This window comes from Equus quagga, chromosome 12 (genome assembly GCF_021613505.1).
Source record: "Equus quagga isolate Etosha38 chromosome 12, UCLA_HA_Equagga_1.0, whole genome shotgun sequence".
NCBI classification, from domain to species: domain Eukaryota; kingdom Metazoa; phylum Chordata; class Mammalia; order Perissodactyla; family Equidae; genus Equus; species Equus quagga.
In genome coordinates, this window is record NC_060278.1 from 96,619,078 (window position 1) to 96,691,166 (window position 72,089).

Here is a 72,089-nt window from a genome sequence, read left to right on the forward strand (position 1 = left end):
TCTTCAGGGGTCTGTGGTGGCTATGGTGGCCATTAGTTTCTTCAGTGGTGGAATCTGCTGGGTTTGTCTGCAGAGAAGTTCACTGTTTATCACAATCACTCCTACTGTGTATCACAATCACTCCTACTGTGTGGCTGCTACCGGTAGGCCCTGGTTTTCTTCCTTTTTCCTACCTGTGTCTATTTCTCAGTTTTGCTGGTTTGGGTGGGGTGAAACAGAAACCCCAAAAGGCTGAGAACTTGTCCCCTCCTCCCGCTCTTCCTTTCCTAGTGAAAGGAATTCTTTCTAACTGGGAGGTTTCCTCTTGGTGCTGAGCAATGCTGGCCTAGGGGATAGAGTGATGCAGGCAAAATGTAGCTGTTCTTCCTTCTCATGGGGTTATTCTCAGGGGTTTTGTTCCAGTGTGTTGCTTAAATGGACTCTAGACTCTCCCGGAGCTGTTTTTGCTCCTAGATAGCTGTCTAATTGTTGATATTTGTTGGAGGACAGAGGTTGGGGTCTCCTATGTCGCCATTTTGTTGGCATCACTCTGTATCCACATGTTTTGGTATGCCAGATTTTCATTTATCAGTTAAAAATATTTTCTGTTTCCTATTGTGATTTCATTTTGATCATGGTTCCTTAGAATTGTTTTGCTTAATTTTTAATTAATGGAAAATTTTTCTAGCTATTTTATTTACTTCTAGCTTATTTCCACAGTGGTCAGTTTGATTTCAATTTATTGACATTTGTTGAGACATTTTTTAAATGTCCCACGTGCTCTGGAAAAGAATGTATATTCCACAGTAATTCTGAATTCGTTTCCAGATAAGTTGATTGGTTACTTTTTTATTTATTCACAGTTGTTCAAATCTTCTGTAGCCTTGCTAAGTTTTTTTTTTTTTTGTATTATTCTATCAGTTACTGAGAGAAGTGTGTTAAAATCGTCTGCTGGTCAGCCGCGCTTCTGACAATGGCAGGCCAGTTTACTTGGGACCGATCCTTCCAGTAAAGCTAGAATGAGACCCCCCTGGAGGACTCCCAGTCCACACCTTTGGATACCAGTCACCTCCCACTTCTGCAGCTTCCAGAGTGGGTTAGCTCTAGGCTTTGAAGCAAGGCAACCAACTGCAAAGGCTCAGAGTGTTCCTTGGTGTACCTGGGGGTGAAGGACAATGTCCTATCTGCCAGGTGGCTCCAGAGTTTTTTCTCAACTGCTTCTCATTTCTAATTGCTCAGCAGGAAACAGTTCATTGGTTTTGTCCTAAGGCAATCACCCCTTGCTCATCCAGGAGAACACTAAGGATCTGTCCTCCTTTGCCCATCTCAGTTAACGCTGTCTCTGGACAGTGCCCCTCCCCAACCCTATTCCCCACTGGAACCCCTACTTCAAGCACATCTCTGGCCTCTGACATAGATGTGTTTCAGGAGACTCAAGTACAGAGGTGTTTGGAGAATGAAGTCTGTGTATCCGTTTGTCTTCAACTTACTGAGTGAACTCAGGTGGGTTCAGCCTGTGAACAGTCTTCCCTATTGGTTCTCCTTGCTAATTTTAGCAAACGATACCTGTGCCTACAGGTTTTGTGGGTATAACAGAGACCAGAAAGGAAAATCAGAAAAGGCAAACTATAACATGCCACGGACCTAGAGCTTAATAGCAAATTCCTGATCCAAGCTTGTTTGCAACTTCATCTGTTGTTGTTAGGGGCAGGGGGAAGATAAGGTGTCAACTTTTCATTTCCTTCAAGTTCCCTTTCCTCCCCTCTGCTCCCAATTCTATATTTAATCCTGTCAAGGAGGAAAATAACTGTCACTCTGAGCTATACACTTCCTCTCCATCCCTCAAGGTAGGACCAATCATCTCTTCTTCCAGGAAGCCTGATACCACAACACATAGCAACCCCTGTCTTCTATACTTTAACGCACTGCCTGTATGTCCCATTGGTCCCTTCTTGTCATGCCCCATCCTGGTTTCTACTTGTCTGGATCATAAGACTTAACTCTTCCTTGAGCTATATGCCAACAGATAGAGTTAGTGACACCTCTACTCACATGGAGTGGCCCTTGCCACAAGCCTGGGCACGTGGTAAGTTCTCTGAAGGATGCTTTTTCTTTCTAGGAGTACTTACATTTGAAATCCCTGTAGACCGCAAATGATTGAATAAAGAATGGTAACAAATTAGGCATTGTCTGGGAAGAGAACTTAGGGAGGCCAATGGCATTTCCTTTCGATTCTAGACGATTGGTGCCGTCACCTTCAGGGAAGATTATACCTCCATGGATTAGTTAAAAGGAGAGGAAGCTTTTGGGGAACTACTAGAATCACAGGCCTGAAATAATGGGCGAAAGGCTGCATCAAGTTGTGCGAATCTCAGAGGGACAAGGTTTTCTGTAGCCATAAAAACATCCCACACATTAGCAGTTTTCCCCAGCTATATTAGTCCATGAACAAAGAGTAGAGTTCAGGAGTTCTGCTAAGGAGATCAAGCCTCTAAAGGGTGAGAAGGCAAGGAGATCCAAACTGGAGGCAGGCATTGGGGGGTTAGGTAAAAGATTAGGGACAGCGAATGGAACTGGGACTATAGAAGAAGAAACAGAGGTTCTAGGTTACTGTCACAGCTTATTTGTCAAGGAATTGAGCCTGAAAATATAATAGTTCAGGGAAGAGAGTTGGCAGGTAGGAGAGACATTGGCTGGGTCCACTCCCCTATCCACAGCTGGGGCAAGAAGACGATTCTACTGAAGGTCATGTAGCATTCTTCCAAGGCCTCCCAGGTATTCTCCAACTCTCACTGGCGGTTCAAGGGCTCAACAGTGGACACCATGTTGCTGATTTTATTGTTCCTACTGCTGCTTCCTGGAAGAGAGAAGGGGTAGGTATCCAGTAGCCGCACAGTCTAGAGAAGCACATTTCTTTAAGTGTAACAGATCCGTCCAAACCCTGGAGGAGGATGTTTTCTGTTGTTTAGGAGATATCCACTCAAGGCTTCTCTTAGGATATTTTAAGTCCAATGAGCAAAGAGACTTAAATGTCAGACCTCCTAGAGTTTGGATAAATCAGTTAAGCCTGCAAGTGGAGAGTGGGGGCTCCGAGGTTTGGGTGAAGAGGCAGGGGTCCCCAGGCTGGATTGGATACTGGGACTGAGGAGGCATAGTCTCCTGCTGCCTGTCTGCCCACAGTTTGGGAGGCCATAGTCTTTGAGAACCAAATGCCAAGGGAAAGGTGTTTCTTAGATCCTACCAGTTTCTTTGAGAAGCATGCAGACATTTCCACAGAAGGCCCTGCAGCAACGATGACCAATTTGACATTCCGAGTGTAACTGACAATTGGTGACACAATGCTCGTCTGTGGGAATCTTTGGGCAGGGTTTCAATTTCAGCTTTGGAAAAACTGAGAAGGAATATGGTGGCCTTTTTGGTTCCTGGAGTCAAGATCCAGCTCCCACCCTCTAACCAACCCACCTACCCTGAAGGTACTCCCATGGAATTTAAACTCACAGAACCTGAGTCCTGAAACCCAATTCTCAGAACAAAGGGTGCCAAGACACCTTCTAGTCTCCCACTCCTGTTTCACAGGGTGGGAGGAACTGAGTCACAGAGCAGGGAAAGAAACTGCCTTGCACCTCCACTGCTCTGCCCCTGGCTGAGATGGCCCTCCAAACCTCGCTCTTCCCCCTGGAAACCTTTATCACTAGTTATTAACCCACTACTCTGCCCTCAATTCTGCTGATTTCAGAGTCCAGAGTGCTAAATATTACACGATGGAACCCACTTAAATTCTGCTGATTTCAATTTTTACCCCACTGGTTCCAAACTTGTCTTCACCAAGCATGCATTTTATTTCTCCTCCCCATGCCCGATGTTCTGAAATACTCAAGTCCCTAAACAAAGGGCGTATTTCAAGAAATAATTAATAGGCTTTTTCCAGTTTGGTGCTCATCCTTGGAACTCCTAACTGAGGACATAAATTCCTGCTAGCTCAAGCTAGGCACCCTCCACACTGGCTCTGAACCCTGTGAAGCTTTCAACCGCAAATGTCCTCCTGGACAAAAACACCATGTGGCCACTACAGCCCCCACAACACACATAAAACGTTCTGTTACCTGTAGTGTCAGGAGACCCTCAAGTTTCAGAACTAAACATTCAGCTTTCCTTGAGTATCCTGGCTTAAAAAAGGAGCCAATGCTTTTATATCTGCCAGCCCCTGGTTCCTCCCTGCAATTGGACTAGGAAAGATCCTTTTGTTTTCTACCCAACTTCGCCTTGAAGCCCAGCCAGAATACCTACTGTAAATTGGAAATTCAACTAAAGAATCAATTCTTTCCTTCCAGTTTCCTGACGCTGGCAGGATCCCCAAGCAGTAGAGTGTCAGCAGCTGGAGAACCAACCACTTCATGATGTTGTCTCTGGGTGTCTGAGCATAAACTTGGGAGGAGCCCCAGGATTTCACCAGGTTCAGCTGGGGGAAGAGAAGAGTTTCAGGGTGCGGAGCCAGGAGAACACGTGACTGCTCTCTAACTACCCCATCCAGTTCTGCTTCCTCCCCTTCTCTGTCCACCACTCCTTGGCTGGGCATTGGTGCCTCATGAGATACTTTCCTTCTCTTATACTTTATATTCCTCTCATTGCAGAAACGAATTCTCTGTAATTTTAAAATTTTTTCTTTTAGAAATTTGAAAAACAGAAAAGTACAAAGAAATTTAATAAGGTATTATCAGCTATCCACACCTAGATAGATACCAGTATCATTTATTTGTCATGAAAGATACCTTTAAACTCCCCAATAAAAAATATATATACACATTTATTATATAAGCATTTTTCTGGGTTTTGTTTTTGTTTTGAGGAAGATTAGCCCTGACCTAACGTCTGTGCGCATCTTCCTCTATCTTATATGTGGGACACCTGCCACGACATGGCTTTGTAAGTGGTGCATAGGTCCGGGGGTTGGGGGGTGGCCTGCCAAAGTGGAGAGCCTGAACTTAACCACTACGCCACCGGGTTGCCCCCTATTTTACTGCATTTTTAAAGCGACTTAAGAATATCAGTAAATATAAGTAAATTGAAATTTGAAAATCATCAGAGACTTTTAAAAATTGACCACAAAAATTGAAGTGGAACAACTTTTTCTAAGTCTAAATTTCCCCAAAGTTTTCTGTGTTTCACAATAATTAGCTCCTAAATGATACCAGCATATTCCATTTTTTAAGCATACTTAATTTAAATTTTCTATAGATATATCAACTTTATATCACTCAGTTTCATTAAAGTGATTTTCAGGAGTGACATCAGCAAGATAGCTGAACAAGACGCCCCTGCTGGAATTCACCCCCCCCATCCCTCCACAACAACAATCTGGCATCCACCCAAGAAGAAAAGCACCTTTCTGGGAGCTGTGGGGTCCAGCACCCTACACCAAGGGATCCTGGGAGGAGTTTCACCCAGGGGTTGGGTAATAGGCATACAGACCTCGGTCCCGGCATAGGACCCTGAAGTGGCCTGTGAACTGGCTCTAGCCCCACTTGGCCACAGTCCAGGAGCCACTGGAAAACACTCATTTAGACGATCACTCACAGATGAGAGACCCTTTGTGGAAGACCTGAAGTCCAACAGAGAAGTTCCATCACTTTGTTGGAACAAAAAAAATACAAGTTTTGATGCATTTGAGAGGTTAAGAGAAAGAGTTTGACTTTACCTGCATCACCTCGATTCAGATTTTTCAAAAAATATGCTAGGGAACTGTGCAGGCAAAAACATTTAAGTTACCTGTGAATCCAGGCAAGAGGATGTATAGTCACTGAGTCGTCATTCAGTTTGTTTCATGCTCACATTGTTTAAACATATTGTGTATTGTTGGTATCATCTCCCTCACATTACTAAGTACAAATATCTTCTGTGAAAATTAAAACCTTGTGAATAAAGTGCACGAGCCAAAGAGGACTAGAAAAGCATATAATATTAGAAGAAAAATCGTAAGTATTCAGCATATTGAGAATGATGAACTCATAAAAGATATAAGCTTTGCCACATACATGTTTCCATGTCTTGTGCATGATTCTTCTATGCACAAGAAAATAAATTATGAAAGTTCTTAAGGCTCTACTTAAGTCACTGGAGCATGACATAACATTTTTGAATGCTAGAGACAATATGTATATAGATTGATAACCACAATCACTGTGGGAGGGGATCGAGCACCAGGTTGATACAGCAGATGGTGTTGACCATCTTCAAATATCTCAAGAAGAATGCAATGGAGGAAGGAGACAGTTCTGTGAAGAAGTTGAATTTCAAAGACTCTGGAATAGTTTCGAGGGATTGAAGGACTGTGAAAAATTGCTTAATTCACATATATAACATAAAGAAATCAATAAAAGCAAAGTTCAACTGCTCATTTAACAAGTTCTCAACAACATCCACATTCCCATCTTCAGAGACACTTAGTGCCTTCAGTTACTGAGACTTTTTGTGCTTCTTTGGCTTAATTCAGCTGCCTTTCCAGTCCTCACCCTAGCCCTACTCAAGACTCAATACAATACAGACATATTCTCCAGGCAGTTTGGTTTTACCTCTTCCAGTTTAGTAAGATACTTACTAATTTATCTATTGCTTTCCAGTTTTCAATTTCTTGAAATTGCTTATTTACTATGTTTCCTCTCCTGTTCTCTTTGACCTTGTGTCTTAATGTTTCTTATCAAATCATTTTAGTGAGGTTTATTTGCAAGCAGAGATAAACACATTTTAGTAGGCAGAATAATGGCCCTCTCTAAAGATGCTCATGTCCTCACCCCTGGAACCTGTGACTACATCACCTTACATGGTAAAGGGGATTTGCAGGTGTGATTAAGGGTAGGGGCCTTGAGCTGGGGAAACAGGTGGGCCCAATGTAATCATGAGTCCTTCAAAGCGGGGAACCTTTCCTAGCTGAAGTGTGTTAGAGAGATGAGACAGGAGGCGAGAGTCAAAGTGTGAGAAAGACTCAACTTGCCATTGGAGAGATCTTGTCAAGATGGCAGCATAGGTGAACTCTGAACTCACCTCCTCCCACAAACACAACTGACAACTCCCACAAACACAAGCTGAAAACTCTTCTTGGAAAAATTACCCCAGAGAAAGAACTGAAAACTGGATAAAAAGAACCCCCACAACAAGGGTCAGTTCTGACTGAGGCAGAAGAGGCAGAAATTCCTTCTGGAGAGAAAAAAACCATCTTCGCCAGGAACAGAGCTTCACAGCGAGCCAGGCAGGAGCCACCCTAAGGTATGCAGCCCTCTGTAGAGAAGTGGGGACCTTAGCAGGGGCATATTATTGCAGTAAGCACCCTTCAGACTCAGCACAACTGAGACTAGTGTCATACTATCTGGCGTCACTGTCTACTAACTACAATGGGGAATACCCCCAGAAAAGCTATCCACATAAGTGGAATAAAGCCAGCTCTTAAAGGACCCAGGCAAAAATTCACCCATCTCAGAGAGCAACCTAAAATCACCAGAAAGAAAGGTGCACAGTCCTTTAGTGAAAAGAGACTCACCTGGTAGTCTCTGGGTGCATCTTGTTGAGAGGTGAGACCTCTCCAGAGACAGAGACATTGGTGGTGGCCCTTGTTGTGACCTAGTACAGGCTTGCTGACACAGATGCTGGGAGATGCCATTGGAGTTCTTCCCCTGGCCTGTTAGCCCAGGGGTCTGCCACACCCACTAGAGTGCAGATTTAATCCAGTTCAGCTAGGGCAGGCAGCCTGCCCTAGGGACTGACCCCACCCAACAGCAAGCCCTCAGGCAAATTTTCAGCCTGAATAGACTGGGTACCTGGATCCTCTACAGGCAAGCAAGTTTGTCCACCTCTGTGGGGCAGGGCCTGTGTGAGGACCAGGTTAACTGTTGGGGGGGGTGGTGGAGAGGTGGAGACCTCTGCATTGGGGTGACTGGGTATGCTCCAGGGGGTCAGGAAGTGTGCATGGGCCAGGACAAATGTTGATGGTGTGTGTGGACCTGTGGGGGGTGGGGCTTATCAGTGGCAGAATACCTGTGCTTCTTAAACAGTCACAAAAGGTATTGGCCCCACCTTCCAAAGCCTGAAACAATTGGGTGATCCTGTGCCTGGGGCCAGCCCCACTCGGCTGCAATCCTAAGAGATCTGACAACAGCTTGCAGGCCAGAGGCCTACAGTAATTGTAAGCCACTGGACCTAGCAACCAGCTACACTGGGTGCTTACTCATTTAATGGGAAAGATACAACAGGAGTGTGCTATTAGACCTTGTAGCCAACGGTGCTGGGGCTCCTCAAACCTGATTTACAAACAGCCAGCCAGGGAGGGAAAGCCTAGACTCCCTGGGCTCCTGTAGTAAGAGCAACCCTGCCACAGCAGAAGGACACAAGTAACCCACACAGGGGTCACTCCTGGAACATTTGGACTAGTGATGAGAGGGAAGCACACTGCTGGGCCGCAAAAGGCATCTCTTACATAAGGCCACTTCTCTAAGCTCAGGAGACATAGCTGACTCACCTAGTACATAGATATAAGTAGAGAAAGAGGCATAATGAGGAGGCAAAGGAATGTATTCCAAGCAAGGGAACAGGACAAAATCCAGAAAAAGAACTAAATGAAACAGAAATAAGCAATCTACCTGACAAAGAGTTCAAACAAAAACTCATAAGGATGCTCACTGATCTTGGGAGAAGACTAGATGAACACAGTGAGAATGTCAACAAAAAATTGGAAAATATAAAAAAGAACCAATCAGAAATGAAGAATAAAATACTGGAAATGAAACATTCACTAGAGGGACTCAATAGCAGAGTAGATGATACAGAAGAATGGATCAGCAAGCTGGGCGAAAGACTAGAAGAAATTACCAAGCTGAACAGATAAAAGAAAAAAGAATTAAAAAGAATTAGGACAGTCTAAGGGACCTCTGGGACAATATCAAGTGCACTAACATTTGTATCATAGGTGTCCCAGAAAGAGAAGAGAGAGACAAAGGGGCAGAGAATCTGTTTGAAGAAATAATAGCTGAAAACTTTCCGAACCTAAGGAAGGAAACAGACATCCAAATACAGGAAGCACAAAAAGCACCAAACAAGGTAAACCCAAAGAGGCCCACACCAAGACACATTATAATTAAAATGTCCAAAATTAAAGATAAAGAGAGAACCCTAAAAGCTGCAAGAGAAAGGCAAGTGACACACAAAGCAAAGCCCATAAGGCTATCAGCTGACTTCTCAGCTGAAACCCTACAGGTGAGAAGAGAATGGAATGACGTATTTAAAGTGCTAAAAGGAAAAATCCTACAGCCAAGAATACTCTATCCATCAAGGTTATCATTCAGAATGGAAAGAGAGATAAAGAGTTTCCTAGACAAGCAAAAATTCAAGGAGTTTATCATGGAGAAATCAGTTCTACAAGAAATGCTGAAGGGACTTATTTAAGTGGGAAAGAGAAGACCACAAATAAGGATAAGAAAATTATCCAAAAAAAAAAAAAAAACCCAAACAGGCAATACAACCAGTGGTAAAGGCAAAAATACAGTAAAGGTAGTAGATCAACTACCTATGAAGATATTATGAAGGTTAAAAGACAAAAGTACTAAAATTACATATTTCAATGATAAGAGGGTAATGGATAGACATATACAAAATAAGAGATAAGATATGATTTCAAAAACATAAAATGTGGGAGGAGGGGAGTAAAAGAGAAGAGCTTTTAGAAAGAAGTCTCACTAAAGAGACTGTCAATTCCATATAGATTGCTATGTACGTAGAATATTATATGTGAACCTCAGGGTAATCAGAAACCAGAAACCTATAATAAATAAACAAGTAAGTAAGAGGAAAGAAATCAAACATATTACTAAAGAAATCCATCAATTCGCCATTGTTGGCTCTGAAGATGGAGGGACAGAGCCACTAGCCAAGGAATTTGAGTGGGTTCCAAAAGCTGAAAACAGCCTGCAGCTGACAGCCTGCAAAGAAATGGAGATCTGTCATGTAACTTCAAGGAGCTGAATTCTGAAGCAGCCCTGCTGACGTTTTTTTTAATCTGATGAGACCGGTGTCTCACTCCTGACCTACAGAAGTGTAAAATAATAATTTGTGTTGTTTAAGCTACTAAATTTATGGTGATTTGTTCCAGCAGCAATAGAAAACAAATATGTTCATATTCAAATATCCTATTTAACTGGAGGTCTGCTTTCTGTTTTGGAATTTCCAAACATATCTAGATGTTTCTGTTTCTATCCTAATCCACTCCAGTGTTCTGCCTCCCACCAACTGGTGAGATGTTTGTAACTTTTGCAGTACACAAAAACTGTTCTTTAGTTATTTAGCTTTATTCCTAACTCTAAGGTTATTGTATAAACTCCATACACTTGACAGTCAAAGCCAAGTCTTTGTCATTTCAAACACAAGACAAAAACCGAAAAACAACTTTTCTCTCTCAAGTACCAGTAATAGCGTTCAAAACCTCGAACCCATGAACGTGACTCTGCTCTCACTGGTTTGTTTTGTGATCCCTTTTTCCTGGGGAAATAAACCTCAGCCCCATGTCCTAGTTTCATGGGGGAAAGGGCTTGATGAAAAAAAGGAATTGCAGAGAATGAAAAAAAATAACTGGATTAATATTCCGGAAATGCTACACTACAATGTCATTTTTATTATTAACACCACAGAGTCTTTCCTCCTCCAGTTTTAAGGAATAGTCTGTTCCATTTTCCTCTAGTTTTGCTATGGTTTGAATTTTCTTACTTTGATTTAACTTTTTAACCTGTCTTGAAGTTTATACCTGGGTGAGGGGACTATCTAATATCTTTCTTAGTCCTTGTAGGTCGTGAGGTATCCCTGAAAATGGAAGCCCCATACCAAGGACAGTGGAGCAGAAAGGTGAAGGGGCCTTGATCTTCCACAGCTTTGTCTTCATACTTGTTCTGGAATCCTGAATCTCATGCTTGGAAAAAAATTAACCTCTTATTTAAGCCACTATTTTCTTTGCTGCTGTTGTTATATGTAGTCAAAACTAATCCAAACTGATATATCAGCCAAACTCTATGTTAAATGTAAGGGGAGAATGAAGGCATGAGAAGTCTCAAAATTTTTATTTATTTATTTGCTTATTTATTTCTCAGGTAACCTCTCTCAAGATGCTCCTGTAGGGTGTGTATTACCAAAATGAGGTTGTTAAGAATGAGGGAGAGGTGGGATCTAGGAAACAGGATCTCTAATCTGGGAGAAGGTGAAATACTGCTATGATGGTGAAGGGCAATCCTCACTGACACTGCATCATGGGCCGGGAGCACAGCTCAGACACACTGGAGCAGGAGGCTGGAGAACATTAGGAGTCCCCACGGAAGAAAAGTAACTGCTTACAGGATGCGTAAGATGAGCTGATGAAGTTGGGTGTGCATTCTTTGGCTCTACCACCTTACTACCAGTATCCTCCTATTTCTGTCCCAAGTAGAAAGGGAACTAGAAGAAGTAACCAAAAGTGTACAGTTCTGATGTTCTGATTGTCAAGGAACTAACTGTCCCCCTAAAACTGGCTGCCTCTTCGGAATGCATCAGATGAACTGGATAAAATCCCTTCAAATGTTCAAAGGGAGGAAAAACAGATGTCTTTAAATAAGAAAAAAAAAGTCAAAACTCAAGATTTAAGCAATTGCTTACCTGGGGCCCCAGCCAACTATCAGTGGCTGATGGAAAGAAAAAGAGAGGTGGGTGAATCAGATGAACTCTTTCATCTTGAAAATATAATTGCTTTAGGCAGGACTATGGAGGAAGACAAGGAATGTTTCCTCACGCTGCTGGATTGTCATTTGTCTGAGTATGTGCATTTGAAGCTGTCTGTCATTTAATGTCAAATCTGATAGGTCCCAATAAACTATCGTAGGCATATATTATTGCAGCAAGAGATAAGGATAGATCCTGCAGAAAGCTCTTTCTTCCTGCCTGACCTTGTCCATCAACTTTGAAGATATCTGGAAATTCAAAGCTAATAAGCAAGACTTGACTAAGATTTCTCCATGCTTATCAAGTGCTTCAGTGAATTGATCCAATGTTATCAGGCCTTACACAAGGGCATTTTAGGGAACAAAATTGGTTTTGATTTCATGCCCTCTTGAGCTCCTTGGAATTTGTTGGGGGAGGGAGGTAGTGTGGACAGGCTGATTGGACTTCAGTAACCATTTTGTTTAAAGCTCCTTTTCTAGAATTTGCTATTTTAGGCATCAAGCTATTTATCTCATACACTGATGCCAATTTTAAGGGTCTTAGGATCACTCTACACCCAGAATTGTTCCATGTCAGGAGAAAGAAGCCCATTGCATTAACCAGTCACAATCCAACTGAAATATAGTCTTAATACCCTATTCACAAATACATCTTTCAGGAACTAATGAGGCCAATAGGTTTGAGTTCAGGGGTATATGTATGGGGCATTTTTCTAAATTAAACCTGACAATTGTCTTAGGCAGGGCAACCAACCATTCCAGTTTGCCCAGGACTGAGGGGGTTCCCTGGATGTGAGACTTTTAGTGCTAAAACCAGGAAAATCTCAACAAACCACAATGACTTGGTCACCCTAGTCTTAGATCAGGTTTCCTAGAAGCAGACCTGAGACAGGATCTCAGGTGCGTGTGAGGGAGTGCCCTTCACAAGGTAATGCCCTTCAGCGAAAATGTCTAAGGGAGTGAGGGAAGCAGAATATGGCAGGGACTGAGCAAGGATGCGATCTCAGGTAAAGTCCACCTTCAGCCTCAGACAAAGCTCTGGAGTGTATATCTCTCTACAGAGTTGTCCCACCTGGAGGCAAAGGAGTCAGGCTCTGTATCCCTGTAGTAGGCTCCATCACCCCAAGAGGCAGGCATATCTAGCTGAGGCGACTCCCAGCAACTGAGAGGAATTAGCTGGGGAAGGTTGCAGGTGTACACCGTTAACCACAGCACTAGCAGGAGCTGAAAGATGGGTGTCTGATGAGAGTACCAAGAGTGTCTTCTACGGTAACTCATTGACATATACACTTGGTGCCACTGGGCAAAAGTGATGGGTTATGCTAACAGGTGATAATCTCAGCATTTACTACCACTTTAGTGTCAGTAACAAAGATGTTGGTATTCTCTCCACAGCCTATCCTTCAGGTTAGGCTTAACATTAACCACCATGACAAGGAAGGACAATATGGGCTTCATATCTTCTTCAGTGGGTGGCACAGATGAAAGCTCAGGTGATGCTCAGTGTACACAATCCATAACCCTTGTGTTCTGTCTCTATGTGTCTGGCAGAAGGGCAGTGCTGTCTGTGTGTCCACTTTTCTTTTTTCTTTTCTTTTTTTTTTTTTTTTTTTGCTGAGGAAGATTCACCCTGAGCTAACATCTGTTGCCAACCTTCTTTTTTTTGCCTGAGGAAGATTTGCCCTGATCTAACATCTGTGCCAATCTTCCTCTTTTTTTTTTTTTAGTATGTGGGTTGCCGCCACAGCATAGGTCCATGCCTGGGAACGAAACCTGGGCCACTGAAGTGGAGCGCCCTGAACTTAACCACTAGGCCACGGGCCCTGTGTGTCCACATTTTACTGACCCCTTTGGTGCCCTTCCACTTATCCGTGGCAATTATTCTTTTGTTAATATTGGCCAAGCAACATCTCTCCCTTCCACCTCTCATGAGCCAGACTTGGCAGATGAAGGCATGAATGAGAAACGATATTGAAGGGGAGCAGAATTTGTCATCCCAAAATACACCTCTTTGGCATAAGGACTATTCTAGCCTGGTTATTTTTAAGAAGGTGCAGACACAGGAGAAGTTCTGAAAACTGAGCAAAAGTTACTCTTTTGTAAGAGACATTTACATTTATAAGGGAAATCTCCATTTGTAAGAGTGTCCTCTTCTCTGTACCAGGAAGAGAAGGATGACTCTATATCTCTAGAAACTCTTTGTCACTGGAGAAGGCAATAACTTAAAACTGCATAACAACCTTACCCTTGTTACTGTGCCTTTCAGAGTAACCTCCCATAAATGACCTTCCCCTTCCCCCAACATCTTTTTTTTTTTTTTTTTTGCTGAGGAAGATTAGCTCAAAGCTAACGTCTGTGCCAATCTTCTTCTATTTTACATGTGAGTTGCTGCCACAGCATGGCTGATGAGTGACGTAGGTCTGCACCTGGGAACCGAAGCCATGAACCTGGGCCGTCAGAGCAGAGCATGCCAAACTTAACCACTAGGCCATGGGGCTGGCCCCCCAACATTTTTTATCTCCAGCTGAAGATGGTACTTAGGTGAGGACTTGGGCATTTCAGGGAGTTACTCAGTTTTCCTGGATATCTCCCACGTACACAGGAAGAATAAATGTTGTTAAACTCCTGTTTGTTTTTCTCCTGCTAATCTGTCTTTTATTGTGGGGGGCAATGATCTCAGCCAAAACCTAGAAGGGTAGAGGAGAAATTGTTTTTCCTCCCTCACAATATCAAGGATACCCCAGAGGACAACCCTCTCCTCCCCTAGTCCTTCCTGTGGGGGTTCCTAACGTTTTTTCTTCTTTACTTTTTTTGTCAGGAAGAAATAACCACTTTCACTCAAAAGAGCTCCAAGTCCTTCCTATACCTGAAGGTCAGTACAAAGTCCCACTCCTGAGGGACGTTTACTGAGCCCCTGGGCCATTGTCCCTTCTCATTGCTCTGAGCGCTAGGACAGTGGCCAGTGTTCTGTTAGGCCTTAGTCCCTTGCCTGGCCCTGGTCTTTGCTGTATCACATTCCAAAGCCTTTCCTTGGGCTATCCAGTTGGTAAGTGTGAGGCGCTGACTCATCCATCCAAGTGAGAATATCTTGTCCTCTGGGCGAGGAAGAGGCACAAGCCTAGATACATAGTAGGTAGTCTATAATCTCTTCATCTGGGGGAAGATATATTTTTTAAATAAATTTCAAGATACTAATGACAAATGGTAGAAATTCAGATATAATTAGGGAAACTACACGAGTAGGAAACCTGCCTTGCATTACCTGAAACCTCAGGATATGAGTAATGTTATCCAGGTAAAACTGCCAGGCAGACAGAACTGACCTGGCAGGAATAAGAGGATACTGAGGATAGCAGAAGGAGGAATCATTCTGGAAGTTCAGAGTACCCACCCTGAGGGCAGGAAAGCTTTCTCTAATGACTGGAGATGCTAAATTCTTACCAGGAGGGTGCTTGTTCCATTGGACAGAGTGACATGGAGGGAGGCCAAGGTCTTGGGTCTTGGTTGAGAAGCTTGGCTTGGCATAAGTAGACAGGTCAGAGACTGCCATATGCTCACCAAATCCCTTTTTATGTTCTTCTTGGGCATACAGCTAGATACTTTCCTTATCTCTCTTGCAAATAAATGGGACCATATAACTACATTATGGCAAATAGAATGTGGGTAGAAATAAGAACTCTACTTCTAGACCCAGCCCTTAAAAACCTTTTGTATGAGCCTCCATGCTCCCTTTCTTCTCATATGCTGGCTAGATACATAGGAGGCTCTGGGAGATGATGGAGCTATAGATGGAAGGAACCAGGGTCCTTGAATCATGGCATGGGTGCCTGCTCACTGACCTCCCTCAGTGAAATGTGTTGTGAATAAAGATAAACTTGTACTGTGTTAACCCCATGAGATTTTTATAAGTCTGTGTATTTTTGCTATAGCCATGGGCCTACCTGACTAACTGGGAAGGCAGAGTTGGGTGTCTGTGCTGATGGTGGGATGGGAACAACTGTGAGAGAAATGGAGTCACAGGCACGGAGTACAAAAAAAATGCAAAGCCCTCAAGTCAGTGTATCGGTTTATTTGGCAAAGACTTGAGTCTTCTCAGGGTGGAGAGGTCAAGGAGAGAACAGAGAGCTCCTCCCCTGGAGCAGGTGAGTATCCCCACAGGGAGCCAGGCAGCGCTCTTCTCAGACCAGAGTCATGCTCCTCCAGCCCACACTAGTGGTGGCCCAGCTATTTTAGTGTGGATTTAGCATGGATTTAAAGGGTTCTCTGGAAAACAAAAGTTAAGTGGTTAAAAGTCAGGGAACCCTGGGGGACATCCATCCTCAAACTTAATAGCACTCTTGGCCCCAGTTAATGGGAATGAGAATTTTTCCTGTAAGATCAGGATTTGCTCATTTTTAAGTAATTTCTCCCAAGAGATTTGCCAATTGAGCAGACAGGCAGAGACGGTGTCCCCTTGGGCTGACTGAGACAAGGGGCCAATGGAGAGGCCAGACTCAGGAGGCACCAATTGGGGTCTTAGACAAAGAATGGATGAACAAATTGATGGGTGATGTTTTAGGGGAACTGAATAAGAGTGAAAAAAATAGAGGCCCCACTATGTTGGTATCTTGGTTTATTTTGCAGTGAGTGGCAGCCTAGGTGTGTGGAGATAGGAGAGCATTGCCTTAAGCTGCCTGTTTCTTTGACCAGGGTTTGGGTGACTGCAATCTTCTGTTCCAAGTCACAGCTTCCAAACGAAGGTGAGAAGCAGTGAGGAAGCATGCCTAGGCCCAACCTTCCCACCAACCACTCACTCATTGTCCAAGCAGATGTTTCCACAGAAGGTCCAGCAACATGTATGATTTGGACGTAAACATCCCTGCAATTTAGTGCACCTTTTTCCACAATACTTTAATGGAGGCTGTACCCAGCACTGCTCACTTTCTCTTCTTTCACCTAGAACTGAGGTGGTAGAAGTTGGCAGGGTCCATCCACCCACAACTTGGAGAAGAAACCCTTCTAAAGCTTAACAATCCCTGAGCTCTAGAACCTGAGCTCCAAGCCACAAAGTATTTCTCTGCCTTTCAAGAAAATCCCTTCCTCGAATTCTAGCCCATGTCTTTTCACAGGACATGATCCTTGCATGACACGCCTTTCATCATTCTACATGTCCCCACAGCATCGCAGACCTTTGAACCTTCTCCACGCTCTCTGAAGAGAGGACCTAGGACACCCTCCCCACCTATGATACCACCTCACCAAATCTATTCTCGTATAACTTTAAATTTCACAGCCTGTGTATCCTCTGGCTCCAATTTCCATACCCAATTCGCAAAATGGAAAACTGAGCCGGGGGAGAATAGGAACCTGCTGATCCCACTCAAGCACTCAGCCTCTCCCTGGAGTCCATATCTTTCACTGGCCCACAACTTGCCCTCTCAGTCCCTTCAGTGTCCTCATTTTCTTATCTTATGACGCCAAATTTTGACTCATAAAGACCCCTTATTTGTCTTGTCCATTTTTTCATGTTCTAAAAGACTCTTCCCTTCAAACTAAATCAATGTGTCAAAATATTACCCTTTTGGTACTCATCAAAAGCTCATTCAGATAAAGCACAGAAATTCTGAAAAGATGGGCTCAGAGGGAAACTGTGGCGATGTTTCCTCTACCCAGGGTGGTCTGACACTGGAAAATATTATTTCTTGCTAGCTTATGGAATGTGGACAAAAGCTACAATCCCTTTTCTTATACCTGTTATTGCTTCCAGAGCTGGGAGAGGGAGGCTGAAGGGATGCCAGATTGGGAACATCCAACCTAATCTTCCTGGATGTCTCTGCTTCAAGGAGCGTTCTGATCCTTCAAAGAATAATCCTGAAAATGTGGACCCTGAGTGGATTATGCCAGACATCCCAGGTCTGGACAGAGCACCCACCTCCCTTGCCACACAGCCTACAGGGAGGTTTGTTCCTGAAGCTTCCCAGCACAGACAGGAGCATCACAACCCAACAGCTGAGCATGACGAATAGGCGAACCCAGGGCTTCATGGTAGTCTCTATGTGTGTTTGGGTTAAGTTCTGGCAGAAGACAGATCTTCTCCCAATGCTGCTAGGGGAAGACAAGGAATTAAGGAGAAGAGAGTAGGAGAGAGAGAAAAAGGGCTAGTGAATACTGTGTTATTCTTTCTCCTACTTTTCTTTTTCACCTTCTGGCACCTAACAATACATCAAGCTAACCATTGGCTTCCCCAGGCTTCTTCCTCATCTCACACTGCAGACCCCTTCCTTTGCAAAATTGTTTCTTTTAAAAATGCATTGCTTTTTTTCTGATTAAAAAGCAATAAATCTTCAGATTGTATAATTTGTAAAACAACAATAAAAAATACAAAGAGGAAATGGATAAGCATTAATAATTCCACCACCCAGAGATAACCAGTATATGTGTATCTTATTATGTTGTGGTCATTATTTTTATGAAATTGTAAAAATAGAACACATTAAGTGCCCTGAATTTTCATTTAAGAATATATGTAATAGGATGATATAATGGAAGTTTTAGTTAAGACCCTAAGAGAGAGTACCAGAGTGATTGCAGAGTGAGTTATAAGATGGACTACTCAGCAGGACTTGAGAAAAGATGATGACCAAGAAATGGCCAGGAGACTCAAAACTTTCACCAATGTAGACAATCCAAAATTGAAGGAGTCGTAGAAAGGATTTTGAAAGAGATTTTATCAGTAAAAAGCTTTGTTTGGGGAAGCAAGGATGCTGCTTTCTAATTCCAAGTTGAGAGAAAAGGCTTTGTGGATGCTACTCAGAGCTGACTGTGTGTCCCCAGAAGTTTGTGGGGACACTGTATACTTGAGTCATGACTGAAGACTCTAAAGGGTAGGGAATCTGGCTAAAGTGGCCTGTAGTTGGCAGACAAGTGGGCTGCAGTTTGGAAATATGTGATTTGTAAATGGCCAGATGCTGTTTTGTGTTTCCAATGAACCCTGGAAATCTCCCATGAAAGAGGACCAGAAGCACAATGCCAGCTTCTGATATTATCTATTGTGTAAGAACTCTCCTACTCCCTCTTGTTGATCCTTCTTCCCTCTACTACCCAGGCACCAGAAAGGGGTTTTTTTAGCCATGTGGAGGTGGAGGAAGAGAATCACAAAGAGCCCAAGAGAGACATGTTGACCACATCGTCTTCCATAACTGGAGCTTCTGAGGGAAAGAAGAGTCCACTATTCTAAACAATTTATTGAGTTGTTGCTAATTACATGGGCCTACACAGTTTAATTATCAAGGTGAGAAGATGTTTTACGACTGGAGAGTCACACAAAATTTGTGGGGACCTATCTAAGTTTTCCTGAAGAAGCAAGGAAATAACTAGTCATTCTGAATAAAGTATACAGACGAGAGGAAGCAAAAATATGCAATCACATCATACAAGTTAGGCCAACAATCCAATTGTAAATATGACATCATTCCCCAGATCATGAAGACTTGAATATTTCCAATTTTTTATTGTAATAAAAATCTCCTGATGAACCTCCTTATAGTCAAAGCTTTGGCACATATATTATTGTTTTTGTAGTATGAGTTAGTAGAGAAAGATTGCTGGGCAAAATGCGTTCTCTATTTCAGGCTTTGGATAATTGGTGCCATGTTTTTCTCTCTGAGGGGTGGGTTAGACTCCCATTAACAGGACATTAGGGTTATGTTTCCCCACCTCCCGTCCTTCTCTAGGCAATACAAAGGTCATTTCTGTCATCATACTGTTTGCTGTTTAGTATTTTAGAGAGGAAAGAACATACACACCAGAGTCAAATAGTTTTGAGCTAGAATCCTAACCCCACCAACTTTTAGCTGTGGAAACCAGGCCAATCATGTAATTCCCAGAGCCTCAGTTTCTTCATCTGCATTATAGAAATAATATCAATATTCATCTCGTAGGGTTACTGGGAGGGTTAAATACTCTGATGTGTATGGAGCACTAAGCAAAGGGCCTGAAACATAGCGTACACTCATAAATGTTAGCTATCAGTACTAAGTGCAGAATTTCCTTCCTCCTCTAGATGTTTGAAAACCACCTTCATTTCCATTTTTTCATTTTTTTTACACTTAAGATTTTAATCTGTCTAGAATTTATGCCTGTGTGAGTGGAGGGGGAGTTCATTCATGTAATAAGTGCTGATTAAATGCCTAACTACATTCCAAGTTCTAGGCACTGGAATATAGTGGTGAACAAAACAGACCAAAGTCCTTACATTCATAGAGCTGACATGCAAGTTACATAAGATAATATGGAAATACATAGATGGTAGTAAGTGTTAAGGAGAAAACAACAAAGCAGAAGAAGATGAAATAGCCTGCTGACAACTAGCAGCTGAGGGGATCAGGGAGTTGGGGCATAGGCGGAGGAACCCTAATTACCATTCAAAATTCCAAACTCTCCTCCATCTGTCCCCCTCATCCTTTATCTGTTGCTTTACTCTCCTGAAACCAAATAGGAAGGAAAATAAAAGAGTCCAAGAGAAGGGTAAAATTCTGATGTTATGAGTTACACAGTAAGAAGGTAGTGATTGCCCCTCTCCCTGAAAGTATATTTGTTCAGAAGTTTTCAACAAGCAGAAGACTCCACTGCACTGTCCAGTATGGTAACCACTAGCCACATGCGACTATTTAAATTAATTAAACTAAAATTCAGTCTCCAGTCATTTCAAGCATTCAATAGCCACATGGAGCTAGTGGCCATTATATTGGACAGCTTAGACATAGAACATTTCCATCATCACGGAAAGTTCTACTGAACAACGCTGCTCTAGATGAATCAACCGAAATTCCTCTGCTCAAAAGCAAGTGTAACACTAGAGAGCATTTAAAAGATGAAAATTTTTTCAAAGGGGACTTTGAAAACTCATCCTCCTCTCAAACTACATGAAATTTGGAAAAATGCAAGCATTAGGCACGTGAATCACTGATGCATTGACTTTGAGGCAAATTGGACTTAAATGACTTGGGAAAGACAAGAAAGAAAAGGAAGAGAGACATCCTTAAAATGTAAAAGATCAGCTGTTTGGGGAGCTTCCATTCTTAGATGCTTATATCTGCTCTCCGACCTTCCCCATTCAGAATCCACGTCCCAGCCAGCTTACCTCAGTATGGCTTGATGAAGGAAAATTGCCAGGTTAACGTGTTGAGATTTCATTTACCATTGAGCAATATCTCCATCAAAGGATACAAGTTGAATGGTGAGGCTTCAGGCCAAAGGAGAACTCTCTTTGAGTATAGTATGCTTCCAGAAATCCTATGAATCACTCACATTTTTTGCACAGGAAAGCCAGCTGGCAGTGGCATGATACACAGTCCTTGAACCTGACTCAGAGTGTTCTGATCCTTTGAAGGCACCAGCACATAGCAAGACAGATGTGCAAAGCAGATGCCTCTTAGCCACTTAAAGGTGGGGATAAGAGATATGAGGTAACTGAGTTAAGGAAGGCAAGGATTGGGATGGCCTCTGGATTCCTGGCTCCTGCCTTTTGCACAAAGAAGGAGGAAGACTGGCACACAGTGACAGAAACACAGTAAATCCAAGGCAATGGGTTCTATGAACCTGTTTATTCGTAATCAAAGATATCTTTCTACACCCAAGTTTCCCAGAGCTTTGAGATCTGTTAATTTAAAAGGCTTCAGTCTTAGTCCAATTTTCTGAGTTCCTTACTTACCTTAAAGGGTGTTCAAGATCCTGGGGGTGCCCAGTGCCCTTCTTTGCACACCTCAGGTATACTAAAGGGTCCCAGAGAAGAGGAAGATTATCATGCCCAGGCTGGATCCTATTCATATATTGAGTTCTGGGTGAATTCTTTGGCCATCCTGAGATTGAGTGTAGGACAATGAGAAGGTCCCTAGGCATCAAAAGACACAGAACTACTGCTCCCCCCAAAATTCGGGATCCTGGGCTTTCTAGATAATGTCAAAGAAGGGAGAATACTGGACTTAGAGTCAGGAATGCTGAAATCTTGTTTCATCTCTGCCCCTTTTACTTATGGGACCTCAGACAGCTCATGGCACCTCTTTCTCAACTTTCTTATTTGAACAACAGAGAAAATAATCCCCACCTCACAGGAATAGTGTTGACGTCACCTCGGCAGGGAATTCATCCAAGCAAGCCACAAATAAAAGCCCATGCCTCAAGACCTTTACCCCCACATACCTCTGAATGTGTCTGAGTTGAGTGTCTGCAGTAACTGGCTGATAGGCCTTTTATCTGGCCTCCTCTCACCTGAGGAGTTGGAGGGGCGGTTTGGCCTGGAATAGGGGGCAGAACAGCAGAAAAACAAAGTTCAAAGTCCTGGAACTTAATGGGGATTTTGGCTGTGGCAGATCTTTAAGTTCCACCCAGGAACTACATGTTGGCCATATCAGAGACTCTTTCCTTTGATACTTACTGATACAGAAGTAGTGGATTTTCTTTGATGTGAGCAGTGCTCCTGCTAAGCTAGGAGGAACACTGTGCACCTGGGTGGCAGCTCTGGCCACCCCCAGCACACCTAAGTCTAGGGTCTTTATTTGATTTATCTGAGTCCATCCAGAGGGAGGCAGTGAAGGACAGTGTGATATGTATCTTCCTTTAACTTGTTGTGTGCGCTATTTAAGGCCCCACCCTTCCCTGTATTGATTCTCTTTTGCTAATTAAAGCATAACATCATCTCCCCCCCAAAGGCGCTGTGACTTTTATGTGAATAAAAAAAAAAGACTGAATAGGAAGGACTTTAGAAAAGATAGATGCCCACAGAGCAAATGAAGGAAGTGAAGGGATCAACAGGAACACCAAGAACTCGGCGCGGGTTTGTGAGTTGAGGAATGGGGAGATTTGTTCACCAATGACCAGAGGGCAGCATTATATTGGGCACACATACACACGACTTGGGACTCATTATAAAAAAGTAGAGTCAAGAGGGCGAGGGCCAGGCCTCCAAAGGAGCAAACATCCTTCTCCCAAACCTTGTCTACAGGAATATTTATACAATGATGGGAGATGTCCACGTATGAATGCTTTTCCCAAGATATGTTGGGTGCACCAAGCAGCAGGAAATATATGCCAGGATCCCAGGGGCTTGGCTGAGAAGGGTGGACCAGTACAAAGACAAAAGACAGAATTTGGGGACCTGGATATGTAGGTGTGGGAGCAAACTGAAGGGAACTTTGATGGGGACTGCAAATGGTGCCAAACCTAGAATGATTGAATTACGGATTCCCAGGACATTGCTTTATACTGCAGGAAAATGATGTTCCATGCAGGCCAGTCACAGCCCCGTGCTCTGTATCTGGCCCAGATGTTGGGGATCCTTAATGGTCTATTTGAGGTGCACAGTCACTGATGAGTGCCAAGGAGGTTCCTCCTAGGATTCTTGCCCATCTTGGTTCTGGATCATGCCGATGGGTCTGCAGAAAGCTGTGCAGAATTTAAAACAGCTCTCTCTCTCTTCATATACATATATACATACATATATACACACACACACACACACACACCCCCCTATACATATACACACACATTTATTTTATATATGTACACACATATATATTATCCATATATATAACACACACAATGTATTTCTTTGATCTATAGTGTATCTGTTTTCTCCTAACACTGTAAGATTATGTTGTTGGTGTCTGCTTTCATAGTTTCCATTCCTGAGCTCTCCATAAGTCCTAGTAATTGCTTACTCCACAAGTATTTGCATTTTTTATTGAGATATAATTGACATATTAGTTTTAGTTGTACAACATATTGATTCGATATTTGTATATATTGTGAAAGGATCACCACAATAAGTCTAGCTAACGTCAATCACCGCACATAGTTACAATTTTTTTTCTTGTGATGAGAACTTTTAAGATCTGCTCTCTTAGCAACTTTCAAATGTGCAATAAAGTATTATTAACCATAGCCATCATGTTGTACATTACATCCCCAGGACTTATTTATTTTATAACTGGAAGTTTCTACCTTTTTAACTCCCTTCATCCATTTCACTTAGGCCCCGCCCCCACCTCTGGCAACCACAATCTGTTTTCTGTATCTATGAGCTTAAATTGTTTTTGTTTTTAATTCTGCGATACTGAGGTCATATGGAATTTGAATTTTTAAAGGGATCCAATCTCCACAGAAAAAATGGCTAGCGATGAAAATTTAAGAATCACTCAGGAATCATTTTTGGATAAGGAAGACTATACAGTTGACCTCAAGTTAGAGGGTGAGGATTGTGTGTCTTTGGGTAAAACTATCCCACCCAGAAAATGTTGAAATAGGAAGCAGTTTGTGGAGATCTTCCCAGAGACACTAGAATGAACAAGTAAAAAAGACGAGGAGGAGGAGAAAGGAAAGGGCTGAGAGGTCCCTCAAGGGAGTAGGTGGTGGAAGCTGTTGACAGGAAGAAATAATTTAAGTTGAAGGATGAGGTAGAGTAACTGACTCTTAGCCTCATAGACTAGGAAGAGCTCCCTGACTCAGAGCTCACCTCCTCGCTCCATGAAACCAAAACAACTTCTCCACATTTTCTTTTCTTTAAGAGAGCAGAGACAGTTCATGGCCAGTATTTGGAATGGGTGCTTTTTGAGCTCCTATATCTACTCATGGCTATGCCACGAATTCACACAGAGTCAATGGATCAGCTTGGATAAGCACAGTCTCCTGATTCTCAGCCCAAAAAGTTTTCCTTTCTAGATTCCTCTTCCAGGGCTGGGTCTTAATATCCAACTTAGACTACAAGATAAAAGAGTTCCTCTGATCCCTGGAGCCTGCTATGTGTGCTTGAGAAGTAAATTGGGAGGAAGACAAATGGCCTATGTGAGCACCTAATGTGTGCCAGGTACCTTGAAGGTGTTTATATATGTCATCTTATTTCATCCTCACAGCTGAGGTGCCAAGAAAATATGGGTACACTGAGTCTATAGAGATTATAGGATTTTCCTAGGGTTACACAGCTGGCGAATATTAGAGTCAGGATTCAACTCCACATTTGCCTGAGCAACCTGTGGACCTATGAAAACCTACAAACTTTCCTTTCCTATCCAACTTCTAATAGAAAATTAGGGGCTGATTCCTGCCCAGTATCTCCCCATTTACACTGTAGTGTCTTACAGGATTTGAGGAAATTGACACTCATCCTCCATTGAGTTAAGCAGGTTTATTTCAAAAATGAATTCTTGAGGTGAAAGACCTGAACACTGAAAACTGTAAGACATTATTGAAAGAAATTGAAGAAGACATAAAGAAATGGAAAGATATTCCATGTTCATGGGTCAGAAGAATAAACATAGTTAAAATGTCCATACCACCTAAAGCAATCTACAGATTCAGTTCAACCCCATCCAAAATCCCAGTGACATTCTTTACAGAAATAGAACAAAGAATCTAAAAATTTATATGGAACAACAAAAGACCCCAAATAGCCAAAGCAATCCTGAGAAAAAAAGAACAAAGCCAGAGGCATCACAATCCCTGACTTCAAAACATACTACAAAGCTATAGTAATCAAAACAGCATGATACTGGCACAAAAACAGACAAAGAGACCAATGGATCAGAATTCAAAGCCCAGAAATAAAACCACACATCTACAGACAGTTAATCTTTGACAAAGGAGCCAAGAACATACAACGGAGAAAGGAAAGTCTCTTCAATAAATGGTGTTGGGAAAACTAGACAGCTACATGTAAAAGAATGAAAGTAGACCATTATTTTGCACCTTACACAAAAATTAACTCAAAATGGATTAAAGATTTGAATGTAAGACCTGAAACCATAAAACTCCTAGAAGAAAATATAGGCAGTACACTCTTTGACATTGGTCTTAGCCACATCTTTTCGAATACCGTGTCTACTTGGATAAGGGAAACAAAAGAAAAAGTTAACAAATGGGGCTACCTCAGACTAAAAAGCTTCTGCAAAGCAAAGGAAACTATGAACAAAATGGAAAGACAACCCACCAACTGGTAGAAAATATTTGCAAATCATTTATCAGACAAGAGGTTGATCTCCAAAATACATAAAGAACTCAAACAACTCAAGAACAAAAAAAAGACCCCCAAAAACCCGATCAAAAAATGGCCAGAGGATATGAAGAGACATTTTTCCAAGGAAGACATACAGATGGCCAACAGACACATGAAAAGATGCTCAACATCACTAATTATTAGGAAAATGCAAGTCAAAACTACAATGAGATACCACCTTATACCAGCCAGAATGGCTATAATTACTAAGATAAAAAACAACAAATGTTGGAGAGTTTGTGGAGAAAAGGGAACCCTCATATACTGCTGGTGGGAATGCAAACTGGTGCAGCCACTATAGAAAACAGTATGGAGATTCCTCAATAAACTAAAAATAGAACTACTATATGACCCAGCTATCCCACTACTGGGTATCTACCCAAATAACTTGAAACCAACAATCCAAAGTAACATCTGTAACCCGACGTTCGTTGCAGCACTATTCACAACAGCCAAGACATGGAAACAATCCAAGTGCCCATCGACTGATGATTGGATAAAGAAGACGTGGTGTATATATACAATGGAATACTACTCAGCCATAAAAAAGACAAAATCATCTCATTTGCAACAACATGGATGGATCTAGAGGGTATTATGCTAAGCGAGATAAGCCAGACTGAGAAAGACAAACACCATGTGATTTCACTCATATGTGGAATATAAACAAACACACGGACGAAGAAAACAGTTCAGTGCTTACCAGGGGGAGGGCATGGGGGTGGGCACAGGAGGTGAAGGGGAGCACTTATGTGGTGACAGACAGGAAATAATTTGCAACTGAAATTTCACAACGATGTAAACTATTATGAACTCAAAAAAAAAGAAAAACAAATTCTCTCTCTCTCTCTCTCTATATCTATATATGTATGTATGTTTGCTTATTTATTTATTTATACTTAAAATACCTACTTACTCTCTCACCCACAAATTCCACCTCTCTTACTTTAGTTTTAAAAAAATCAAGGATTTATGAGTAAAAATGCTCAAGATGATATTGTCTAGATAATCAATAACTAGTACAACACAAATGCTTGACAATAGGCATTTACTGTGAGAGCCGTGCAATTATGGAAACCCATGTTTTCTAAAATATTTACATGATTAAATGAGGGTGGAACAAGATGGGTAACAAAAGGTGGGTGAACCAAAATGTGAGAAAATAAAAGATTGTTTACATTAAATATGCAAAGAAACTAGAAAGATAACACAATGAGACAGGTTAATTCTATGCGGTAAGATTATCATAATTTTTTAAAATTACATTTCTCTCTTTTCTTTTTTCTGTAAATTATTTTGTATTTGAAAGTAGAAATAGATTACATCTTTCAGGAACAAAATTCTGTTTGCAAAGGGGAGGGTTAGTTATGTGAGAGGAGGAGTCATCTCTGCAGAAGCCCAAGTCCACACAGCAGGCCACGGCAGGAGGCAGGCGAAGGGAGGACACGAGGACTCCCTGGCTTGGCCAGCAGAGGCAGGGAGGAGCCCAGGATAACCTGTTCTTTCTTTCCTTCCCTCGTCACCCCCAGCTCTCCAGGGAAATCTGTGCCAGACTTAGAGCTCACTGCTCTGCAGAGTCATGCCAACCCAGGCCCTGCTGCCCCTCCTGCTTCTCTGTGTGCTGCTGCTGCAGGCCCAGGGAGGAGTCCATAAAAGAAGATCCACAAAGAAGGAGATGCAGCGTAGGTGATGGACTGAGGGACGGGGATGGGGAGGAGGCAGGAGGGGCAGTGTCCAGTCTAAGGAGGACCTGGAAATTAGAACCTTTCAGCATATCCTGCGCTGACCACAGCACTGTGAGGACTCTGGGTCCTCCCAAACCACGGCCCTCCAGCCCCTTTCCTCAGCTCTGGGAATAGTGATGGGGGAGGGGGACATACGTCTTTTTATTCTCCATTCTGAACATCCAGAGACAAATGGTACACACAATAATGAAAGTTACACTGGGGCTGAGTCAGATGGGAAAACAAAATAACTATTCTTGGATTTATACGTAACCAGTGAACATCCAGAGACGTTTACGGGAGTAGATGTAGAATAAAAGGATGTTGGGAAAGCAAACTTTGGGGTGTTCAGGGTCAATTTAAAGTCATCATCAGAGGGACTAGGATGGTGGCAGCGGAAGGGAAATATTGAAAGTGGTATTTTCTGGGAAGGGGCAGGGGTATTGGAGTGACAGTGAGGAGAGGAAGTAACTTCCTCTTCTTCTCTGGACCCTGCAGATTCTGGAGAGTAGAGGGTGGTTTGCAAGATGTCTCAGACTTCACTGAGTTCTCGGGGTCAGAGTGTAGATTCTGCGGCCGCGACTAATGTTGGAGACAGGTCCTGGTGCAGGAGGATGGAGAGGGTCCAGGAAGCCCAGGCATTGAGATCTATTGGGGAGAATGGGGAGAATAGGATTGAAGATACTACCAATCACCAGGATTTGCTGAGGGCCAGAAGGTGAGTTCCCTGAAAAGTCCAAGAATGCCATGAGTGGGGCCTGGGTTCTGGGGTCTCGGAGGAGGCTTTAAGCTTGAGATAGGTGCTCTCTAGGGGCCTGGTTCCACTGACCTTGCTCTTACTCTGTTTCAGAAACACAGCTACCACAAGAAATCAACATCTGTGAGAAACCCGTCGACATACATATGTGCAGACGCCCGTGTGCATATGACAAAGAGTGTCAGGCAAATACCATATGCTGTTCAACCTTCTGCGGGAATATTTGCATGAACATCCTGTGAGTGGGAGAGTGGGCTGGGCTGTGCCTCCTGCTCTGTCAACCCTCTGTCAGAGACTGTGCCTGCGACCAAAGCACAAGGATGTCAACAGGAGTGCACCCCCGCCCCCACTGTCTGAACTACTTGTTCCTGTCAAATAAACCAGAACAAACGCCCAAGGACCTGTGTGTTTTACTCCCAGTGCTTATGATCATTGAGAACAGAGTGCAGCCCCAGGGTCCCCATGCCTTTCTGGGTCCCTGTCTCTGATCTCTCTCCCCTTGTCATGCTTCTCTCCTCTCTCTCCCTTTGGCCCACGCACTCTGGCCAGGCCCCTGGAGGCTCTACCCTTGTTGCTCTGCTTACTGAACCAGTGCTCCCAGGGGGAGAAAGTTCTCATGTGTGGCATCTCCTGATACTAGGAGAACATTTTTTACCCTGGAGTCAGAAGGGCCAAGTTAAACATGAGCTGGGTGGAGGCTAGACCCTGGGGCACAGAGTAGGAGGCCCCCAAGGACTGCATTCATGTTTCCAGCCTTGGCCCACCCCACTCCTTCTCCTTCTGAGGTTCAGATTACTGTCTCTTTACAATGAAGAAAATGAATCCCAGGAAAGTGAAGTGACATGCCCCAAGGCCAAAACAGACTGAGAGGTCATGATGCAGTTAGAGGAGGATGTTTCCTCTGGACTCCCTGTTTGCTCGATTCTTCTCCATTATGGTGAGACCGTAGGCATGGAGGTGAGAGTCTATGTTAACCAAGAGACTATGCTAACCTCAAACTTTCTCCACTCTATCTTCTACCAATATGGCCACTCTTATGATGGAGCCTGGAATGGGCTGCAGGCTCTGAGACTCCACTGCCTTCCATTAACTGAGCGGTCCCTACCTCTCCCAAGTCCTCCTCCTTATGGCCTCATTCTCTACTTTTTAATCCATAGAGCAGCCACGGGTGTGGGAACAGGTGGTTCATGGTGATGCCGCTAAGGATTAATTGGCACAAGAATGCTATGGATCTTGCCTATGGTCTCATGGTGAGTCAGGGGAAATTAATCACTGATGTACAGACTCCCTACTACTCTGTGCATCACAAGTCCTGTGAAGTGGTCCAGGAACTAGATCCAGGGACTGGGTCCCATGGGGCCAATCGGGACCTGGAGTCAAGTCTGAAGAACTTGGGTAGACAGGCCATGCTGAGGCAGGCGTGCAGCATTAGACTCCAGTCCAGTGCTTCCTGCTGGGCATCGGTGAAGGAGACATCGGAGGAGCAAACCTGCCTCCATCAGGCCAGAGCCTCTGGCCCACCTCAGAAGCATCACAGGGCTCCTGGTGTTGGAGGATCTTCTCCACTTCTGCTAAGAACTGCCCTTGGACAAGGGGGCCTTAGGAAAGAGATCATGATCAACCACCAACACAGACGTCATTGGTGGTAGGTGGTGGTCAGGGAATGCTCTACAAGAGCTCTTACTTGGTTCTTCCTCAGATAGCCTCACTCTCCTAGCCTCTTCCCAGTGCTTAGCCATGCCCCAAATACCCTAAGAGACACTCTTAAGAGAGGCAAAGTTACCTGCCAGGGACCACATAACAAATAACCTCCCATGTCCATGTCCAGTACTCCCTATCATGCGGGTATAACATAGGTACCAGGCTGACCTATTCCTTACCACTGGCATGAACACCGTGGACCATGAATTTTGCTGGAAGCAGTTGCTTTTCTCCCTTGTGAAAACTGATGGCTTCACTCTCTCTGGACACTCCACCATGCCCCAGGGAACTCAGAAAGTACACCGAGAATGCTATGGCTGGAAGGAGTGCTTGCCTGAACATCACTGCATGTTCTGTCTTAATGAACAACTGTGTGTCTCCATAATAAGTAGAGTAGAGGAGTGGGGAACCCTGGAAGACCATGCATCACATGGAAGCAGAGGAAGAAGCAAATGCAAATTCTGCCATGATCTGGGACTCCAAAGTGTCAAGTCCCAGAGAATTGCAGATCAGGGCTGGTCTGTTTGTAACCAAACATGTAGCCTCATGGTTGCCACTGCTTTTGCATGCTTTGTTCTCTTCTACTGCTCCAGACCTGTTCCCTTTCTATGCCAAGCAGATAGGAGGACTTTAGAAGTATCCTCCCTATCTCATACAGCATCTTGTTGGTCAGCTCTTCCCTCATTTCCATCATTTGACTGCCTCCAGTGCTCCCGGGTCCATTCAGATGCCTTCACCAGCAAAGTCTGTCCTACTCCACCTCTGGTAGTTGTCTGTGTTCTAAAAAACCCACGATATCTAATTAAGAAACTACAGAAAGTTATCCGGAATGCAGGTGGTAGGTTTAGGTGCTGAGTGCGATATCTACCACCAAGAAATGCCCATCAGCCCAAATATAATTACAATGAGCATGGCAAGTAGCATTCAAGGAAAGTTTTATCCAAAGGAAGTTGCTCCTAAGTAAAAAATTATATCATTAAAATTACATTTTCTAGGAGTACATCCGTCAATTAATATAGTGTCCAGTGTCTTAGCTTGGGAAGGGTCCACTTCCTGAAAATCGTTAGTGAGGGTGTGAGAAGGTTGAAGTAAGAATTTGTGTTAGAGGGCACCAAACGTCTGATTTCAGAGGATATTCTGGATCACTGTTGCTGGGTATATGGTGGATCTTTTTCACATTGATTCAGGTTTTCTTTTATTTACGGAAAGTTTTCTTGGATTGTAGTTTTTAACATTAGTTACTTTTCTTTTCTTTTTTTGGAAAAACTCTTCATATTTATTATATATATTTAGATTTTATTTGCCCGTCTTCTTTATTAATCTTTTTCTCTCTTATTGTTTCTACTTTTTGCATTTCACTTTTGGTCTCCAGGCTTCTTTCATTATTTTTCTCAATGCCTCTTATAGTTTAGTTGAATTTATTCTGTCTTGAGTATCTTGTGACGATCTTTATTTCTAGGATGACTTTTATCTTTTTATTCAATTTTTTAAGTTCTTTTATGCCATTCTAGTATTCTCCCTTTGTAACGTCTTTTCTCTGACAGTTAGAAACCTAGCTCCTATCATCTACCAGTTATTTGCCAATTTGTTCAATCTCGTATACACGTAAAATAGTTTTGGAATTGTTTACCCATACCTGTGAGAAACTAATTTACCAGAGACCTGCTCTCTGAAAAACCGAATGAAAGGGGGCTGCTTGCCAATTACCCACATTAATGTGGCAGTTGAGAAGTAAACTTCTCTTCTGTGAAGCCTATAAGAGTAGCCTCTCAGTTCTAAGGTCATCTAATGGGGAAGCAAGTTGGAAGCTTATGCGCCCAGTAGGATGGGAGCAATATTGTGGTTGTAATAAGGGCAATCAAGTATAGTAGAATGGAGTGGAAAAAAGCCAAAGGCCACTGTTGGTAAATGAGTTTATTTGTCAAGGATTTGCTCCTGCCCAACCTTCAGTGAGAATAGACTGGTGTCCTGGTGAGAGGTTAGGGTTTTATCTGTCTTCAGGAGGTATCCTGCAAGAGGAAAAGTTTAGATGCTTAGAGACTGGGAAACACTTAGAAAAAAGCATTCATTCCCAAGCTTAATATTCCCATCCCCACCAGACCGTGGGACATAAATACAGGAATTGTCCACTTCTGAGTAAGGGGGTTATCAGTTTATTGAACAGAGAAAGGTAGAGATTTGGGGCCTAGCTGAGCCAAAAGTGTTCATGGAAAGGTCTGACCATGAAGGCAATGGTTAGAAATCTGGACAAAATCTAGGAAAAGAGCAAACCATTGAGTAATATAATGACGACAGCACAGGCATTGTTTATACAATAAAAGAAGCAACGTGCCCCAAGCTGGTGTCTTGGTTTATTTGCCAATGAATTGCTTTTCAGGTTTAGAGGACATTGTCCTTTGCCATTTTTGTGCCTAGGATTTGGGGGTACTCAGTCATCTGTTTAGGAATAACAGCATCTGAGAAGAGGGTGACAATTGGTGAAGACACACGCCCTAGCATACATCTCCCAACTCACTTTGTCTCCCAGCAGATATTCCCACAATAAGTCCAGCAGCATGTGTGATTGACGGCAATACATTTAAAGCTTCTAGAACACCTCTTGTTACATTCACGGATCGTTGGCTCTCCCCAGCACTCTTCAGTTAACATATCACCAACTGAAATTCAGATGAGTTGGTAAGAGGCTGACAGGGACCACGCAGAAAAGTGTGGAAAGGGAAGCCCTTCGTAAGCTTAACAGCCCCTCCTAGAACCCCAACCTCAAGTCCCCACCAAGGTATATAGATACCTTATAAGAAAATCTACTTCCTAAGCCTCCCCAAATTCCAGTCATGGCATTTTCACTGACCCCATTGCATCTTCACTAACCTCTTTGCCTTCTCTGCTCCCCAGGTCCTACCAGTGTTGCAGGCCTCTACATCCTACAGGTAGTGCTCAGTATACTCCCAGTATTCATGTGCCCTCCTATAAAATCTACATTTATGGCATGGGCATTCTCAGGGCCTAAGATACCCTCTAGCCTCATTACCACAACTGTTTCATAGTATGGGAAGCTAGACCAGGGAGAGTAAGGAACAGATTCTCTCCCTTTTTTTCTCTTCCTTGCTGATCTTGCCTTTAGTAGTTCAGCCTCTCTCCAAATTCTTGTCTTTGTCACTCAATTTTCTTGGACCCCTCCACTGATTTCATTTTCTTATCATATGTCCCCCAACTTTTCCCTACTAGGGACCCATCTCATGTCTATTTTCCATCACTTAACATTCTGAAAAACCTTGTCACTAAAACTAAAGGTATATGTTAAGAAATACCCATTTGATACTCATTAAAGTACACATAGCTAGGACACAGAGCTTCCAGAAGTATGGGAAGATATGACAGCTCTGTATTGGTGCTCCCTGCAAGATAGCCTAACATGGGAAAATATTACATCCTTATAATTTATGGAATGTATATAAAAGTTTACAGATACTCATTGCTACCTTCAAGGGTGGAAGAGGTACCATTAAAGGACCTCAGCTTGAGAATTTCTTGGATCTTTTCATAAAACAGTATCTGATTCTCCAATAGGTGATCCAGAGAAGGCAGATCCTGAGTCAGATGTGCCAGACATGGTACCCCTTCACTTATCCAGAAGCAAGCACAGCCCTATCACCCACTTTGATCCCCAACCCAGCCTCATCACCTACGGCTAGGCCTTTGCTTCATTCCTCCCAGCACAGGCAGTAGCACCATACAGAGGGATGTCATAATTAGAGGTGTCCAAATCTTCATGATGCTGACCATATGTGTCTGAATATATGTTGTTAGGATTTTTTTCCCAGTTGCTGCTAGAATTCGAGAGAGATAAAGAGAGTTGTGAAGCAAGAAGAAGTTCCTATAGAATTTCTTTACACTTTGTCTTCCAGTTATTCTTCCTTGCCCTCCACCTACCCAACAATAGGCATACGCCTAAGCTGAGCATTGGCTTTACTAAAAGGTACCTCTTCATCTTACACTTCATGCCCTCCTTTTGCAGAAAAACATTGTTTAAAAAATGTGTTTCCTTCCCTTGATTGCAAGATAATTCAAACTCAGCTTACAAAATTCTTAAAACATAAAAAAGTACAAAGAAGACAATGAAATATTTCTAGTAATCCCACCATATTGGTATATGTTATTCTGTCTTTTATATGTGCATATATATAACTATGAATTATTTTTATAAAACTGAAATCATATTTGACTTACCGTTATATATCTTGACTTTTTATTAAAAAATTTGTAGCATGATATTAAAATGGAAATTTTGACCAAAACCTTGGATAGATCCTAAAGCGAGTTTGTGGGAAAAATCAATTGGTAGGACTTTAAAAAAAGAGAAAGAGAGAGAAAGATGGCCAAAAAGTGGTTAAGGGACTCTTAAAACCCTTGCTTATTTTAAAAGTGGAAAATGGTCAGGAATTTGACACATTTTTTGGAGGAAATTTTTGAGCAGATTTTCTTTAAAGAGTGCTATGCTCCCTTAGTTCCAAGTCTCTTAATTCCAAGCCAATAGAAAGACTTTAAGGATGCCTCCCATAGAGCTCTATACGTGCTCCAACAGTTTATGGAGACACAGTGGGTAGGTGTCTGAGTCACACTTGAAAGGGCAGGAGGCTGTCTGAAGTGACCTATGGCCACAAGGGAGGCTACAGCTTGCACTATGGAATTTGATGGGGCAAAGGATGAAAGAAAGAGCCAGTATGGGTGTGTGCCAGATTCATTCCAGGCAGGTTGCCTGGAAAAGCCATGGGACCTCAGCAGAAGGAAGTAGAAAGGGAGTGGAAAGATGCCTGGGGTCTGAGAAAGGAGTCACAATAGGCCCGCCAGAAAGGAGATGGATTCAACCATAACAAGAGAACCACAGGTGAGAAACTTTCATCAGGTGGTGTTGGGGGGAGACTCAAAGAACCCACGAAACCACCCATGACAGAGTCAACTTTAAGCAATACTAAGCTCAGACAACACAAATGTACACTACCTGTCAAAAAGAGCTGTCCCTACCCCTTTGTCTCTTCCCCCTCCTCTACCTCCAAAATGGCACTTAGCCAGCTGCAGGTGGAGACGAAAGAGCAAGGAAACTGACCACTCTCTTCCCCAACTGCAAGTTTCTAGGTGTGGGGGAAGTCACAGTTTTAACTCAAGAATAGTGTTTTAACTATTATATGGGCTTAGGCTTTTTATATTCTAAATTTGTGCAGTGTCTAGAAAAGTCAAGTTCTATACCAAAGTTCTCCTATAGGGTCAGGGAAAGAAGTAACTCTTTTGAATAAATTTAAATGAGACAAAGGACAAGCTTTTCAACATATCACCAGTAATAGTCCCCATGAATATTTGCCCAACATAGTAGTTACACATATCATTAATATTTTCCCATTGATCATAAGGCATCTGAAAATTTATAGTTTCTCTTTCTTCAGAAAAAAAATGTCACTGGGGACTTTCTTGCAACTAAAATTTGGTTAAACCCATTGTTAGCTTCAGACACACATTTTTAGATCTGGAGGTCCTGGGTAAAGGATACTGCCTATTTCAAATCCTGCATAGCTTTTCCCAGTTTTTTCTCCATTAAGATTGGTTTATTCTGGGGCCGGCCCATGGCCAAGTGGTTGAGTTCATGCGTTCCACTGCAGGTGGCCCAGTGTTTCGTTGGTTCCAATCCTGGCGCAGACATGGCACTGCTCGTCGGGCCATGCTGAGGCAGCGTCCCACATGCCACAACTAGAAGGACCCACAACTAAGAATATACAACTATGTACCAGGGGACTTTGGGGAGAAAAAGGAATAAAATAAAATCTTAAAAAAAAAAAAAAGATTGGTTTATTCTGCTCAGGATGTCAGCAACATGGTGGAGTAAGCTGTTCCCTTTTCTCTCCTCCTTTTGCACTACAACTAAATGGACATTCACTGACCAACGGAGGAAGTCCACACAGCACAACAAGATGCCTGAGAGACACATGCAGCTATACACCTGAGGATGGAGCGACTGGCCCCCCAGGAAGTGGCAGAGATAGGTGAGCATACCCTGCTCTCCCCAAGTAGCCCTGTGCACCCACACGTGTGCTTTCCAGCCTAGCACACAAGTGCCCCGAATGTGGGGACATGCAGCAGGGCAACTGTATGAGGAGGCAGTGGTAACCGTTGCCCACACTCGTGATCTCTATTGCTCTCCCAGTGAGGAGGGGGAGCCCACCACGCCCCTGTGCTGCCTAGGAGCAGCCCTAGCCCTAGTCCCAGTGAGGAATCCCTGCCTGCCAAGCACAGTGGTCCAGCAGACTATAAACAGAGACCACAGCAGATCTACACACTCAGGCAAGCACTCCCCAGGCCTGAGTGAGCACTCACAGTGCTGCTGAGCCCAGAAAGAGACAACGTGTCTGGGCAGCTGTGGGAAGAGGTGTGGCAGCCTTGAACCCACTGGGGTTTACCTTCCTGGTAGGGAGGGGGAGCCCACAGGGGCCCCTGCGGTGCCTAGGAGTGGCCCTAGCCCAGGTCCCAGTGAAGAGGCCCCACCCACCAAGTACAGCAGCACTCTGGACCATAAACAGAGACCACAGCAGATCTACACATTGAGGCAAGCACTCCCCAGGCCCCAAGCAAGCATTCGTAGTGCTGCTGAGCCCTGAAAGAGGGAATGTGTCCGGGTGTCTGTGGGAAAAGACATGGCAGCCTTGAGCCCACTCAGGTTTGCCTTCAGGGAGGGGGAGTCCATATGGCCCCTGAGATGCCAAGGAGTGATCCTAGTCCATGTCTGAGCGAGGAAGCCCTGTCCACCAAGCACAGCCCACACAAGTGCCTGAACACATCCCAGGCTGGGGCAAGTACCCTTAATACCCCCACAGCCTCCAGCAGACAGGGTGAGGCCAGAAACTCTGCTCCTGCTACCCGCTGGAGTAACAGGTGAAATCTGAATCCTAAGAATACCAGAAATGCCCTGACAAAAGGTTAGTTCATCAAGCACCATGAGAAACTGCAGCAACAATTTGACCTGAAGGAAAATGACAATTTTCCAGAAACCAACCCTGAAGACACAGAAATTTACAATCTAAATGACAGAGAATTCAAAATAGCCATCATGAGGAAACTCAACAACTTACAAGAAAACAGGGAAAGACAATTCAAGGAGTTCCACAATAAAATGAATCTCTTCACCAAAGAGATTGAAACTATAAAGAAAATCAAGCAGAAATCCTGGATATGAAAAACACAATTAATGAAATAAAAAACCATCTAGAATCATTAGAGATAGAATGGATCTTACGGTGGAAAGAATTAGTCTTCTAGAGGATAAAAATGTAGAAATTCTACAGGTGGAGGAGGAGACAGAACTAAGATTTTAAAAAATGAAGGAACTCTTCAAGAAATATCTAACTAAATTAGGAAAATCAACATAAGATTATAGGTATTCCAGAGGGAGAAGCGAGGGAGAAAGGAGCAGAGAGCTTGTTCAAAGAAATAATTGCAGAGAACTTCCCAAACGTGGGTATGGTTTAGGATTTACAATAAATGAAGCTAATCGAATGCCCAACTTCATCCATGCTAAAAGACCTTCTCCAAGGCATATAATAGTAAAAATGGCAAAAGTTAATGATAAAGAAAAATTTTAAGTGCAACAAGGCAGAAAAAAATAACCTACAAAGGAAACCCTATCAGGCTTTTGGTGAATTTCTCGGGAGAAACCCTACAGGTTAGGAGAGAATGGAATGACACATTCAAAATACTGAAAGACAAAGACTTTCAGCCAAGAATACTCTATCCAGTATGATGGAGAAAAAAACTTTCCAAGATAAACAAAAGCTGAGGGAGTTCATCACCACTAGGCCTCCCCTACAAGAAATAATTAAAGATGCCCTCACACTGGCAACAAAAAAGGCAAAGGTCTACAAAGTTCCGAGCAAGAAGATAAATAGACAGACATGATCAGAATCCTGCAGCTCTCTACCAGACTAGGCAGGCATAGACTCAATTACAGCTTTAAAAAGAAAGGGGAATAAAGCACCAAACGTAATGATAAACACTTCAACTTAGCCACAAACTCACAAAATTAAAAACAGAGCAACTTGTAACAGTAATTACTCAGAAGGGGAGACAAAAAGGAAGGAACCTGCTTAGGTTAATGGAGATAAGTTGCTATGAGGAAATGGTCTATCTCATCTCCAATATCTTTTATACAATCCTCACAGTAACCACTAAACAAAAAATCAGAGCAGAGCCACAAATCACAATAAGAGAGAAAACTGAGAAATCCTCCTCATAAAACCACAAAAATGAAATGGCAGTCAGAAATACAAAGGAAGAGAAATGATGGAAACATAGAACAACCAGAAAACAAGAGATAAAATGGTAGTATTAAGCCCCCAGATATCAATAATTACTCTAAATGTGAATGGACTGAGTTCTCCAATCAAAAGACACAGAGTAGCTCGATGGATTAAAAAACAAGACCCAACAATATGCTGCCTCTAGGAAACGCACTCAGCTCCAAAGACAAACATAGACACAGTGAAGGGATGGAAGACAATACTCCAAGCTAATGGCCACCAAAAGAAAGCAGTGTTGCCATACTTTTATCAGATAAAGCAGACTTCAATTTTAAAAAGACAATGAGAGACAAAGAAGTGCAGTATATAATGATAAAAGGGACATTCCACCAAGAGAAGATAACACTTATTAATATATATACACCTAATGCAGGGGCACCAAAGCACATAAAGAAATATTAACAGACCTAAAGGAAGACATTAACAGCAACACAATAATAGTAGGGGACCTCAACACCCCACTCACATCAATGGACAGATCATCCAGACAAAAATGTCAACAAGGAAATAGTAGATTTAAATGAAACACTTGATCAGATGGACTTAATAGATATATACAGAACATTCCATTCAAACACAGCAGAATATACATTCTTCTCAAGTGCACATGGATCATTCTCAAAGATAGACCATATGTTGGGAAACAAGGCAAACTTCAATAAACTTAAGAAGATTGAAATGATCTCAACCATGTTTTCTGACCACAATGCTATGAAGCTATAAATCAACCACAAGAAAAAAACTGGGAAAGTCAGAAATATGTAGAGACTAAACAACATGCTATTGAACAACCATTGGATCATTGAAGAAACCAAAGGGAAAATTAAAAAATACCTGGAGACAAACGAAAATGAAAATACAGCATACCAACTCTTATGGGATTCAGCAAAAGTGGTCATAAGAGGGAAATTCATAGCAATACAGGCCCACCTCAACAAGCAAGAAAAATCTCAAATAAGTAATCTTAAAATGCACCTAACAGAGTAAGAAAAAGAAGAACAAAGAAAGTCCAAAGTCAGCAGAAGGAGAGAAACAATAAAAATCAGAGCAGAAATAAATGAAATAGAGACTTAAAAAACAGTAAAAAGGATTAACGAAATTAAGAGCTGGCTCTTTGAGAAGATAAACAAAATTGACAAGCCCTTAGCCAGATTCACCAAGAAAAAAAGAGAGAAGGCACAAATAAACAAAATTAGAAATGAAAGAGGAGAAATTACAACAGATACTGCAGAAATACAAAGGATTATAAGAGAATTCTATGAAAAACTATATGCCCACAAATTCAATAGTCTAGAAAAAATGGATGAATTCCTAGACTCATACAACCTCCCAAAACTGAATCAAGAAGAAACAGAGAATCTGAACAGACAAATCACAAGTACAGAGATTGAAACAGTAATCAAAAACTTCCCAAAAAACAAAAATCCAGGACCAGATAGCTTCTCTGGAGAATTCTACCAAACATTCAAAGAAGATTTAGTACCTATCCTTCTCTAACTATTCCAAGAAATTGAAGAAGATGGAACTCTTCCTAACACATCCATGAGACCAACATTACCCTGATACCAAACCAGACAAGGACATCACAAAGAAGGAAAACTACAGACCAACATCACTGATCAAGTTAGATGCAAAAATCCTCAACAAAATATTGGTAAACTGAATACAGCAATACATTACAAGGATGGTACACCATGATCAAGTGGGATTTATTCCAGGGATGCAGGGATGACTCAACATACACAAATCAATCAATGTGATACACCACATTAACAAATTGAGGAGTAAAAATCACATGATCATCTCAATAGATGCAGAGAAAGTATTTGATAAGATCCAACATCCATTTATGATAAAAATTCTCAATAAAATAGGTATAGAAGGAAAGTACCTCAACATAATAATGGCCATGTACAACAAACCTTCAGCCAACATCATACTTAATGGTGAAAAACTGAAAGCCATCCCTCTGAGAACAGGAACGAGATAAGGGTGCCCTCTCTCACCATTCCTATTCAACAGAGTACTGGAAGTGTCAGCCAGAGCAATTAGTCAAGAAAAATAAATAGAAGGAATCAAAATGGGAACGGAAGAACTGAAATTTTCATTATTTGCAGATGACATGATTCTGTATACAGAAAACCCTAAAGAATCATCAGAAAACTATTAGAAATAATCAACAACTACAGCAAAGTTTCAGGGTACAAAATCAATTTTAAAAAATCAGTTTCATTCCTATACACTAACAATGAACTAACAGAAAGAGAAATCAAGAATACAATCACAACAAATGAAACAAAATACCTAGGAATAAACTTAACCAAAGAGGTGAAAGACCTGTACACTGAAAAATATAAGACATTATTGAAATAAATTGAAGAAGACATAAAGAAATGGAAAGATATTCCATGTTCATGGGTCAGAAGAATAAACATAGTTAAAATGTCCATACCACCTAAAGCAATCTACAGATTCAATGCAATCCCAATCAGAATCCCAATAACATTCTTCACAGAAATAGAACAAAGAATCTAAAAATTTATATGGGACAACAAAAGACCCCAAATAGCCAAAGCAATCCTGAGAAAAAAAAAACAAAGCCAGAGGCATCACAATCCCTGACTTCAAAACATACTACAAAGCTATAGTAATCAAAACAGCATGATACTGGCACAAAAACAGACAAAGAGATCAATGGATCAGAATTCAAAGCCCAGAAATAAAACCACACATCTACAGACAGTTAATCTTTGACGAAGGAGCCAAGAACATACAATAGAGAAAGGAAAGTCTCTTCCACAAATGGTGTTGAGAAAATTAGACAGCTACATGCAAAAGAATGAAAGTAGACCATTATCTTGCACCTTACACAAAAATTAACTCAAAATGGATTAAAGATTTGAATGTAAGACCTGAAACCATAAAACTCTTAGAAGAAAATATAGGCAGTACACTCTTTGGCATTGGTCTTAGCCACATCTTTTCGAATACCATGTATACTCAGGCAAGGGAAACAGAAGAAAAAGTTAACAAATGGGACTACCTCAGACTAAAAAGCTTCTGCAAAGCAAAGGAAACCATGAACAAAATGGAAAGACAACCCACCAACTGGTAGAAAATATTTGCAAATCATTTGTCAGACAAGGGGTTGATCTCTGAAATATATAAAGAACTCAAACAACTCAACAACAACGACAACGACAAAAAAACCCAATCAAAAAATAGGCAGAGGATATGGACAGACATTTTTCCAAGGAAGATACACAGATGGCCAACCAACACATGAAACGATGCTCAACATCACTAATTATTAGGAAAATGCAAGTCAAACCTACAATGAGATATCACCTTACATCAGTCAGAGTGGTATAATTACCAAGACAAAAAAACAACAAGTGTTGGAGAGGATCTGGAGAAAAGGGAATACTCATACACTGCTGGTGGGAATGCAAACTGGTGCAGCCACTATGGAAAACAGTATAGAGATTTCTCAAAAAATTAAAAATAGAAATACCATACAATCCAGCTATCCCACTACTGGGTATTTATCCAAAGAACTTCAAAACACAAATACATAAAGATACTTGCACCCCTGTGTTCATTGCAACATTATTCACAATAGGCAAGACTTGGAAGCAACCTAGGTGCCCATCAAGGGACAAATGGATAAAGAAGATGTGGTATATATACACAATGGAATACTACTCAGCAATAAGAAATGATGAAATCCAGCCATTTGTGACAACATGGATGGACCTTGAGGGTATTATGCTAAGTGAAATAAGTCAGAGGGAGGAAGTCAAATACTGTATGATCTCACTCATATGTGGAAGATAAAAACAACAACAAACAAACATATGGAGATTGGATTGGTGGTTACCACAGCGGAGGGGGAGAGAGAGGAGAGTGGTAGCGGGGATTAGGCACACGTGTGGTGATGGATTATAGTTAGTTTTGGATTGTGAACATGATGTGATCTGCACAGAGTTCAAGGTATCTTGCGATGTACATCTGAGGTCTATAGAATGTTATAATCCAATGTTATTGCAATAAAAATTTAAAATTTAAAAAATGAAATAATAAAAAAATTAAAAAATAAAGTTCAAAAAAAGTTATTTGGAAATAATTTCAAAGTTGCAAGAGTAAGAATAGCACAAAGAGAATCTGTATACCATTTGCTCAGATTCACTTATTTTAAGAATTTACCCCTAATTGCCTCCTCTTTTTTTCTATCTCTCTTTCTCAATCTCACTCTCTCATTTATATATATTTTTTTCTGAACGATTTGAGAGTAGGTAGCATACATCATGGCCCTTATTTACGAATAATACTTCAGTGAGTATTAACAATAGAGACATTTTCTTACATGATCGTAGTACAATTATCAACTTCATTAAATTTAACATTCATAAAATATACTTTTGTCTAATCTACCATCAGTATTCCATTTTACAAATTCACCTGTAATATCCTTTGTCTTTTATGATGTTGAAATTTTTGAAGAATACAGCCAACCTTTTCTTTTAACTGACCATTCCGAATTTTAAGTTTATCTGAAATTCCTTCATGATTAGACTCAAGTTATGCACCTCAGTGGGAATCCTATGTAGGCAATACACAGTATTCTTCTTGGGGTATTACATATGAAGGGACATGGCGTCCACCCATGTCATCTTTCTCTGTCTCGGTTTCTCCCTTTGAACAACAAGGACAATAACTTCTTCCATAGAGGGATAGCATTGGCATGATCTGGGAGCATGACTGGGACAGGGAACTCATTCAACCAAGCCACAAATAAAAGGGTTTGTAGGCTCACACTTTCAATCCCGGGACTCTGACCTCCACCTACCTCTGAAGATGTTCAAGTTAGAAGTGCTGGTATTATTTGGCTGATGGCTCTTCTTGCTGGTCTCTGGGAACCGTAGAGCCCCTGCACAGGGGGCAGGTGATGGCCAGAACAGATTCACAGACTCAGAATGTAATCATTCTAGTTGTTCTAGTTGTGGCAGATCTGTGAGTTCCACCCCAAGCCATAAGCTGGGTATGTACAGAACATTGTCACTGAATTTCTATTCAAGATGTACTTTCTTTCTCCTTTTTTGCTGCGAGTAACACAGGTAGAAGCGGAACACTGTGTGATTAGAGGAGCCTCTCCTCCCCCAGCACACATGCTTCCTGGAAGGCTGGGGGATTGGAGAGGTGGGGGAGGATCTGCATATCTGTCTGTATATCTGTTTTTCTAACATTTGTGTGATGACTTTTGCAAAGTCTCACCCATCTCTATATTAATTTCTCTATTGCTAGCATCAGTCTAACACTACCTTGTCAGCAGTGTCTTGAGGCTTTTGTGCTGAAGAAAAGAGAGAGCTCTGCCAAGAACAGGCTATATAACACAGAGATTTAAAACATAGATTTAACTTGGATTCAAGTCCCAGCTCCCACTTACTTTAGGCAAATCACTAATCCTCTCTGTGCCTCAATTTTCTCATTTGCAAAGTGGGGATAGTAACAGTACTTTCCTCACAGGGTAGTTGTTGGGGCTCCGTGAGTGATTGTTTGTTAAGTACTAAGGGCCAATGTCTGGCATACAGACAGTGCTATGTAAGGTTTGTTAAATAAACAAAGGAAACACTTACCCAATGAAGTGTCAAGAGTCACCTGGTTTAACACCAAATTCACTATGTGTCTGATAAATAAATGAAAAGCAATAGGATTTATTGGAGTATATGAGGAAGCCATTTGGTTTAAAACTAATTCGGCCTGACTTTGTTTTTCCAAAAGGACCTGATGTGGCCTGTTGAATATGCATTGTACATATGCTTTAAACATCCACTATGTCCCAAAGACAAGAATGATGTCCTTAAAGACAGGGGTGTATCTTCCCCCATACTGGCATTTCCTTACTGATAAACATCTCTTCCTAGAAACTAAGGATTAATTACCAACCTGCTGTGCTTGCCTTGTGATCACTGATGTGCTGTGCCAGCAAAGCAATCTTGTGACTTGTAAAAGGGACATTCACATCATTTGTGATGTCTGCTCTTTGTTCCAAGACAGTATATAACCATTCTGTACACTCCACTTCTTTGGTGCCGTTCCTTTCTCAGGAAAAGAAGGCCCCAGGCTATAGTCCTCAGACATAGCTCATAATAAACTCACCCCAATTTTGATTTATAGATTGATTATGGATTATTTGTGTTGACATGCCAGATATTTAACGTGTATTAACTCATACTCTCAACGATCCTATGAGTTTAGGATTATTATTATTCCTATTTTACAGATGCTAAAACTGAGGCACAGAGGAGTTAAGCAACTTATCCAATGTCACACAGCTAGTAAGTGCCAGGTAAAGGATTTAAAAGGAAGTGAGTCGAGAGCCATGTATGCCGGATGGTGAAGCCCTCAGCTTCTCTTGGGACTGGGAGCCATGACACTCCTTGGACCCATCTCCCATCACCAAGATCACTCTCTCCAGGTGCCCTTAAAATACTAGCAGAGGAGCATAATGGGAAGGGGAATTTTAGGGGCCAAGCTGACTGTTGAGAGTTTGGGGTAAGTCTTGCCCGGGGCTTGGAGTAGTCCCAGAGTTGCTTGGCTAGAATGGGAAGGATGGAGAGCAAGAAGGAAGCAAAACCTTATGGATTGCCTGAAAATTTTCTTCTCTAGGTCTGTTTCATTGCTTCTTCCCATTTTATAACATATCCTTGGCCTTGACCTCTTCATAGGGCCCCTCATCGCTTCATCCCATTTACTTCTCTCTATAGGAAAAATGGTTTATTTCCAGAATATTATTTGTTGCTTTTGTACTATTTAAACAGCAGCTCATGCTTAATGTGTAAATCTATGAAAATTACAAAGAAATTTTAAAATCACTACTGATTTTTTCACCTTGTGCTAACATTTTTGTGTATATCCATCCAGTCATATATATGGGACAAAAAAGCTATAATGCATATAGAAAACAAATAGAAAAATGGCAGAAGTCCCTCCTTATCGGTATTTACTTTAAGTATAAATAGATTAAACTCCCCAATCAAAAGGCAGAGATTGGCAGAATAGATAAAAACACATGATCCAACCATAGCCTCTCTATAAGAGCCTCACTTTAGATCCAAACACACAAATAGATTGAAACTGAAAGGATGGAAAAAGATATTCCATGTAAATAGTAACAAAAAGAGAGCCGGGGTGGCTATACTCATATCAGACAAAACAGACCTTGAATCAAAAAAATTTACAAGAGACAAAGAAGGAGGTTATATATTAATAAAAGCTTCAATACAGCAAAAAGATACAACAATTATAAACATTTATGCACCTAATGACAATCATCAAAATATATGAAGCAAAACTGACAGAATTGAGGTGAGAAATAGACAGTTTTACAGTAATAATTGGAGACTTCAATACCCTACTCTCAATAACACATAGGACAACTAGACAAAAGATAAGTAAGGAAATAGAGGACTTAGCATGATAAAACAACTAGATCTAACAGACATATACAGAACACTCAACTCAACAACAACAGTACGTACATTCTTCTCAAGTGCACGTGGGACGTTTTTGGGGATAGACCATATGTTAGATCACAAATCGTCTCAATAGATTTCAAAAAATTGATATTATCCAACCACAACGAGATGAAGTTAGAAATCAACAACAAAAATAAAACTGGAAAATTCACGAATTTGTGGAAATTAAACAGCACATTCTTAAATGACCAATGGATGAAAGAAGAAATCACAAGGGAAATTAGAAAATATTTAGGAATGAATAGAAGAAAAAATTACCACCTTTTCTACAAAAATTGTTTCTGAAAATCGAATCTTAAAATCAAGACAGAATTGCCAAAAATTCCCTGAAGTTCTTAAAAGCAAGTAAAAAAAATAGTCTGCCATAGTGTAACTGTGGCTGCCTAAATTTGGCTCTCTTCAAAAAACCCATACAGATCAACAAGGAGAGCAAATAAATCAATCCATAACCCATACCCTCAGCTGAATGAGGAAATAGAGAATGCTACAAATTTCAAATGATGTATTAGCAGAGAAATAAACACTCAAATCAAGCAAATGTAGTGTTAGAGTCTGTGTTTATGCACAGACGTACATTCCACACAGAGATTGCATGGAAATGAGGAAATAGGAGCAGCGGGCTCAGCCTAGAACATAAACAAAATCACCCTCAGAAAAAGAAAAAGTCCAAGCATGAATGGAGAAATACTGAGAACAAGGCTGATAACTGGTAGATCAGATCCCTGGTTCCTAAGAAATCAAAAAGAAAGGATTTGAGAGCCAGCCCTGATGCCTAGTGGTTAAGGTTTGGCACACTCCATTTCTGCAACCCAGGTGCAGAACCATGCAACTCATCTGTCAGTAACCATGCTGTGCCAGTGGCTCACAAAGAAGAACTAGAAGGACTTACAACTAGAATATACAACTATGCAGCGGGGCTCTGGGGAGGAAAAAAAAGAGAGAGAGAGAGAGGAAGATTGGCAACAGATGTTAGCTCAGTGCAAATCTTTCCCAGCAAAAGCAAATAAATTTTAAAAAATTAAAAGATGGGATTTGAAAGTGCAAGGGACTCAAGCAGACAGACATGGGAAGTTATCACTTCTTACAGAGCAAACAGTGACACAGAAAGGGAAGCACCTCTGGGAGACTTAGTGGCAATGGGCAAGAATGAAGCAGGAGGGGAAATCAGTAGGTCCTTGGAGCCCAAACACCTGATTATACAGGTTACTCATTTCCTCTGGAACTGATCAAGCTCTGAGTCATTTATATCACCTCCATTTGACAATAGACCATCTCTATGCACATCCCATTTCAAGACTTCATAGATTAGATAACTCCAAATTTGTGATGGAAGGTTCCAGTTGCAGAGTGACTTGATATCCCATGGTCAGACATTCAGTCTTTACCAGGGTCCTCTAGCAGGTCAGGAGCTTCTTCTCAAATAGAAAGCACATGACAACAGAAGAAGGAAAGGCCTGACCTCACTACTCGAGGTGTGTGTTCTGTAATTCTCGTACTTGGACTTGCAAAGGTTCTATCCAGCATCTTAACCTGCCACAGACGCTTGTAATATAATGCATATGCTAGGTGCTAAGACTCAAATGGCAAGCAACTTTCTACACATCTTGGACCTGTTGCAGAATCTTTTCTTAATTCTTAACATTCCCTGAGGAAATAGATAGGAGAGAATGCCCAAAAGTGGCCTTTGTTGTCTCCAAAATCCAAAAAGGCCCATCAAACATTAGATCTTTCTTCACGGTGGGTAGTACAAGGTGCAGCAACTTGTTTCCTGGCTCAGAGGAACCGTACCTGCATGCTCCAGACCACTGGACCACTGGAAATTTCACCAACATGGCAAGTCCTGGACTATTATCAGGTATATCTCCCATTCCCTGGGTGTACGTGGTAAAGCACCTAGGATGCCCTCTATTTCCATTCCTTATAGCCAGTTAGCATAATGTAATCAATGTGATGGACTGACAAGATGTTCTGTGGGATATCAAGTGACCAAAATTTCTTCAGACTCTATTATGTCAAAGGGCCAAAGATATGACTTAGTCTAGAGGAAAGACAGTGAAAGCACACTGCTGAGTCTATACATGTGAGAAAGCTACTTCTGATTATCTTGATTGATAAGAATGGGAAGAAAGAATTTGTTAGAAGCAGGTCTGGAGCAAGAGAAAAGAACAAATAATGCAAAGAATGGCAACCATAAGGCTATGTGCTTGGTTTCAAACAGGCCAGCACTTATCTACAATTCTCTGCAGCCTGGGACTTGACATTTGGGAGACCCAGATCATGGCAGAATTTGCATTGGCTTCTTCCTCTCTTCCATGAGATTGAAAGTCTTGCAGGGGTCCCCACTTCTCTACTCTACCTAATATGGAGGCACAGAGTTGTTCCAATAAGACAGAACATGCAGTGATGTTCAGGCAAGCACTCCTCCCAGCCATAGCATTCTAGGCATAGCCTCTGAGCTCCCTGGGGCATGGTGGAGTGTCCAGAAAGTTTGCTGGACACAGGTCAAGGCACCAGTTATCACAAGGAAGAAGAGTAACTGCTTCCAGCAAAATTCAGGGTCCATAGTGCTCAAACCAGTGACAAGAAATAGGTCAGCCTTGTACCTATGCTATACACACATAGATGGGAGCACTGGATGCGGACATGGGAGGTAATTCCATATGTGGCCCCTGGCAGGTAACTTTGCCTCTCTTAAGAGTGTCTCTTAGGGTATTTGGGGCATGGCTAAGCACTGGGAAGAGGCTAGGAGAGTGAGGCTATCTGAGGAAGCGCCAAGTAAGAGCTCCTGTAGAGCATGCCCTGGCCACCACCTACCACCAATGATGTCTGTGTTCGTGGTTGATCATGATCTCTTTCCTAAGGCCCCCTTGTCCAAGGGCAGTTCTTAGCAGAAGTGGAGAAGATCCTCCAACACCAGGAGCCCTGTGATGCTTCTGAGGTGGGCCAGAGGCTCTGGCCTGATGGAGGCAGGTTTGCTCCTCCGATGTCTCCTTCACCGATGCCCAGCAGGAAGCACTGGACTGGAGTCTAATGCTGCACGCCTGCCTCAGCATGGCCTGTCTACCCAAGTTCTTCAGACTTGACTCCAGGTCCCGATTGGCCCCATGGGACCCAGTCCCTGGATCTAGTTCCTGGACCACTTCACAGGACTTGTGATGCACAGAGTAGTAGGGAGTCTGTACATCAGTGATTAATTTCCCCTGACTCACCATGAGACCATAGGCAAGATCCATAGCCTTCTTGTGCCAATTAATCCTTAGCGGCATCACCATGAACCACCTGTTCCCACACCCGTGGCTGCTCTATGGATTAAAAAGTAGAGAATGAGGCCATAAGGAGGAGGACTTGGGAGAGGTAGGGACCACTCAGTTAATGGAAGGCAGTGGAGTCTCAGAGCCTGCAGCCCATTCCAGGCTCCATCATAAGAGTGGTCATATTGGTAGAAGACAGAGTGGAGAAAGTTTGAGGTTAGCATAGTCTCTTGGTTAACATAGACTCTCACCTCCATGCCTACCGTCTCACCGTAACGGAGAAGAATCGAGCAAACAGGGAGTCCAGAGGAAACATCCTCCTCTAACTGCATCATGACCTCTCAGTCTGTTTTGGCCTTGGGGCATGTCACTTCACTTTCCTGGGATTCATTTTCTTCATTGTAAAGAGACAGTAATCTGAACCTCAGAAGGAGAAGGAGTGGGGTGGGCCAAGGCTGGAAACATGAATGCAGTCCTTGGGGGCCTCCTACTCTGTGCCCCAGGGTCTAGCCTCCACCCAGCTCATGTTTAACTTGGCCCTTCTGACTCCAGGGTAAAAAATGTTCTCCTAGTATCAGGAGATGCCACACATGAGAACTTTCTCCCCCTGGGAGCACTGGTTCATTGAACAGAGGAACAAGGGTATTGAACCTCCAAGGGGCCCAGCCAGGGTGTATGGGCCAAAGGGAGAGAGTAGAGAAGCATGACAAGGGGAGAGAGATCAGAGACAGGGACCCAGAAAGGCAGGGGCATCCTGGGGTCTGCACTGGGTTCTCAAGGATCACAAGCACTAAGAGGAAAACACACAGGTCCTTGGGCATTTGTTCTGGTTTATTTGACAGGAACAAGTAGTTCAGGTGGTAGGGAGGGAGGCACTCCTGTTGACATCCTTGTGCCCCTGATTTGAAGGCCTTGTGCTTTGGTCTCAGCACAGTCTCCAGAAGAGGGTTGGGGGAGTAGGATGCAAAGCCCAGCCCACTCTCCCACTCATCTGAGGCTCATGCAAACGTTCCCACAGAAGGTTGGACAGCATACAGTATTCGCGTTTGAACAATGCAGGAAATATGAACAGTGGTCGTTGCAATGATGCACGCTTAGCTGCTTCATACAGGCCTTGTTATCTAAGAAGGACAGGAGAAGAGTCAGTGGAACTAGGTCTGAACAGACCACCTCCCTGGAGCTTAAAGCCTCCTCCGAGACCCCAGAACCCAGGTCCCACTCATGGCATTCTTGGACTTTTCAGGGAACTCACTTTCTGCCCCTCAGCAAATCCTGGTGATTGGTAGTATCTTCAATCCTGTTCTCCCCATTCTCCCCCAGTAGACCTCAATGCCTGGGCTTCCTGGACCCTCTCCATCCTCCTGCACCAGGACCGTGTCTCTCATAGTAGTTATGGCCTAGGAGAAGTCAGACCTATAGAAACTACACTCTCTGACCCTGAGAACTCAACAAAATCTGAGACATCCTGCAAACCCTCCCCCACTCTCCAGAATTTGCAGGGTCCAGAGAGGAAGAGGAACTTGGCTCCTCCTCACTATCACTGTCTCTAGTACCCTTGCCCCTTCCTGGAAAATACCACTTTCAATATTTCCCTTCCACTGCCACCATCCTAGTCCCTCTGGAGATGACTTTAACTTGACCCTGAACACCCCAAAATTTGCTTTCCCAACATTCTTTTTTTCTACCCCTACTCCTATAAACATCTCTGGATATTTTTTGGTTGCATATATGCATAAATCCAAGAATAGTTGTTTTGTTTCCCCATCTGATTCTCAGCCCCAGTGTACCTTTCCCTATTGTATGTACCATTTGTCTCTGGATGTTTGGAATGGAGAATAAAAAGATGTAGGTTTCGCTTGCATCACTATTCACAGAGCTGCGGAAAGGGGCTGGAGGGCCATGGTTTGGGAGGACCCAGAGCCCTCATAGTGCTTGGTCAGCACAGGATGTGCTGCAAGGTTCCGATTCCCAGGTCCTCCTTAGGGTGGACACAACCCCTCCTTCCCCTCCCCATCCCCATCCCTAGCCCATCACCTATGCTGCATCTTCTTCCATTTATGGATACCTCCTTTGTGGATCTTCCATTTATAGAGCCCTCCTTGGGCCTGCAGCAGCAGCACACAGAGAAGCAGGAGGGGCAGCAGGGCCTGGGTTGGCATGACTCTGCAGAGCAGTGAGCTCTAAGTCTGGCACAGATTTCCCTGGAGAGCTGGGGGTGACGAGGGAAGGAAAGAAAGAACAGGTTATCCTGGGCTCCTCCCTGCCTCTGCTGGCCAAGCCAGGGAGTCCTCGTGTCCTCCCTTCGCCTGCCCCCTGCCGTGGCCTGCTGTGTGGACTTGGGCTTCTGCAGAGATGACTCCTCCTCTCACATAACTAACCCTCCCCTTTGCAAACAGAATTTTGTTCCTGAAAGATATAATATTTCTGTACTCTAATTACAAAATAACTTACAGGAAAAAAGAACAGAAAGATCTATTCCTCCATTCATCAGTGGATGAATAGATAAAGAAGATGTGGTATTTATACAATGGAACATATTCTGCCATGAGAAAGAAGGAAACCCTGCCACGTTTGACAACTTGAAGGACACTTGAGGCATTATGATAAGTGAAATAAGTCAGGCAGAAAGAGACAAATACTGCATGACATCGCTTATATATGGAATCTGAAAAAGCACGTAGAAATAGAGAGTAGAGCGGTAGTTACTAGAGTTGGAGGTTGTGGGAATGGGGAGAGGTTGGGCAAAGAGTACAAACTTCCAGTTATGAGATGAATAGATTCGGGGGATCTAAGGTACAGCATGCTGATTATAGATAATAATATTGTATTATATACTTGAAAATTGCTGAAAGAGTAGAACTTAAATGTCCCCACTGCAAAAAAGAATGATAATTACGTGATGTGTTGAAGATGTTAGATAACGCTATGTTGGTGATCATCTTGCAATATATAAGTGTATCAAACTAACATGTTACACCTTAAACTTACACAATGTTACATGTCAACTATATTTTAATAAAGCTGGAAAACTTAATATGTTACATATATTATATATAATTATATATGTTACATATGTATTTTACTAAGATATAATTGATATAAATTGATTATATCTTGATAAAGCTGGAAAATATATATATTTAACACATATATTTTCCAGCTTTGTTAAAATATATTCACAATAATTTGTTAATATAATAAAATATATTGTATGATATAATTAATAATATATTAATTGTACTATTATGTATAATTTGTATAATCTATTTTATTAACATAATTGATTCTATTACTTATAATAATGTATTAATAACATGTTAATTATTCATATAATAATTATATAATTAAAACATTATTAATTAATGTATCAGAGAGAGAGAGCCACTAGCGGGGGCCACGGGAAGAATGGGGGCCCACAGTAAGTATCTTACCCCTCAGACAGAGGAAGGATTCTGTCAGTCAAGGGCTCAGGGCAGGTTCTCCAGGAGGAGGTAGTCACCACCAGAAACATTGTGGAGGAGTATTGTGGGCTCTCAGAAGTGAAGGAGTTCATTTTCATTCTTCCCTAACAGGAGAAAGAGGGGAGACCTGAAGGCACTGGACTCGCAATAAGCCTGGAAGCTGGGAAGATCATGGTGGTGAAGATTTGAATCCTATTCTGATATTCTGAACTCCTAATGCAGGCTCCTTCAGTACACAGGTGTAGTTTATTTTCAAAATATCTGATACTCATACCTATAGTTTGCAGAGTGCTTCTTGACCCAAAATTTTCTCGCTCTCCCAGTTCATCTTTTAATCCACTCATAAAAGATACCTACTTGGTGAGTGGATACTGTCACATTGATCCTATCAAAGAAGAGTTATAGATGAGAAACAGAAGCTGAAATAGGAGCTGCATTTTCTTGATCCAACCACCCTGCAGGTGGGTGGCAATGTAAACATTCCAGCCAATAGGCTGATGGCAAAAGTTATTTGTTACTTCTTGGTCAAGGCTTTAAGGAGCTGGTAAGCCTCCTTCACACAGTCTTTGCCCTGCACCAGCTTAGTACAGATGACAAGATGGTGAAGCCAAAAGGTGGAAGAAGCCTGCGTCCCAGAATCGCCACATGAAAGAAGAGTCATCCAGTGTTCTAGAATAGCCATCTTGAACTATTATGAGAGCAGAAAATAAAACTTCTATTGCATTCCAGCCATTATATCATGAGGGCTCTTTATTAATGCCATTTAATCTATCCTAACTAATAACACACATTTTAGGCAGAACTAAACTTTTTCTCTTCGGTTTCTCTTTTTCTGCAACATCCATGTTTTGGATCCACTAATCGATGGCACTGGTGATCCAGCCTAAGTGAAGCTCCTATTCTTTGCCCAGCCATTACCACTGGACCCAGAGTCTGACTTAGCAGGGGACCTTTCTTGGTGCAAAATTAAGACAACTAGATTGCTGATTCAACCCTGCAACAAACTCCCTCTTACTCTTGAGTAAGTCATGTCTCTGTGTGACTCACAAGAGTAATAAAAGGCTCAAATGAGAGTGTTCATGAATTTGTTTTTTTTAATTCCTACATGCAAGGCACTGTATTCAGTGCTAAGTACTATAGCATAAGTCAGCCATTGTTCCTGTCTCTGCAGGATTCACAATCTAGCAGGAGAAATATAAAATTGAATAAGTCTAATGCAATGTGATCAGGACTATAGAGGGAGAAAATAAGGTAGTATTGAAGCCCAGCAGAGGGTCTTCTGACCTCAATTTGGAGGAATAAGTAAAGGATTCCTGGAGGAATGGTCCTTTAATGTAAAACCTTAAAAGAGAGTAGAAATCAACCTTCATATTCTAGCTCAGCATGGGAAACAAAGTTAGTGCTCAACACACATTAGTTCTTTTGTCATTAATCTCGGGGGGAAAACCTCCTGTAGGAGAAAACTATATACCATTAATAAAATAGCCTCTAGCATGGTATCTGTTCCCTAAAAGACTGCGTATCTGAGATTATGACATCAAGTAACTGTTATCAAACATGCTCATCATTAGCTGGGTGCTGTCACATCCAACAAGACAAGTTCAGATAAGATTAGGAGCAACCTATCATGCATTAGAAGCGATACATCTGGGATAGGGCCAAGCAGGTCCGTATAGTACAAGAAAGACACACAAACAGGCGATCTAGATCCCTGTGTCACCTAACACTGTTATGTCTATATTTCTCCGTCAGCTCACACCTGTGGTCTCAGGAGCTGTTCTCTAACTATCAGTTGATGCAGCAGAAAAAATAAGAAAGTCTGGTTCACATATGGGTTGGATCTCTATGAGAGTGTTGGCTTTAAATGCACTATTTCCACATGGCAGTCCTACTGGTGTCATGACCGAAAAGCAATTGGGGAGGGGAATTTCTCCTGTGGACAGAGGTTTAGGCGATCTACCCGCAGTTTGAGTAGAGAGAAGGAACTTGAGATGGGAATATCTATGGCCCCATGTATAGTGGTGAATGCTTGGCAGGTTTGCTAGAGGTCTGAAGGAAACAATAAGCCAGGAGACTTGGAGACAAGAAGTTTGAGGAAGAAGCATGGATGGATGAGTGGGAGTGGGCACAAAGTGTGCATCACTGCAGAAGAGGCATGATAAACCTGGGTTTACTGGATGTCTTGGCCAGTTAATGTAGGCCAGACTCCGTCTTTAGCCACACCAATACTTTCACAATGGACCCATGAACAGAGTAGCTGTGATGACAGAGATGTAGGCTATGCATAGGCTCATCATCATGAGCTCACCGCCACCAAAGCTGATGCAACGACTCCTGTTCTGAATGTATGGCTTAGCAGCAGCACAGGCCAAGAGTGAACCCTCAGTATAGCACTGGTCCTCAGTAAGTGAATCAGCCACTGGGTGCAAGTTTAGACGCCAGTCCCATTTCTCCTTGGACAGGGAGTCACTCACCTTGACTGGGATAGACACATGTTCTGGGAGCATGATTTCACTTTTCTTTCTGCAATCCCTCAACCAACACCACTATGTCATGGATCAAAGAGTGTCTGATGTATGGACATAGGGTTCCATGTAATATTGCTTCAGGCCAATTGACAAATTTTACATCAGATAAGGTCAGTAACAAGTCTTTAATCATAAGATCCCCATGGTTCTACTCTATACTATATCACCCAGAATTTGTCAGCCTGACAGGGTTATGGATTGGCCTACTGAAGAAGCATATAACTGGCCAGATTGGAGATGACACCCCACAAAGATGGAACTTTTTCCTTCTGGTTTAGAAATGTACTTTGGCCAAAGGCCTTGTATGCTGCAATCTCTCTGATAGACAGAATACATGAGTCCAGAACCCAAAGAACTACAAGTAGATGTACTCCACATCATCCCCAGCAATTTGTCCTTCCTATCCCCAAAATGTTAGGTTCCATGCATCAGGAAATTCTGGTATCCAGAAGGCATGCTTCCACCAAGTGGACCTAAAAGACGTATATAGAACACTCAACAACAACAGAATAAATAGTCTTCTCGACTACTCATGGAACATTCTCCAGGATAAATCATTATCCAACATAAATCATTCTTTTAGGCCAAAAAACAAATCTAAATAAACTTTAAAAGATTGAAATCATATCAACCGTATTCTCCAACCACAACTGAATTAAGCAAGAAATCAATAATAGAAGGAAAATTGGAAAATTCACAAATATGTGGAAATTAAACAACACACTCATAAACAATCAATGGGTCAAAGAAGAAATTGCAACAGAAATTAGAAAACGCTTTAAGATGAATGAAAATGAAAACACAATATACCAAAACTTATAGGATGCAGTGAAAGCAGTGCTTAGGGGGGAATTTATAGCTGTAAATGCTTATATTAAAAAAGAAGAAAGGTCCCTGGATATTTATCCAAGAAAAATTAAAACATTAACTTGAAAAGATATCTGCACCCCAATGTTCATAGGAGCATTATCAACAGTAGCCAAGACATGGAAGCAACCTAAGTGTCCATCAATAGATGAATGCAGAATCAAATGTGGTATAATATATACAATGGAATATTATTAAGCCATAAAAAAGAGAATCTTGCCATTTGTGACAACATGGGTGGACCTTGAGGGCATTATGCTAAGTGAAATACATCAGACAGAGAAAGACAAATACAGTATGATCTCACTTATATGTGAAATCTAAAAAAACCCAAAGCCAAAAAACCAACTTATAGATACAGAGAACAGATTGGTGGTTGCCACAGGTGGTGGGTGAGGGTTGAGAGAAATAGATGAAGGTAGTCAAAAGGCACAAATTTCCAGTCATAAAATAAATAAGTCGTGGGATGTAAGGTACAGCATGGCTATAGTTAATAATACTATATTGTATATTTGAAAGCTGCTAAGAGAGTAGATCCTGAAAGTTCTCATCAAGAAAAAAATTGTAACTATGTATGGTGACGGATGTTACCTGGACTTACGGTGCTGATCATTCCACAATATATACAAATACAACATCATTATGTTGTACACCTGAAACTAATATAATGTTATATGTCAATGAGAGCTCAATTAAAAAAAAGAAATCAACAGCCTGACTTTACACCCTAAGGAACTAGACAGAGAAGAACTAAAGTCAAAGCTAGTGGAAGGAAGGAAACAACAAGATCAGAGCAGAGGTAAACAAAATAGGGAACAGAAACCCAATAAAAAGAAACAAGGAAGATAAACGGTTCTTTTAAAAGATCAGTAAAATTTAAAGCCTTTAACTAGAGTGACTAAGAAAAAAAAAGAGAAAACAAAAATAAGTAAAATCAGAAATGAAAGTGGGAACATCACTACCAACTTTACAGGAATAAAAAGGATTATAAGAGATACTATGAATAATTTTATGCTGACAAATTTGATAACCTAGATGAAATGGACAAATGCCTAGAAACACACAAATTACCAAAACTGATTGAAGAAGAAATAGAAAAAATGAGCATATCTATAACATGTGAGGATATTGGATCAGTAATTTTAAAAAAACTCCCAACAAAGAAAAACCCAGTACTAGACATCCTTTCCCCCTTTTGTAGTATAATCTACCCATGTGATCTCACATTTTTTACTGATTTGGATTATATACACACATAAAAAGTTATATAAAATAAAGATATTGTTCACATTTCTTAATTCCAAAAAAATAGAATAGAAGGGAACACTTCCTGAGTCATTCTATGAGACCAGCATTATCCTGACACCAAGCCAGACAAAGACAGCACAAGAAAAGAAAACTACAAACCAATATCTCTTATGAATATAAATGCAAAAATTGTCGGAAAAAATACTAGCAAACTGAATCTAACACAATTTTAAAACAATTATACACCATGACAAAGTGAGATTAACACCAGAAATGCAAGGGTGGCTCAACGTATGAAAATATGTATGTATTAGAACATAATGTAACACACCTCATTAATAGAATGAAGGGGAAAAAATCACATGATCACCATACATTAGTGATAAAAATGTTAAATGGTTCAACCACCATGGAAACAGTTTGCAGTTTCCTGAAAAAGCTAAACAGATGAAGTTAAACATATGATCCAACAATTCTGCTCCTAGGTATACACTCAAAATAACTGAAAACAGGTATAAAAATAAATACTTGCACACAAATGTTCGGACTGCACTATTTGCAAGCACCAAAAGGTGGAAACAGCCCAAATGTCCATCAACAGATGATGAATGGATAAGTAAATTGTAGTATATACATACAATGGAATATTATTCACATATAAAAATGAATGAAGTACTAATACATACTAGAACACGAATGAATCTCAGCAACCACAGAGATAACATTCTCACTTATCATTTTGGCAAAAATTCAAAAGCATAACAGCACATTCTGTTAAGGGAAACATGCGTGCTCATGTGGTATGTAGCAGGACAAAATGGTGCAACCTTTATGGAGTAGAATTTGGTGATATCTAACAGAACTACGTATGAATTTACTCTTTTAATCAACAATTACTCTTTTAGAAATTTACCCTGATGCTATACCTCCAATAATACAGAAAATACACAAATGATTGGTCATTGCAGCATATTCGTAACAGCAAAATCTTGGAAAATACATAAACACCCACATGTGGGAGATTGGCTGTGTGACTAGGGTGTGTGCACACAGTGGTGAAGAATGCAGCTGTAGGAAAGGGGAAGTGGCTATGAACCACCTTAGGGTGATTTTCAGGATATACTGTTAAATGAAAACAACAAGGTGCAAATGAGTATATTTGTGCAAGAAAAAAAGCGGAATTAAGGATTCAAGTAACTGATTATCTTACACAAAACTTTCCAAAGATTGATAAAAGAGGGCTGCTACTTGGCACATTCTATGAGGTCAGTGTCAGCTTGCTACAAAACCAGGCAAGGACAGCATAAGAAAGATTACAAGCCCATTTCCCTTATGAATAAAGATGTAAAATGCCTTAAAAATAGTGTTACTGAAAGTTCAGTCTCTGAACCCAATGCCAATCCAAATAACAGGAACACAGTTTTGAGTGGAAAAGGAAAGGCGTTATTTCCTTTGCGGGGCAAAGAGAGCAAAACAAGGGCTTGTGCCTGCGAAATTGGCAGCTCCCCGTTAAGAACCACGTAGGGGTTTTTATTTGGGGTTTTAGGTAGGGGAGGGAGGCCATGGCCTTCTTGGTCAGCGTTTTCCCACGGCCTGTGTCTGGGGCTGCTTCCAGTGGAGGAGAGAAAGGATTTCTCACATGAGTGTCCTTGGCTGTTTATCTCCATGGTGGAAGGTAGACTGACGTCAGGAAGCCAAGGAGTTGGGCCTGGGAACCTTCAGTTTCTTGACACTCTCTGGACATTAGTTTCTCCGTAAAAGAACTTCAAGGTCCTGTGATTAGCTACAACTTTGGTGGGAGCCCAGTTTGAGGCCATCTGGACTTGGACAATTTGTAACTTCTATTTGGTTGTAAAGCTCAGAGAGTCAGAGGTTAAAGAAACAAACATGAGTGTAACTAAAGAAGCAGTGAAGTGGGACCGTGTGCTTTTAGTTTTAACTCCATACATGCTGGGTTCACTGCAGGGGGATAAATATCACAGCTGATATTAAGGAAGAGCCGGTAACAACAGCAAACTGAACCAAACAATATAAAAACGATAATACACCATGATCACATGAGATTAGTGGAGAAATATAAGACTGGTTTACTGTTAGAAAATCTGAAATGTAATTTAGTACATTAACAGATTATGGGAGAAAAATAATACTATCATCTCAATATATGTAGGAAAAAACAATAGATATAATTTCACATAAATTAATGAAAATTTTCTTATGTCAGGAACAAGAGAATTTTCTAAATCTGATAAAAGACATTTACGAGAAACCTAAAACAGACACTACCCAAAAGAGGAAACTTAAGCAGCTTTCATTTTAAGTCAAGCATCAGACAAGAATATACGCTATCACCACTTCTACACAATACCATATGGAGGTGCTGCCTGCACAATGAGGCATTACGTAAAGTTTGAATAAGAAAAATACAACCGTTATTATTTGCAGATTATGATTGACTACATAGAACACTAAAAAGAGCACATCAAGAAATTATGATAGGGGCCGGCATGGTGGCTCAGCAGTTAAGTGCACACATTCTGCTTTGGCGGCCCGGAGTCCACTGGTTCCGATCCCGAGTATGGACGAGGCACCGCTTGGCAAGCCATGCTGTGGTAGGCATCCCGCATATAAAGTGGAGGAAGAGGGGCACGGATGTTAGCTCAGAGCCAGTCTTCCTCACCAAAAAGAGGAGGATTGGCAGCAGATGTTAGCTCAGGGCTAATCTTCCTCAAAAAAAGAAAAAAAGAAAGAAATTTGATAAAAGGTAGAAGGCGATAAAAGGTGGAAGCAAGGTAACGAGTTACAGATCAATATGCAAAAGTCATTTCTCTACTTTAGCAACAAACAAAAAGAAATAACTAAAAAGTTAATGATACTATCTACATTTTCATTTTTTAAATTCAAGCTTCTCTAGAAATAAATATAACAAAGACATGCCAGAACTCTACATGGCAAAAATTATAAAAATTTTGTCAAAGGACATGAACAAGACCTAGACAGATGAGAGACATAACAAGGTCAAGTTTAGGGGGATGAAAGAAGTATAGATTTGAAAACATTACCTGGCCCTGGAGTGGGCGTGGTTGGGAGGTGGTTGGATTTCTGTCAAGCCCTCCGGATTGGAATACACAGCAAAAGGCCAGTCAGAGCTTGCCTTGACTTTGCCCTCCTTCCCTCTCTTCTCTAAGCTGCGCCTGGTCAAACCCAGCAGTCTTGGGCCAGGACTTACTCATCTGTCCTTTCGGCAGCATGAAGCCTGTGCTGCTTCTGCAGTCCCTGCTGTTGATTCACCTAACACCACAGCTGGTCCCTGGGAGTCCCAAGCAGCATTTTATGAGTAGGTGCTGGGTCTGGGCCCAGGGGAGGGAAACAGCATCTGTAGAGATGAGAGGATCTGAGGGCTGACAGCCTGGGCACACCGCATGAAAAAATACAGTATCGGGGCCGACCCATGGCCGAGTGGTTAAGTTCGCATGCACCACTTTGGCCGCCCAGGGTTCCACCGTTCGGATCCTGGGCATGGACATGGCACCACTCATCAGGCCATGTTGAGGTAGCGTCCCCTGTGCCACAACTAGAAGGACCACAACTAAAATATACAACTATATACTGGGGGGATTTGGGGAGAAAAAGCAGAAAAAAAAAAGATTGGCAACAGTTGTTAGCTCAGGTGCCAATCTTAAAAAAAAAAGGTATCATGTTCAAGAGTCCAAGTTTTATCATCAGCAAGATCTAGGTTTGAATCCCTCCTCTGTCGCTTTCTGAGTGATCTTGGGCAGACTGTCTGGGCCTCAGGTTTTCTCTTTGTAACAGGGATAGTTGGGAGGAGAAACTGAGATAATGCCTGCAGACACAGAGCACTCTTACTGGACCATGGCGAGTACTCAGTAAGTATTAACTACTGTAAACATTATCAGCCTCATCATCCAGCTTATTCTGACTGCTCCTGGTTCCTTCATGGATGCTTGGGCCAACTTTTCAAGTATTACAACAGAGAAGAAAATTAAGTTGGTAGAACTCAAGCTGGAAGCTACGTAATCTCAGCCTTGGAGGATGTTTTGGGAGAGGAGAAAAGAAAGTCTCACATTTTATTTCACATTTTAAAAATTCAGAGGTACCTGCACAATTACCAGTGATTAGCATCAAAGGGAAGGTATAGAGTCCATCTCAGCAGCCACCATTGCCCAGCTCAACATAACAGGAGCACTGGCCACAGTAATGCTGACCCCGACCAACGCCAAATGGGAACTGAACTCTTATTCACCATACCTGTACTCTTCTGTGGGGAGGGCATCTTCAGAATATTGGGGGCTCGGAAGAGGGATATGTGTGGCATCTCATGTGTCTAGGGACACAAGGTCCTGTTTTAGGGGTCTCAGAGAGGGCATGTAGGTATGAAAGACTAAGGGAGGCTAAGCAAGCTGCAAGAGAACAGGGGTATCCAGGATAGAGTTAATTGGAGAATGAAGGACTAAAGTTTGAGGAGAGACCTTCTGAAAAACTGGTAAGTGCTGTGAGTGAGATTGGGACCAGACATCCAGAAGAGGAAGAAAAACTTGAGAAGGTCAACCTCTTTGAGATCCCTGGCTCAGGACTTCCCCGCGCTGTTCCACTGAGCCCCAAACTCTCCGAAGTGGGGACCAGTTCCAATTTCTCGCCCTGACCCACTGAGCTATATGGATGACTGGGAGGCCTAGGGTGAGTGCTGGGTCCTGGTCTCTGCCAAATTGTCAACAGTTTGGGCCTTGGCTTTTTTCACGCCATCTCTGGTGCCATTTGCTGTTACAATTATAGCCCCGATTTTATTCACATTTATTCCTTTCAGATAAGCATAGTTTCCTACCTTCTATTTACAAATACCTGCAGAGAAATAGATTATGGAATGCCCCACCTATGAAATTCGCCCCAAAGAAAGAGCAAGTCACAAGGTTCAAAAATTAGGGCCTGGCTGGGCTTGGATAAAGGGGTTGCTGGGGCCCATCCTTAATGCTTTGGAGTTCAGGAACAGAGAAAATATTGTGAGTTTGGAGATTTGGGGCAGGATCTCCTGGTGGAGGTCATCTTGGCTTTGACCTGAGTACTGGGGGAATGGAAGGAATGAGATGTCAGCATCAAGATGCTTATTCTCCACTAACAGTAGACACTGGGGGCATCATGGTGCTCTTGCCTCCTGATCAGTAGATACCTGGGAAGAAGGAGAAGCTGATCTTTGGATCCCATTCTGAAATACCTACCCTTCTCCCTGTGAAAGATGTCACCCCTAGAACTCATTTGTGATTCGGGTTCCGGCATTCTGATGCCAGTACCTTCAGTGGGCTGTGTGGTCTTCATCCTTTCCCAAAATCTTCCCTTCCACTCATTCTTCCTATACACAAATAAGAAGTGTTAGGTTGACCCTAGTTAAACTATATTGTTAGTGAGAGGCTGTACAACTTGCTGAGACTACAAAATGAATCAGTGCAAATGGACCTACACACCTCTCTCTTGCTCACAGCACACACCATTCATTCCCTTGAACTGGACCCAACCAGGGTCTACAGGGACTTGGCATCTGATCTGCAAGGAATGACCAATAGGTGCAGGCTTCTGCCAAAATCTGTCTTCAATCAGATATCCAAGCCTTGGTCTTCCCTGCTGAGAACTCAGAGGGAACTCAAAATCTTATTCCACCTCCCTGTGATCACACGAGAGAGATCACGGTGGCTGGTTTCCTGGCAGTTCCTTGGGCTTTTGGAGTTCTGAATGTGACTCCAGCCTGCTGTTTCAGGCTCTTCTCTTTCCTGTTCTGTATTCCAGAGTACATCTTGGAACCTCCACCATGCAGATCGGCCCCTGAAGAGTGTACTCAATTCTGTACGTTGCAGGAAGATTGCCCAAAAGGACTTCAGTGCTGTTCTGCCTTCTGTGGGATAATCTGTACGTTAAACTACAATGTAAAACACAAAAAGTAAGGGGATTCTCCTACGCCCAGTCCTCACCCTGGAGCTGCTGGTGGGAGCTCAACAGAAGAGTCTCTTACCAGCCACTACAATAGATCTCTTTTTCTCTCTAACTCGCCTTCTCTTCACCAACAATAATTTCCATAAGTGTTCTGATTAAAAGAGCCTTTCTCCACTCCTGAACTATATAATCCTTCTCTCGCCATCACCACACCTGTGAATCTCTGAATCTGCCTCTCTGAACACACTTGCAAACCCATCCATCCACTGTCCTTTCGTGGAATACACCTGTATCCTGGGGCCTGAGACACTATATCTGGGATGCAAGTGTCACCAAAATCCCAAAGCAAATTTGTTCTGTTTTTGCTTGCCATCTATCACCAAACACCATCCTTTGGCCCCCAGTGTTCCTGGGCTCTGGAGGTCCTCCAGCCAATGGAAGCTTAGGTTAGTTGCCCAGGCGTTAGCGCTGGCCCCACATCTGCTGATTTGAGGGCGCTCCAAGAGCAGAGTGCTGATGAGGCATCTGGTTTCCAATGCTATTTTGCAACTATGTCTTTCTGTGACCTTGAGTAAGACAAGTCTCCATTTTGCCTTTCTTTTTCTCACACATAAAATGAGGACTCTTTTTTTTCTAGCCTTGCAAGATTGTTATAAGGTGTAAATGAGGTCTCAAAATATCAAAGGCAGGAGAGTCAACCAGTGAGCTTCTAAACTGTCTTCTTCTCTGCCATATTCCCTGCCCTGAGCATGATGCCCAACATATAAGACAAGGTACAGAGTGATTAATTATGGGGCCAGGGCCAAATATCTGGACGCAAATCCTGGTTCTACCACTTCTTAGCTGAGTGACCTCAGACAAGTTAATCAACCTCTCCCTGGGCATCAGCTTTCTCATCTTTCAGACTCGAACAATAAAAGTAAGGTTAAAATAGATAACCCATACAATCTCTAAAAACATTGCTTGCCACATAACAGTGACTCAATAAATTTTAGCAATTAGGCAACCACTTTGCTCTCAAGACTGGCCCTTGCAATTAAACTCCACATCTTTCAAGACTCTGCACGGGAATGCAGAAGCATACATGTGACTCTTGGTTGTCACTGGGTTCTCTGAGGTTCTGCTTTCCCTATGGCAGCAGAACTTAGCTTCCTAGTCTCGTTTTAATGATGGAAGTAATGGAAAATAAAAAATTATATCTTTAAGGACAAAACTTCACCAGATTATATTTGAAAATATTTTTCTTCTATAGAACCAAACAGAGGGCTTTGGGAAACATCACGGCTGGCAACTGAGGCATGTTTCCCAGAGCATTTGGTAAGGATCAGGGTTTGGCCTGGCATTTCTGGTGTGAGTTTTCCCAGTTTTCCTCCTCTAGCCTCTCTAGGTCTGATATTCCCACAAGGGCAGAATAGCCGTTTGTCATCCAGATCGCACCCTCCTCCACTATCCCCTCCTGGGGCTATGTTCTCACTCCCTGGGGGAGGATGAGGTCCAGGGTGAGTTCTGCAACACAGAGCAACATAAGGAGGCCGAGTCATTGCCTAGGGGGAACACAGGGTACTCAGATCTGAGCCTTTGCCAGGAAACAGGCTGTGCCGGCCTGCAGGTTGACAATGCCCTGGGCAGTGAGTCGAGCTGAGCCTTTCACGCTCTGTGTGGCTTTGGTCAGCTCACGCTACATCTCTGAGACCATCAGCTTCCTCATGTAAAAGATGAAGAGGTTCCCATGCCCCTGGTTTGTGAGGCTTACATGAGGCCATGTGGAATGGAAGAACTCGGTCATTGCAAAGACTCTGCAAAGGTTAGAAGCTGCCAGCAACCCACTCTCTGGGTTCCAGATTTTTCCTCTTTAAAAAAACGGATGGTCTTTATTATTTACCACTGTTACAAGAAAGGTGGGCAAAATGAAGTGCTTTGTAACTCCACCACCAAATCCAAGCTACCACTCAGAACTTGGTGGATTTTGTTGCAGACTGAAAAGATAATGATGAGCTTAGGGTCTTCTAACAGTCCTTCTGAAGTCACCAGAGATTCCAAGTTTAGGACGGTGGTATGTATTTCAGCTTAGACAGTCCTTTTATTAATCTTGTACAAAGGAATTCGATAAATGGTAGCAAGTGGAGGAGTTTAAGTGCACGAGCACCACTTTCACCCTTGCTCAGGCTCTGCTGAGTCTGCTATGCTAACTTTCTCTGCACCTTCTACACAATTAACTGCTCAGGCCACACACTGGCCATCAATCAATGCATCACCATTGTTACTACTCCAGAGCCCAGGCAGCAGGAAGACACTGAGCTCATAGTAGGAACCCAAGTATTATATCCAGGTAAAAGGCTAACTAAAGGTGGCTGGGGCAACCATATCAGGTCCTTTTATTGCAGTATTGCAGGGTCACATGGCTGCAGGTATATAAGCCTTAGTAAGCCTCATGCCGACGCACTGCTCAAAGAAGCAGGACTTCACCTTGAAGAGTCAGAAGAACATTGCCGTAAATCTGAGTTTGTCTCCGATGGACACGGGCACTCCCATTCTGCTATCTCCTGGTAGGGTTGGCTAAGCCTGTCCTTTGATGTATTGCATTAACTGTAATGGCTGTTAGATCCATGTGTGGAGTGTTTGCTCTCCCTGGTCCTGCAGCCTGTCTTCCGCAGAACGGTTCCTCTCAACTGACCATTGCTGCTCTGGAGACCCTGGTGCTGGCTGAGAAGTCCAGGTGAGGTAGGAGATGGCAGTGCCAGTGAGGACTTGAGAAAAATGCTGCTCTTGTTCCCAGAAAGTGAAGTGTTGAGTTTCCTGTGGCGACCTGGAATGGAAGACAGAACAGCCCAGGCAGAACTTGTCACAGTCTTCCACGAAACCTGGGTTCGGGTGGGTGTTGTCAAGGGCTTCCAACTTTTTAAATGTGAACTAACATTTTAGCCATGACATGCTGCATCTCACTTGGTCCTCACAGTAACCATAATGCCCAGTTTACAGACAAGGAAACTGAGGATCATAGAGTTAAAGTCATATGCTCAGCATTAGCCAACTGGTCAATGGTGGAGCTGGAATATAAACCCGAGGCTTGGGATGCCTTCTTCCCAAGGGATTGCCATCTTGGGTGGATCAGTTCACTTCTGTTGAGAGGATTTTCACCTTTTCCTGTTTCCACTGAATTTTTCCATTGATGATCTTTCCCCTACTTTCAACGTAGGCCTCATAACTCCTCATTCTCTTTCACACTTAGAAACCTGCCTCCCTCCACTTGTTCTCTCTCCAAGGTCCCATGTGCTTCTTCCTCTACGCTCTAACTCTAGCTCTGCTCTCTGCCCAGAATGTCTTTCTCCCACTTTTCCAATGAGCTCCACTCGTGCTTCAAGTTTCATGTTAAATAAAAATCTCCACGGAAGCTTCATCAATTCACCCTGACGGAAGGGGTGACTCTCTTAGTCCTTTCCAAGCACAATATCTTGACTCTACTTTAAACTTTGTCACACTGTAATGTACTTATTTAACTTAGTATTTTCTCTCTCTAGATTTCGAGTCTCATAAAAGCAGGCACTGTGTCTGACTTCTTTGCCACAGAACCCTAGAACCTAACACTGCCTTGAATGTAGTGAGGATACAATTCTGACTTTTCGAATAGGCTGAGAAAAAAAAGGAGGCTGGCAAGGAGTAGACTAATCCTAACGTTTGATGAATTGTTTTAACAAAGAAAGTCTTGCCTGCATAGTCCAGAACCTCTCAGACCTTGGCTGCCTACTTCACTTTTGCTTGATAAACTCTGCCTCCTTTTATAAATTATTTTTCTTAAAGACTAATTTGTAAATTTGAAAACAGAATAGGCTGAAAACCACAACAGAAGCTTGGAAATATCTGTTAACAACGGGTAATAGGATAGAGTAAGGGCGAAGGGTCCTGGCTGCTCTGGGACTCAGTCTGGCTCTGCCCTTGCTGACCTGGTGATGCTGGGTATCTCCAACTCCTCAGGGCCCCCATCTCTTCATCTGTAAGTGGAGCTGAATAACATCTACCCGGAGGTGTGTTGTGAGACAAAATGAGATGACACACAGGTTAAGCACATACCACGGTGCCTGGAAGAGTCTAAGGAGAATGTTACTAGCATTATTCGTGTCTTCTCAGTCCTTCCTTTATCCAAAATTCTTGTTTTATAAAGGAATCAAAGTGTACATTCCACCTTAAACTCCACGTTTTTAAAAAATTTCTCTGGGTCCCATATAAATTATGGGACTCAAAGAAGACAAGCACCGTGTTTCCCATCTTTGAAATATCTTCTTAGAGAGAACAAGGCACAGTTATGGAAAGTACTTCATCCCTGAAAGATCACATGGTTAAACCACATGAGGAAGGATCAGCTAATTTAACAATGATCTCAGTTCCTCTACTAATCTCCAGCAACTGTGGAAGATGTTTCTTCCCCCTGCAAATCCCAGGTGAATGTTACCAACTTGGAAATTCGTGGTCACCTAGTCTCACAATTCCACTTCCCCCCAATCACATCCCTCCCCAAATGAACTTTTTTCAAGATAAACTTATCACAATTCCATGTCCTACTCCTCTCTTCTGTGACACATTTCTCATCTGGCTGATCCCTCGTGACTCCTGGCCCAGAGCTAGAAATGCCTTCCAGCAAATTCTGCAGGTTCCTTTACCACCATGAGCTGACCAGATGTGGTTCAAGTTGACCTAGTGAGCCAGGCTCCTCACATTAAGATTGGCCCATTTGAATTGCAGCTATCACTGTTTTAATCATCTCAGCTTGATCTGTCCATTACTAAAGGCACTGGTCACAAGAGGCTACTTAAATTTACAATTCAATAAAATAAAACATACCATCAGCTCCAGTCTCACTAGTCACATTTCAAGAACTCAATTACCTCATGTGGCTCAAGGCTTTAAACAATGCAGACGTAGAACATTTCCATCATCGCAGAAAGCATATTGGAAAGCATTGCTTTGAGCTACAAAAAGCTGATGTCGAAATAATAATGGCTAAGTAAAGATAATGACGTGAGAGAATTTTACAGGGGTTTAATATTATAGAATTTTTTTTACATTTAGTGTATTAGTATTTATTTCCAATTACTTGTGAAGAATTAAAATTCCCAAGATATGTACTGATCATTGAAGCACGTATTTGAACTTTTTACTCTGGGTATGAGTGTAATATGAAAAGAGCCTGAGGTAGGAAGAGGCAGTGAAAGGACTGGGGAAATGAAAATCTCCTATTTCATAGGCACCCACAATGTGGATTTTCTAGCTGAAGGAATTGGGGATGATACAGGAATGGGCTCGTGTTTTTGGAGGATTAGGTGGGTGTTGGACTAGAGGACCCATAGGTATCATACCAAGTGAAGATCATTACAAAAAGATATACTGATGAAATAATGATATGGACAAAGATGTTCATCAATATTACTTATGAATGTAAAACATTTGAGACAATTTTAATATCCACCAATAGGAGACTAGTTATGTAAGTTATGGTAGATAGTGTGAAATGAATGTATTTATGAGAGGCTGTGGAATGGGACTTTTTCCATTGTCTCATAGATTTTAGCTGAGACTTCATAGGTAAAGATAATCATCAGTGAGTGCACACTCATCCAAAAGAAAAGTGCTAAATACCTGAAGAGAAAAGCATTCAGAAGTGGCCAGAGTGATCGGTGGCCATCACTCACCTCCAGCCATCTAAGAAAATGTTAGAGCTTTAATAAAGGTAGGATTCACAAGATGTTTTTGGAAGGGATGTCATAGAACTAAAGAATACTGTGTTCCCTTCCACCAGACCAGGTGAGGGGCTTTAAAAGAACCAACTATTCACAGTTGAGTTGAATCTTCTGCCAGAAGGGACAACTGACATTCCAGCCCCAAGCTGAGTGCAACTGAACTGCAGAAACATTAGACTCCCGACCACACTGCTGTCCAAGTAGAGCATGAAAGAGTGCTTGGAAGAGATTGAGATGCATCCCCTGAGGTTGGGAGGCATAGAGACTATTGTCTAGGTGGTGAAAAGCAATGGGAGATGACTTCCCTTACAGAGTCTGAAAGGGCTAGGAAGTCTGAGTCTTCTTTTGAGCCAAGGAAATAACAGAGAAGCAGCCAGGCTTGAGACATCTAGGAAGGACTTCAGCAAGAAGGCTGCCAGCTGTGGACTCCTTGAGTGTGTTGCCAGGGGCAATTAAAGAAGGAATTAGCCACAGAGTGCCTCAGCCCATCAGAGAATGCTGTAGTCTGAAAATGAAAAACACCACTCTTATTGAGGGGGATTGGTCATGGACACGCCTTGAGGAAGGACAGACTGAATGTCTTCCAAAGGCTCGTCAACCCAGGATTCCCAGTTCTCTTTCTGTCTTACCACAAATCCTTCTTCTAAGGCTCCAAGAATGTCCCCAACAATAGGAATTGTGATCTACAAGTTTGAGGGTTTTTTTAGAATCCCAAGGTGGAATTTCTCCACCAAATGTCACAAAAACTGTACCTGGATTATGGGGTAAGACTGCCAAGTGGCCATTTCACGCTCCTCATTTCACTGAACAAATCAAGATGAGTTTCCCTGTTGGTTGTACTGATCAATCACCATAACAAAGGAGAAATAGGACTACTAGTCAACAATGGGGGCAGGAATTAGATCTAGAACATGGGAACCTTCTAAGTCTAGTGTAACAGAAGATTACAGCAACCAATACACACAGAGCCATGAGGAGCTCCCATGCCTCAGAAATGAAGATTTGGAACATTCTACTAGGTGAAAAAACCCAACACTAATTAGCTGATACATTGCTGGCTAAAAGCAAAGGGAATGTGGATGAATCGTGAGGAAGAAATCATAAATATCAGCCACGATTTTCTGATCAGAAAACAGGACTATAATATTCTCTTCCTTCTGTATCATGGATATTTATAAGTATAAATGTCATTAATATTATATACCTATGCATTTATTTCAGTTCTTTTCTATCTCTCATGTTCTCTTATTATTTTATATCATGCGTGTAGGTAATATTTAAATTAGAATTTATTGCATGAGTGTTTTAGTCAGCCTTGCTGAGTAACAATCCGCTGCCAATAAAATCTCAGTGGCAAGCAAAAACAAAAATTTATTTCTGTCTCACACATCAGCAGGAGAACTCACCTAAACTGATGATCAACTCATCTAAACTGAGCTTGGCTGAGCTGGGATCTAGGCTGAGGTAGGGTTCACTTTTGATTGTGTCTCTCTTTCTTCTTGGACCAACAGTTTCTGAAGAAACACACTTCTCATGGAAAAATGCAGAAGTCAAAGGAGAAAATCCAACCCCACAAGCACATTTCAAGCCTTATAATATCCCTTGACCAAAGCAAGTCCCAGGACCACCCCCAACGTCAAGGAGCCAGGAAAAACAGAGGAAGTACAGTCTGTCCACCTGGAAGCCATTGGAAGAATGTAGATGTATGATAATATTGATTTGATAAGATTTACAAGAAAGAGATTAACTTAAATACTACAAAAGCATAATGCATCCAATGAACTCATACTTTTCATTTCGAAAAAGAGAAATATCCCTTCCAAATGACTCTGAAAATTTTAGAAAATTATGATAGTATAAACAGTGCCTGTGAACAGTACAGTAGAAGCAATGGACAGGTGGGAGGCAAGCTGGAACAACTGAAGCTGGAGGACGAAGAAGAAGGCCATACTTCTTATAGCCCAGCATTTAAATAATGTGAAAGAAGGAGAGCGGTAAGGAGGTATTCTCTGTGGAGATGGTGCATAGAGGTTGAATATATGAGAGAAAATGTAGTCCAAAAGAGCAAAACTAAGAGTAAAGAGAATGTGGTGAGACCAGGAGGAGGGATCAGAGACTTAGCCCTGATTGGAATCTGGGACTCTCCTGATGGGAACTTTCACTGAGTCTTTTGTGTCCTGTCAACATATCTTTATTGGAACAAATTTCCCACTTCAGTGTAACCAGAACTAAGTTAGTGTCTATGTACAGGGAAATGTTTCAGTCAAAGATCCCAGATGGGAGGTTGACTACTGTACAGGAATGCTGTATAATAGAAGTATGAAGAAATTTGAAGGTTTAATGAAAAAGGTGTCTGGATTCAAGATACAAATGGTAAGTATAGTAGTGTATCAGCATGGCTGAGTTGCTTCAGAAAACTTTAATGCAGGAATCAGTCAGGGAACCTGGTCCTGGAAGTTGGATACCCAAAGAAAGGAGTTGAGTGCAGAAACTTCCTATCAGAAAATCCAGGGAATCTTTTGGAGCAGTGGTGGAGGCAGCTGTTTAACCTGAAGCCAGCAAGTAGTATTAGCTCATAAACAAAATTAACAAATAAAATAGCTTGCATCTGTATTGACCAAGGGAGCAGAAAGAAGTCACAGCGAGATTGAGAGGAAATTATCTGTATGGAGTATATGAACTTAGATCCCAACCCAGTTAGCCTTGTGAGCTCTGCTCCTAGTGACTCTGCAGGGGCAACTTCATGTGAAATATGATGGAAAAAGGTCAGAAGTCCAGGGGACACGGTCCTAAGCAAGAAATATATAGGATGTATACGATATGGGTGCAGTGGCAAGATAGAGTAAGATCTTTAGAGCGTATGTAAGAATGTTCCTGAGAGCCAGATTTGTTCACAACAGATCAAGGAGATTTTTCTGGAGCTCAAATGCTAAAAACTCCCTGGGTCCAGGGGTGTCTGCCTGGAATTCCCTAATTTTGTAGGCATATATCATATGATAGGACAAGGGATGAGATGGTAGGGTAAACAGTAAATTGAGAATATGAGGATGAGCTCCTGTCTTTGGAAATCCCAGAAGTTACAAGACAGCAACACAACCACACAAGCAGCCTTAATAGGAAGAGATATGAAGAGAAACTTGAAATTTTAATCATGATTCTTCCAAAATTTTGCAACAATTGGTACTATATGCCCCTGTTCATTCGGAAATCACAGAAAATTCTCTTATCTGGGCCATCACTCATCTAAGTCCCTCCCCACACCAAAGTCTTACCTTTTG

The 72,089-nt window shown here is 42.1% G+C and overlaps 2 protein-coding genes and 1 pseudogene across 3 annotated transcripts; 2 read left to right on the top strand and 1 right to left on the bottom strand.

The window, feature by feature from the left end:
* Positions 1-2,412: 2,412 nt before the first annotated feature.
* LOC124249097 (WAP four-disulfide core domain protein 13-like) lies at positions 2,413-4,658 on the bottom strand. Of its 2 annotated transcripts, XM_046679898.1 has the most exons (3): positions 4,267-4,658; positions 3,221-3,370; positions 2,413-2,836 (listed from the first exon to the last, which is right to left on the bottom strand). In XM_046679898.1, the coding sequence occupies exons 1-3, from the start codon at positions 4,553-4,555 to the stop codon at positions 2,769-2,771; spliced, it is 507 nt and encodes a 168-aa protein (XP_046535854.1). In that variant the 5' UTR covers positions 4,556-4,658; the 3' UTR covers positions 2,413-2,768. The 2 variants fall into 2 exon arrangements, with proteins under 2 accessions (XP_046535854.1, XP_046535855.1); XM_046679899.1 differs by lacking the exon at positions 3,221-3,370.
* A 22,620-nt stretch (positions 4,659-27,278) lies between these two features.
* On the top strand, positions 27,279-28,547 carry LOC124248352 (WAP four-disulfide core domain protein 10A-like). Its single transcript, XM_046678243.1, has 2 exons — positions 27,279-27,407; positions 28,300-28,547. Exons 1-2 carry the CDS (start codon positions 27,305-27,307, stop codon positions 28,446-28,448), a joined length of 252 nt encoding a protein of 83 aa, XP_046534199.1. The 5' UTR covers positions 27,279-27,304; the 3' UTR covers positions 28,449-28,547.
* Positions 28,548-65,510: 36,963 nt separating this feature from the next.
* LOC124248207 (GTP-binding nuclear protein Ran-like) overlaps positions 65,511-72,089 on the top strand; it is a 51,051-nt pseudogene continuing 44,472 nt past the window's right edge.

Coding starts and splice junctions, on each gene's coding strand:
- LOC124248352 (XM_046678243.1), top strand. CDS start 27,305: ATGCCAACCCAGGCCCTGCTGCCCCTCCTGCTTCTCTGTGTGCTGCTG. Junction 27,408..28,299: donor CACAAAGAAGGAGATGCAGC/GTAGGTGATGGA, acceptor ACTCTGTTTCAG/AAACACAGCTACCACAAGAA.
- LOC124249097 (XM_046679898.1), bottom strand. CDS start 4,555: ATGCCCAGCCAAGGAGTGGTGGACAGAGAAGGGGAGGAAGCAGAACTG. Junction 3,371..4,266: donor AGTTGAATTTCCAATTTACA/GTAGGTATTCTG, acceptor ATTCCTTCTCAG/TTTTTCCAAAGCTGAAATTG. Junction 2,837..3,220: donor CATGCTTCTCAAAGAAACTG/GTAGGATCTAAG, acceptor TCTCTCTTCCAG/GAAGCAGCAGTAGGAACAAT.